The sequence below is a fragment of the Zalophus californianus genome, chromosome 3 (assembly GCF_009762305.2).
Source record: "Zalophus californianus isolate mZalCal1 chromosome 3, mZalCal1.pri.v2, whole genome shotgun sequence".
In the NCBI taxonomy this organism is placed as follows: Eukaryota; Metazoa; Chordata; class Mammalia; order Carnivora; family Otariidae; genus Zalophus; species Zalophus californianus.
In genome coordinates, this window is record NC_045597.1 from 56,848,803 (window position 1) to 56,920,891 (window position 72,089).

The 72,089-nt window shown below is 40.2% G+C and overlaps 1 protein-coding gene across 2 annotated transcripts; it reads right to left on the minus strand.

Moving 5' to 3' along the window:
• Window positions 1-718: 718 nt before the first annotated feature.
• On the minus strand, window positions 719-56,494 carry HTR2A (5-hydroxytryptamine receptor 2A). Of its 2 annotated transcripts, none has more exons than XM_027591478.1 (4): window positions 56,085-56,494; window positions 54,928-55,654; window positions 51,885-52,085; window positions 719-4,470 (listed from the first exon to the last, which is right to left on the minus strand). In XM_027591478.1, exons 2-4 carry the CDS (start codon window positions 55,337-55,339, stop codon window positions 3,671-3,673), a joined length of 1,413 nt encoding a protein of 470 aa, XP_027447279.1. In that variant the 5' UTR covers window positions 55,340-55,654; window positions 56,085-56,494; the 3' UTR covers window positions 719-3,670. The 2 variants fall into 2 exon arrangements, with proteins under 2 accessions (XP_027447279.1, XP_027447278.1); XM_027591477.1 differs by having other exon boundaries at window positions 54,928-55,928.
• Between the last annotated feature and the right edge of the window lie 15,595 nt (window positions 56,495-72,089).

Consider the following 72,089-nt stretch of genomic DNA (forward strand, 5'->3'; position numbering starts at 1 on the left):
CTTGAACTTGCCACTTTTTTTTTTTCCAGCTGTGTGACCTTGGACATATTACTAACTATCCTGAGTCTCAGTTTCTTTATGCATTAAAAATAAGACATAGCAATACCTATGTTATAGGATTGCTGTGACGATTCCATTAGGTAAAGCAAGCAAAGCAGCCAGCTTAATTCCTGGCACATGGTAGGTACTCAACACATGGAGCTATAAACACCTGGAAAAGATACCTACTGTCCCTATTTCATAAACTTTTTCTACATTTAGAGGTGAAATGAAGAGCCAGGGCAACTTTCCAGTTTATTCAATGATACTGTGTTTTCTTGGTTTACTTCAATTCCTGAAATGATCTCCTGTGAAAATGTGTGTAGCGTGTGTGTGAAGGCACCTGTGCCTGTCTTGGGGGTACACCTGTACGCACATACCCATCAGTACCTGTGTGCATGCACTGGGGGTACAGCGGTGGTTCTCTATGTTTCTAGGCTGTGTTGAACCAGATATAGTGACCAAATGTGGAGCATCTGTCTGCTGCAGGTAACTGCAACCTGGATCACAATCATAAATCTAACTCAAACAGGTAGATCCTGGTTCAGTCACTGAACCTCAGAAGCACAGACTTTGTGCTCTCAAAATATCTGGATGATCCATAGAGTTCCTAGTTTGATGACTGAAAGGTTTGGGTAATTCCCTTTAGTAGACAAAACTATGGACTCACAAAATTACGTTGATTTTTGAGTGTACTTTATTTATAATTATTCATTCTTTCTTGAAATCTTTTAGAATCACCTTGATTAAAATCACTACACAAAATGATCTTCACTCTATTTATTATATGTTGCACAGAATAATTTAACACTTTATAAATATGTTTTGTTGATGCACAAATGGGAGAAGCACCCTTTGCCAAAAGCACTACAGTAACTTAGTTCAATTTGGCTACGGTAGCACTTTAAAAAATGACCATGAGGTGGCGCTGTGGCCAAGTAGATGAAGTACGTCTAAACTGAGTGTTTCCCTAACTACATGGCATTTAATTCCTTTCTTTAAATATAGAAGAATCTACTGTTCAACTTAAAATATTGATTAGAAGTGAGTCTTTTAATCACAGATCCATAAATCATTCAAGCACTGTGTCTCACTGGGGCAGGGCGGGGGTGTTTTAAAAGCCTTAGTAGTCAGAAAGTCCCCAGACTGAAAAAGGGTCCAAAGGTACCAGTTTATTTAAGATCACTCAACTATATAAAGGACCATTGTTTTCACCACCCTCGTAGAATTGTGTTAGTCTTCCCACAAAATTAGGTGAACTTCCAGTTTATTTAAAGAGCTGATACTTCTGTTACATTTTAATCTGCTTTGACAGCAATGGAAGGTCATAGAAACGTTAGAATGTGAATTCACATTTTAATTGACAGGATACAAACATGCAAACATGTGTATATACTGAGTGTTTTCATTAATGACTCTTGCTTTTTCTCCATATAAATATATAAATATCGAATAAAGTGCATGAGAACATGTCTGTACATATACACAGATACATGTTTGTCTATGTACACTTGAATAGATATTTATGGAAAGAAAAAACGTACACATTTGTAATATATATGTAGTCAAAAGACATCTGTCAGGCAGTATTTATGTTCATTCTGATCAGGATTGAGTATATGGGGTAGAATCTAATCTTTTGTCTAATATTTTATGAAATGTGCAGAGTTATAAGCTATGGCAAAATACATTGGAGCAGAGATTTTTTAACATTTGTATTTTTATAAGTTAGTATGGTATTATCATTAAAGTGGTTCAGGTCAAACACAGCCTTGATATAAGTGGTTTACTGTAAATTCTAGCTTTGAAATACATACCTTTCAATGTATCTATAAGGATATAATTGGATAGCCTGAAAGCATTTCCAAATCCCACAGTGGCATCTCCCACATCCTTTAGTTTTCAAATCTATAATATTTTCTCAAATGGCTTAGAGCAAAAAACTACTTTTCATTTAATAGAAATACTTCAGTATTTCTTCTATAACCACATATCATCCAACATCTATTTTAGTAAGGATGTATAATTTAATCTAGAGTAATATCAAGGTGAATTAAGTGCTGTTAACCTCTTTCTCTCTTTAGCAAACTTTTCTACAAAACACTATATTACTGCTCTTTTTTATTAGGGAGTCCAGTGTCAGTGAATAACAAATAAATTAGATTTTTAGGGAAGTAAAACAAAATTTTCTTGAAACTTTAGTGATAGGTTGTGATAGGTTGGGTCTAAGTCGAGGTGTGTATTTCTAAACTACTTTCAAATTTTGACCTCCTGTAGTATTCCCCCCTCGATCATTTGGTGGGTATTCATTGGCAACCAAGTGGGAAACTTACTGAGAAAACTACCCTCAGAGTCAAAACAAGCCTTTTTCTGACCCAGGTAAGAACAAAACAGTTTGAACCAATTCTCAAAATGTCTGCTAATTAATATTTTTGACGAGGACCATTCCAATTAGGTCATTTTCTTTAAAGGCAGGGATCTTTTTTTAATTTTTATATCTTCAGTACCTAGGACATTTCTTCACAGATAGTATACACCCAGTAGATGATCGTGAGGCCAAAGCTGAACAGTTTTAGTAAAGAATATAGACTGATCTGAAAGCATCAGTTTACCTAATGGGGCCAATAGGAAAGCCACCTGCATTTTACAGAGACGTCCTAAGGTTCTGCTGTCAGTAGCAAAAAACCTGAGTTTATTCCTCAATCGTGACACAGTTACATCAATACTGCTTACTGCTCAAAGGCGCGCATGCACGGGGCAGTCATCAAAGAGCGAGTTACCAAACACTGCTATGGTGCTGTTGAGGAGAAGCAATTTCTAGAAATGTATTTAGTAATGTTAAATTATCCTTTTGATAGTTTACCTAGTAGAACAAACACTAAACAAGACCACATTGGAGATTCAGAATAAAGCACAAAGAGTAGAAGAGAAAGCAGCGGTAGTTATTAAATAACATTTTAAAACTTTTTCACTTCTGAGAAGAATTAGCTTGAAAGGCAGCAAATGCCAGCAACTTTGTGAATATTTCCAAATGACATCTATGAAAAAGCAGGAATGAAAAAGTCGTCAAGTATTTCATTTAATTATCTTAGCAATACAGATTTCATAACACTCTCCTTAGTGTCTTTTTTTGTTGTTCAAAATATGTAGCATAGTAAGTTTTAAAGAAGATTTTTCTTTAAGAGGTCATTGTATGATAGTCAACCAATTTTCACTATTTGTAGCTATTGTTATTTACAGCAATAGGTAACCAACTCATGCCATCAATTAACAACAACAGAGTAGCAAGGTTTCCACTTGAAATAGAAAGTAATTTAGACTTATAGCCTCATTATAATCATACAATAAAAGCTAATTATTTTAAAGACATATCATTTACAATGTTAAAAATAAGTATCATAAAGCTCACAGCTGAAATGCTGTCAGAACATTTTTGAAGTGCACATTTTGTGTCATTTAACCCTGCTTTTTTTTTTTCATTGACAGAATAAAATGAGGCATATAAATATTATTGTTGGTTCTACTAGACTGGCCTAATTTTTTTCCCAGTCCCCCTATTTTCTTTTCTTTCCCCAGAATAGGTGAAAATTTGCCGAGCGTGCCCTCTGTGGTTGCTATGGCAACTTGTCTATCACACACAGCTAACCTTTTCATTCACTGTGTTAATAATGTCTGTAGGAGCATCTTCTGAATGTTGTTTCCCTAGAGCCACCATACTGTAGTCATTATCTGTGCTCTTGGCATCTTTCTTTGAATTCTTTTTTTGTCCCATTTGGAGTTGACTAGATTTGTAGGCCAAGGCCGGTATAGTGTTCACTAAAATTAACTGCAATGGTTTTTTATTTTCCTTGTACTGACACTGAATATACCGGGAAAAGGCTGACCTGTAGGTCTTGTTGAACAGTGTGTATACCAGTGGGTTGACTGCTGAGGAGAGGTAACCGATCCAAACGAACACGTTGAGCAGGGCTCCGATGATATCCTCATTGCAGGACTCTTTGCAGATGACGGCCATTATGTTCGTGATGAAGAATGGGCACCACATCACCACAAACAGAAAGAAGACAATGCCCAGCACCTTGCAAGCTTTTTGCTCATTGCTGATGGACTGCATAGTCCTCCTGCCATAGGACCCTGGCTCCCTGTGGATCGATCGCTGGAAGAGCTTTTCCGAAGACAGGGAACTCTGAGGGAGGAAGCTGAAAGACGATAGTTTGGCCCGGGTGCCAAGATCACTCACACACAAAGTAGCTTCTTTCTGGAGTGACTTGATAGTTAGAAAGTAGGTGATCACCATGATGGTTAAGGGAATGAAGAATGACACGAAAGAGCCGATCAGGACAAAATTATCGTCTGCAAGTAAGCAACTCCCTTCCTTAAAGACCTTGGAATCATCCTGTAGGCCGAAGACTGGTATTGGCATAGATATACCTGGAGTTGGACAGAAGATGACACATGACTATTAAGGAATTGTCTACTTGAGGAGCATTGCTACGTAATGGCGGCTGTGCAAAGGGTTCTATATCAACATTGTTTAAAAGCTCAGTATATACTTGCAGTGGGAATTTAAATTTCTCTTAGACTTACAGATATTGTGTAGTTATATAAATTTAATATATAGTTATATGTAGTGACATATTACTTATATATAGTTGTAATATGCATACAAATGTATATAATATATATTAGCTACATATAATATATGATTTCTTATACTTGTATGTTATATTGCCCTATAGAGATAGTCCTTTACTTATAAAGAATTACAGGGGGCACCTGGGTGGCTCAGTTGGTTAAGCGTCCAAATCTTGGTTTCGGCTCAGGTCATGATCTCAGGGTTGTGAGATGGAGCCCCCTGTCCAGCTCCATCCTCAACAGGGAGTCTGCTTCTTTCCCTCTCTCTCTCCCTCTCCCGTTGCCCCTCACCCCTGCTCATGCACCCTGTCTCTCTCTAAAGTAAATAAATAAATCTTAAAAAAAAAGAAGTATAATAAATCTAGTTTTAATTTTTCATGCTGTATTTTTTAAAGATTTTATTTATTTATTTGAAAGAGAGAGACAGATAGTGATAGAGATAGCGAGAGAGAGCACGAGCTTGGGGAGAGGCAGAGGGAGAGGGACCCGATATAGGGCTCGATCCCAGGACCTTGAGATCATGGCCTGAGCCAAAGGCAGACGCTTAATGGACTGAGCCACCCAGGCGCCCCTTCACGCTGTATTTTTTTCTGATTACAACATTACGCTTATTAATTGAAGAAAATACAGAGTCACACAAAAATAGAAATGACCAATGATGCTACCATCCAGAGATAATCACCATTAACAATCTGATGCTGTTTATTTTAGATAAACACACATACACAGCATTCATATACATTTTATAATTGAATTTCATATACAGTTTATAACTATTTGTCTCCTAACATTTTATCCTGAGTATAGTTTATAAAAATACCTTCCTAAAATTGTAAACACATTTTCTTTTCAGAAAATTTGAAAAATAGAAAAATGTAACAATGAATAAAGAATACTAATATATATTCTTGCCAGCCAGGGGAAATTCTAATTTACATTTTATGTAGTTTCTTCTTCCATTTACATGCATATGTAAATACATATATATATATGCAGTATTCTTTGTGCAGATTTAGATCTTCCTGTTCCATTTAACATTCAATCATGAAAATTGCATAGATTTAATTAAGTAATTAATTTTGTTTTAAATTGTAATTTAAATTCTAGTTAGCTAACATACAGTGCAATATTGGTTTCAGGAGTAGAATTCAGTGATTCATCACTTACATACAACACCCAGTGCTCATCATAACAAGTGCCCTCCTTAATGCCCATTACTTATCTATTTTTTTAAAGATTTTATTTATTTATTTGAGAGAGAGAGAATGAGAGATAGAGAGCACGAGAGGGAAGAGGGTCGGAGGGAGAAGCAGACTCCCTGCCGAGCAGGGAGCCCGATGTGGGACTCGATCCCGGGACTCCAGGATCATGACCTGAGCCGAAGGCAGTCGCTTCACCAACTGAGCCACCCAGGCGCCCATTACCTATCTAGTCCATCCCCCACCCACCTCCTACCATCAATACTCTATATTTAAGAGAAAATTCCACATATTTTAAGGTATTTTTAGAAAATATGATTTTCTAGTGTGAATTTAAAGTAACTCACCAATTATATATTTTTTATTTTTTAACTTTAATTTTGATTCTTTTTTATATATTTATTTTTTAAAGATTTTATTTATTTATTTGACACGGGTGGGAGAGCAAGCACAAGCAGGGGAAGCAGCAGGCAGAGGGAGAAGCAGGCTCCCCGCTGAGCAGGCTGGTTACTTCATCCCCACAGTTCCTCATCTGTCCTATGATGTGGGCACCAGCATGCCTCCATGGGTGTGGGGAGGATAAAATTAATCAAATATGCAAAGCAGTTTAGTCCAGAGGGGCTGTTCTGCCAATGGTAGATAAACATGGGAGTAGCCTTCCTCACAGAATTATTCAAATTGAATACATTAACTTGATTTCATTCTATTTTGTCTTAAACCAAAGAAGTTAAAAAGTTTTGGCTATTGGCTACATTTTAATAATGATGTAATTATTAGCTTCTGCCAGGGTGACAGAGGGCCTCAATCAATTTTAATTTTGTACAGCTAGAACTGTTGATCGCTTTTCTAATGTGATGAATTACAGCCATTACTATTACTCATGATAACACATAAAATAACTGTGTGAAAAAAGGTGTATTATTGTTATTTAACTCTTGGGGGTGCATTTTCTTAATGCGAAAGAAGTTGCTACCTTGAGAGTCTTTTGCCCTATTTGTTGCAACTTAGTGATTTATGTAAGTGGCAATTCTCAACCAGAATAAAGTATTATATAAAACATCAAATTCTTCAATCATTTGGAAATCAGATGAGTGTCCTTGTTTGGGAGAGCACACACACGCGCACACACACACACACCTGTCCAGAATGGCTCAACTCCTGTGGCCAGGGTTAGAAAGCAATGATGCGGCCATCTTACTGAAGTAGAGATTCCCTCTTTTAGCTGCCAGGGATAAAGAGCCACTTTATTTTATTTTTTTTTAAGATTTTATTTATTTATTTGTCAGAGAGCGAGAGCACAAGCAGGGGGAGCGGCAGGCAGAGGGAGAAACAGGCTCCCCACTGAGCAAGGAGCCCGATGCAGGACTCGATCGCAGGACCCTGGGATCATGACCTGAGCTGAAGGCAGATGCTTAACTGACTGAGCCACCCAGGCGCCCCTCAAGAGCCACTTTAAAATGAATACAGCAAGAAGGCACAGCAGGCTGTCTGAAAGCGGGTCCTTGATTTGGAGAAGAATCAAACTAATTTGTTCTTTAAATGGTCCATTCCTTCTTACGTTTAACAAAAATGTCCTGACTACTGTTGTATATCATTCTTTCTCAGTGCCTCACTCCTAGTAAGGGGTCGGCAAGGGTTTATAGGAAAGAGGAACTAGACAGAGCAATACTCTGTAAAAGAGGGGAAAGAATTTTACATCAGAGAACTAGAACATTTAGGGAAGCTTTGTGGGTACAAGAAGCAGTTCAAAAACACTCTCCTACCAAGAGAGATGAAGACGCTGGCTCATATCCAAGGTTGCGGTCACAGCCATCTGCAGTGCATTAATTTTCTGGCTGCTTCGTTTGATAATAGCTGATTTTGGAGACCTGACATCTCCTCTCACTTGAAATTTCTGCATATAAAGCATTTTCCTTTATGAACAAACAGACAGTAGCTTAAACTACGTGACTCTGCATTTTGCTTAATATATTTTTCTGAGGAGTGGTGAATAGCAGTGAAGATTCACTGTCAGTATTGGAGCCTCCATGCACATTTTCATTACGACTTGGACAATGAAATGAATGGGAAACATTGACACCCAGGCACACGAAGGCTGGGGCTGGTGTCTTCCTTTCAGGGTAGCTCTGCTTACTGTACCCCTGCTTAACATCTAACCACTGTCTGGTGAATAGCCTTCACTCAGAAGCACTGGCTGGGAAAGATATGCTTTATTCTCAATCCTAGATTTTCACACGTTAGTATCTCGGGTTGGTACGTGCTTCTGAGGTGTCTCCTTGGAAAATAAGAAGGTTGCCTTACTAGGTGGTGGTCCTCTGATAGGGAACATGACAGTGGGAGTCCCCAGGGCCTCGGGTCTTGTGGGAGGTAGAGGGGAAAGGAACAAACACTGTAGGGCTCTTGTGAAAAAGACTGAATTTTGGTTCATAGGTTTCATTTCCTCTGGAACTACTATCTTTCCTTTGTATTTTAACTCATGCTGAATTTTTTTCATGTTAGAATGGATTTACTAGCAGTTTGACAGAAAGCACCATGAGTGAATGCGGCAGGATTGTCGTCATACTGTGAGGAGAGAGAGATTGAGTATATAGGGAACTGGGGCTGGGACTCATCCTTCTAATACTAAGTGTAAAGCTCAAGAGTTACCAAATTCCTTATAATCTGTGGTCTTCTGACAGGCAGATGTCCATAAAAGTGAGAGCTAGATAAACATGTCAGTTACTCAAGAAATTGTATGTTTCTTCTTAAATCAATTCTTTTTTTCCCTTGGACCAATTCTTGATATTTCTAATAATAAATCATAACTTCTCGAAGTACTTTCACATATATTCATTGACTCTAGACCTTTTTTACACAATTGTAAAAACATTACCCACACTGTCCTATGGGTAGATAAAAATTTCACTTGGTGGAAAAGCTGGGGAGTGGGGGAGCAAGCTTAGGTAATTTATGTAGGTTCACACAGCCATTTGGGCGCAAAGTCGACTCCTACTTAGGTCTCTCATTTCTTATGGATAATTTTTTTTTACCTGCTTATTTATAAAAGTAGTTATAAAAGTTCATGACTATACCAGAGGTCCTTAACATTGGTTTTAGGAAGTCTGTGATATTCCTAAAATCTGCAGAATTTTCATATATGTACATTTTTTTGAGACAGAGTTTTCATCAGATTAGCAAAAATGTTCCAGCCCTGAAGGTAGTTAATAAACACTAAGTTATATCAATGCCCTATGTACAGAACACACACACACACACACACACACACACACACACACACACACACACACACACACACACACACTCTGATGATTCTCTGTACCTAGATACTTTCTTTCTTTTTTCATTCTTTAATCTCAAAGTCAAAATTTCCTCTGTTGAGACATTATTCTTTGAGGCCAGACAGGTATTCCAAAACTAAAATCCTTATAATCAACCCCAGTTTCTTTTTTATGTGGCAGTTATTCTTAACTTCAGCTGCATATTAGTATCACCTAGGGTGCTTTTTAAAAATTACATTGCATGGGCTCCATTCCCAGAGGTTCTGACATCAGTACTTTTTTAAAATGCTAATGCTCAGGCCCCACATGAACACTGTTATTCAAACAAAAGAATACCTGGGTAACACCGATACACAACTAGTGCTGAGAACCTGGGATGTATAGGGTTAAACGCATAGTAAAAATGTCTTTACTTTGAGGGGCACCTGGGTGGCTCAGTCAGTTAAGCGTCCAACTCTTGATTTTGACTCAGGTCATGATCTCAGGGTCGTGAGATCTAGCCCCGCATCTGGCTCCGCACTGGGTGTGGAGCCTCCTTAAGATTCTCTCTTCCTCCCCTCTGCCCCCACCCCATCCTCCCTCTCTAATAAATAAATAATGTCTTTATTTTGAAATGAAACTAAATTGAGTAGTTTATAGCTGCTCCCTTTGCCTTTGTTAAATCTATTACTTTCCAATAGACTGAGGCTGACTTCCCACAGCAAAGCCAAGTGGAGAAATGATGGAAAGGGAAAGAAACTTCCCCTCTACCCCTCCCTCAACTTGGGCATGAGTTATCTGAAAAAAAAAATGTGTTGAGTAAGGTTATTGTATAAAGCCACGTATCCTTGTTTCAGTATTTTGACTGTTGTGGCTAAATCTCCAAAAAGGCTTAAAGCTTGTGTTCTGTCCCAGGCAATAGATGATACTCAGAAGAAATGCTCAGAGCCCCCCTGAAGTATGACCAGCTGTGAACTGCTGAAGTTGGTGGCCCAGCTAACTGCCCTGCCGGAGGTTCCTAGAAAGGTGGTATTTTGCTCTTCAGACCCTCATTCCTTTTACTTTTGGTTTCGTAGCCCAGAAGTTGTGCTTTCATATCATGATCTTGCATTCTTGAAAGGCAAAGGGGCTGAGTTCTGACTTGCAGGATATGGATTGTCACCTGTCACTGTGACACCTGGTAGCCCATTCATGTCTTTCATCCTAGGCAAGTTGACTTCCATGGACCATCTTTTTTCCCTGTCAATATGTTACGGAGCCCAAATAGGATCTGAATGATAGGATGGCATATGGATAAAGTATCAGAGCCTCATTTTGCTGTTGGAATCACAAGTCATGGAAACTTTTCAAATTCTTCAATTCACCTTATCATCCACTGACTCTTTTTAAATAAGTGGATAGTACACTATTCGCCAACAATGAAAAAGTTTCTTTTAGCAACATACTCACTAACAGAGGTTTATTATAAAAAAAAAATTCCAGGGCGCCGGGTGGCTCAGTTGGTTAAGCATCGGCTCAGGTCATGATCTCAGGGTCATGAGATCAAGCCTCGACTTAGGCTCCCAGCTCAGCAGGGAGTCTACTTGAGATACTTTCTCTCCCTCTCTCTCTGCCCCTCCCCCGTCAAATAAATAAATCTTTTTTTTTTTTTTTAAGATTTTATTTATTTATTTGACAGAGACACAGCGAGAGAGGGAACACAAGCAGGGGGAGTGGGAGAGGGAGAAGCAGGCTTCCCGCGGAGCAGGGAGCCCGATGCGGGGCTCGATCCCAGGACCTGGAATCATGACCTGAGCCGAAGGCAGACGCTTAACGACTGAGCCACCCAGGCGCCCCTCAAATAAATAAATCTTAAAAATAAAAAGAAAAAATTCATCTCTGCCCCATATTACTGAACCTCAACTTTAAAGGATCACATCCTTTCTTCGATTTGTTTTAAAAGGGTGATTCTTTCTGAAAGCTTGGAGAATGAGTCTCACGTGTGACATCTCACTTCAGAGACTCTGGCCTAGAGTGTGTGTGCAGAATCAGTTATGGTATCTGGAAAGTTAGCTTGCAGCAGGTACCCACATAATCCAGACCTACAGGTTGTCAGTTCTCCTTCCCCTAGACTCTCTTACACACACCTTCCCAAAGCACCACATTTATCATATTACATAATGAAGAACTACAGTGTCCCTAATGCTCAAGCCATTACCAACTACTGAGCCCATCCTCCAAGGTCTTTGTGATCTGGTCTTAATGTGATTCAGTGTTCTCAGTTTTTGACATAGTCATGTGATGTGGTGTTTTCTCTCTTCTTTAGGCTATCTCTTGAATTATTGAGAATGGAGTTACACGTAGCTTGATTTTTCAGTTAATCTCATAGCATGATCTGAGGAGCTCTCAAAGTCTGCCTGTTCCCACATGTGTCTTTTCCCGGTAGCTTGCTTGGTACACTGCCATGTCGCACTGTTAGAATGAGAGAGGTCCCATTTTTTTTGTACCTGTAAAACTTCGGTGGGTTAACTATTAATCCAAACTCAAGTTGTAAGTGGTACAGAGATGCACAGCCGGGGAGCCTTGGAAGGCACGGCCCTTGGAAAGGAAGGCAGTCATAGGAGAGAAGACACAGAGCATAGCTCAGAGTTGCAGGTCGGAGAGGGCTGTGGTGTCTGTGGCATGTTGGGTTTCCCACGGGGGAAGGTGCACAGGAAATAGTAGCTGGAAGGTACAGGCTCATTTCTCCATTTTGCCCTGGACCAGTTCTGATTCTATCCTCTTCCCTGAAATGCTCTACCAACCAGTGGGGACTCCAGAATTTCTCTGTAGCAGGTTCCTAGGGGTGGCAGCTGGCTGGGCATGGTGGACTGAGGCAACCTTATTTTGTGGCTACATTTGCATAGGAAGCACACTGTTTTTGCTCTGACTATATGATTATTTGGGTTTGGGGGCTACAGATAGAGGTTATATTCCCAAACCATATCCTACATTGAAGACATAGCTCATGACATCTTTCTTTCAAGACATCCTCTGTTGGAAGCTTTCCTAAAGTTCTCTCTGTAATAAGAACCTTTTTACTCTATATTCCTTCATTGCCTCCATAAATAATTTATACTGTGCTAATTCACACTTCTAATACCATAGAATTTTTCTCTAGGAGTGTCATTTCACCCATGAGATGATAATCTCATTAATGGCAGGGATATCTTTTACTTTTTGCAAGCCACTCCAGCATCTGATGCAGTTCTGCTCATCCTAGGGGCTTAGTAAATTCTGGAGGGATTGATGAGTAAGTGACTGAGAAGGGGGGGGAGCAAAGATAAGGAGTCATGATAAATGTGAACTATAATCAATTTTATAGACCCAGCTTGAACTTACTGAATTATTTTATAATGTTTCCCTTCATTTTTGCTGGGAAAACACAGTAAATGTGGCTGCTGATTAGCCGCATAGGGCAGACAGAAGGAAAATGGATATTATTGTGATGCTAATTTGTGTGCTGTGAGAACTACATATAAGATCAACCAGCACAGGAGCTGACTACCTTAACAGCTAAAAGCAGGAGGGAAAAATGCTGTAAAACAAAGTGCCTGCGTGGGAATCAAGAGACCTGGGTTTATTCTTGTATGTTTTGACTCATCACCTGGATTTAGAACTGTTATTTTTCTCAAAGCTCTTTTTTCAGGTAAATTAAATAAGTATGTATTGAGAAACGGGAGCATGATACAATGTGAATAGCACAGGCTGGGTCATCCCAAGACGCAGGGGCGCATCCTGACTCTGTCAGTCACTGGCTGGGAGACCTCCGGTTCCTTAACTTTAAAGCCTCCCTCTGTAAGGTAGAGATAATAAACTGAGGCCTTCCCAATTTACACATAGGGCTTTGGTGAAAACACAGTGAGGTAATGTGTCTGAATTCTTTCGTAAACTTTTAAGATGAAAGTGATTATCATTTCCTTAGCACTATGCTAGCTAGACTCTTGGGTGCCACAAAAGGCCTTTGAGAACCTTCACGAAGCCTAAGATCTTGTAGGGAAAACAAAATATACGCACCTACTCTACAAAGACCGTGGTGCAGAATAGAATGAGACTGAGAGGTAAAATAGATGATGATGTGGATACAGACTGATGTATGAGGTAAGAATGTGATGCTCGTGGTGGGTTACTGTCTCCAGGAAAGAGTCGTGGAGGAGACAGGGTTGCTGATTTGGGTCTCGTAGGTAAACAGAATCTGGATGGCGGCATGCTGTGGATGGGGGAGACAGGTATATGATCGCTGGGCCTCCAGGCTGCACTGCACTTGGCCTTGCTGGGGCTGAGTTCTGCCATGTTTGGCACGCACCTGTGAACTCAGGGGCAAGCACACATGTTATTTATCAGGGGCATCAAGTAGGTTCTCTCTGTGTGATAGCAATCAGCTTCAGTCATTCATCCATTAATTAAATATTAATCGAACATACAGTGAACTAGGTACTTTAGGAATTTGAGAGGGAGAAGGTACTTGAGTCTATAATCACTGCTTTACAATCCAAGACTTTTTGCTCTCATTCATGAACTCATCGATCCAAAACAACACTGGGGAGAAAAATGGCACAGAGATGTAAGCAGAAAAACTAGGTTTAGCACCTGCATCAGCTGGTTAAAAATAAACTAGGTAAATCTGTGGTTAGCCTGGAGTTGTTGTTTTTTTTTAAAGGCAGCTTCATTCAGGATAGCAGTTCTAAAATATTTTGGTCTCAAGTCTCCTTTACACATTTAAAAATGATCGAGGACTCCAGGGGCACCTTGGTGGCTCAGTCGGTTGAGCATCTGACTCTTTTTTTTTTTAATTTTATTTATTTGAGAGAGAGAGAGAGAGAGAGAGAGAGAGAGAGAGAGACACATAGAGTGTGAGCACAAGAGGTGGGGAAGGACAGAAGGAGAAGCATGCTCCCCGCTGAGCAGGGAGACAGATGTGGGGCTTGATCCCAGGACCCTGAGATCATGACCTGAGCTGAAGGCAGACGCTTAACCAACTGAGCCATCCATGCACCCCAGCATCTGACCCTTGATTTCGGCTGAGGTCATGATCTTGGGTCCTGGGATGGAGCACCCATGTGGGCTCTGCACTCAGCAGAGTCTGCTTGTCCCTCTCCCTGCCCCTCTACCCCCCCCCCCCACTTAAGCGCTCTCTCTCTCTCTCTCAAATAAATAAATAAATAAATCTTAAAAAAATGATTGAGGACTCCAAAGAATCTTTGTTTCTGTGGGTTATACCTATAAATATTTGTTTATTATAAATGAAAACTGAGGACACTTAAAATAATTTATCAATTCATCAAAAATAGCTAATAAGCCCATTCCATATTAACATAAATAACATTTTTATGAAAAATAATTATATTTTCCAGAACAAATCAAATAGTGTGAGGAGGGGCTTTTAGTTTTGAAAGTCTCTTTTAATGTCTGGCTTCTTAATAGACAGCTGGATTCTCATAGATGCTTCTGTTTTAGTCTGCTATATCACACATCACATATCCTCCATTAAACTCCACTGTATCTTATAAAAGGATGAAAGGGAAAAGGGAAGATAATAGCTTATTTCTTTCCAGCTTTATTAAGATACAATTGACATGTAACATTGTATAAGTTTAAGATGATATGATACACCTAAACATTGAGACATGTTTGTCACAATAAGGTCAGTTAACACATCCTTCACCTCACACAGTTCCCATTTTGTTGTTATTGTTACGGTGAAAACATTGGAGCTCTACTCTCATAGCAACTTTCAAATATAGAATATGGTATTATTAACTATTGTTACCATGCTATACCTTAGATCCCCAGAACTTATTTGTCTTATAACTGAAAGTTTGTACCCTGTGTCCATTTCCCCATTTCCCCCACTGTTCAGTCCCAGGTAACCACCATTCTACTCTGTTTCTATGAGTTTGATATTTTTAGATTCCATACGTAATTGAGGTCATACAGTATTTGTCTTTCCTTGACTTATTTCACTTAGCATAATGGCCTCAAAGTCTATCCATGTTGTCACAAATAACAGGACTTCCTTCTTTTTCATGGCTGAATAATATTACATTGCATATATATATACGTATATATTTATCTCCAGAACTCCCAGGAACACACTTTGAAAGCCACTGATGTAGGAGAAAAAGCCATCAGCTTGACATCAGAAAACCCAAGTTTGGATTCCCCAGGACCTTTAAGCAAGCCACTTAATCCCTGTGAGAATTTTCACCTTTTAAATGAGGATTATTCGATTATTATAGTATTCCCTTTAAAAGATTATCATGACGGACAATGGGAATTTTTATTCCTTTGGTAGTAAAATACAGTATTGTCTGGCAGATGGAAATCTTAGATAGGAATATTCTACAGCCTCCCTTAATGTGCTGAGTTCTTCATCCTATCTAAAAATCTAAAAATCCCTTCTATAGCTCAAACCTCCAATGCCCCCTGTTTGGTTGTAACAGAAATCCAAACCAGCTTGATGTCATCCTTACAGTTTAAGCTTAAAAATCTGTGCCTTGCTTGCTCGGGTAGAGGTCTGTTAATATGGAACCCACTCATCACTTAACATAGAGGCCTTACAGAGCAAGACCATCTCCCAGATGGTTGATAATGGACTCAGCGCTGCAACTTTCCATAACTGACTAGCAAATGGTGAAAATTTAATGACCTCTTCTGTGGATGGTAATAATTAAGTCAACTGCCAGGAGTACTGAGTAATACGTGTAATGTGATATTGCTTTAGAAAGTACATGCAGGATTCACAGAGCAAGAATAAAGAGAGATTTCTACTGTGTACTTCCTCTGTGAGGACAAGGATGGCCTCATAAAATCTGGGGCTTCTTTCACAGGTATTAGGTTTCATAGAAATTAGTGTGAATGGCTTTCTCCCAAGGTACCCCCAATAAAAGGTTCTCCAAGACCCGTCTGCCATCGCTTGTTTTATCAGTTAGGGTACTTTGGTTTTAAGTTATAGAAGCTGATTTGGGCTGATTTAACAGAAAATGAGTTTAATAAAATGATATTGAGTAGTTCAAAGAATTCTTGACAGAGCTGGGCTCCAGGCTAAGATTCCAGGAGTAAAATTGCATTCCAGACCTGGTTTGATGAGGAAATTTCCACTGTTTTCCTTGTCCACTGAGCACCAGGGGAAACAACAACAGAAGCTCCTGCCTCACCAATGCCACTTCTATAACAGGGATTCAATTGTGCATGTGCCGGAAGCCTCACACTTCAGCCACCTCCATGCTGGCAACAATGGGGGCAGTTTGCTCACCCTATTCGTTCGCTTTGCTCTTTTCCACATAACAGTTTTGCCAGGGGACTGCTATTTGGGTGAACCTAGGCTATAAGCCAATGTCCTAGCTATAAGGGAGGCTTAGAATTTGAGTTCGGCCTCTTGGGAATTTCCCCAAATATAGAAAGGTTAGTTGAAAGAGATAGGCAGCCACAAATATGGCAGGCACCCATTTAACTTGGCCCTTGTATGGCATGATTCGTAGCTGTTGTAATTGGGCTGAGCTGGGGAGATGCCTCTTCCAAAGATGGCGATGCTAGAATTTCTGGCCTTTTCCTATTTTTATCTTTTTCCTGTGATCGTCCCCTTTCTCTGTCATCTCTGCAGTCAGCATGTTCAAGTATTTAATACTTAAAAATGAATCAGTCTGAACGTTACATACTGGTATCTATGAAATGCTTATGGGGCTAGCATGGTATAACTGAGCTATGTCCTGGGGTATAAGATGATAGGGAGAATAGTGCTTGGTAAACTGGACAGTGTATAAGGACAATCAAGTTCAGTTAAAAAAATTACACACTGTGCAAGCCAAAGACGACATATCTCTGGGCTAGACAAAATTTTCATTATTCATTTAGTTCGGCACAGGTTTGGAACTTTAAATAAAGTTTCTTTGGGTCTTCTTTTTCATATCTCTTACGGGCTTCTCACCTTGGCTTTGCTCTTGGAGTCACTGTCCCTGTATTAATAGACTGACACAATTTCCACCAGAGGCTTAAAGACAATTTTGACTTGGTTCCTAAGTCCAGTGCTCAAGCAAGGTCTTTCTCAGCTTGGGTTTCAGACGTGCTCACCTTGGATTTAGATCAATGTTGTTGTCACAAAGGTGGATAAGCTCTTGTTCTGACAGTGCCTGTGGAGGAGGGGACATAGACAGTCCCCAACTAGCAACTCATTTTTCTAACCTGAACTAAACTTCAGGATCTCCCTCCTGTTGTAGCCACCCTCTCTTTGAGCTGCTAGGATTCTAGAAGTTTCTCTACAATTCCACTTTCCCATCCCTTTCATTGCTCATCAGTCGGGTTGGCCCAGACCTCCAAACTTCCCATCCAGTTTAGGGAAGCCTGAGATGAAGAGCTTTGGGTTTTGATTTCTCTCAGACTGTATTTGCAGTGAGTGATCCCAGAGTCGCTACTCAGTGGGATTTCATTTACTCCATCTTCTGCAAAGCATTTGTATCCTGAAATTTTAGTGATTTGGGGGAGAACATTTTTGTGACATTGGAGAGACATTTCTCTGGTGTAATTTCTGCTTCTGAATGCCCTGTCTTCCCTGGTCTAAGAAGTTTGCAGAAAGATGCACTGATATCAGGTTAAAAAGCGGCTTTCACTAGGAAGTTTATCTGGTTGTTATCAAGAAGATCACTTTTTGTTGTTGTTTTTGTTTTCCAACACTTAACACGGAGCTTAATGATCATCTGGTGAAGCTGCTTCCTTTCAAAGTCGATGAACCAAGGTAGAGAGGTATTAAATGCTTTATGAAAGTTTACACTGATAAAAAGTGGTTCTTTGGCAAAAAGAGTGAAAGAATCCTATTTACAGATGTCCTATTTGCACCTATTTACAGGTGTCCATCGTGTGTCAGACACTGTGGAAACCTCCACAGATGTCAACAAACTTCATCCTCACTAGGCACCCATAGGGCAAGAATTATTATCCCAATTTTCAGGTAGAGAAAACTGAGGTTTCAAGATATTCCATAATTGGCTCTACGTCTTTCCCTTAATGAATGAATGGGCTAGGATTCAGATGTAGGACTCTTTGGTTTTCTTCTGTACCTCACTTTGTGTTAGGACCGTGGCCTCCAGATCCCTAGTCTAGGGGGCCTTCAACTACATCAGTGTTTAGTCAGCTTTTTCATTGCTTTCATTTTACAGCTAATACTTTGTTAGGCTTTAAGGATTAAGAGTGCCTATTTGTAAAGAGCCTGGAGATGCACTTGAGCATTATGTGAGATCTTATATGTGGGAGACAGGAATAGAAACAAGAGATAGGGAATGGAAAACAAATAAAACCTCTACCCCCAGGTTCATGAAGCTCTTCAATAAAAGTATGCTATTCAAGGTCACAAATAACTCTTTAATAAGGAATAAATAAATATCTAGCTACCTACTTTGCCTCTCAGCTTGGATGTCCCCTAACCTTACATGGCCACAGTAGAACTCTGGAATGCATGCTGTCCCCCCCACCACCTCCCAACTGCCAATTTCCCATCCTTTCTCCATCCTAGCTAATGGTGCTACCATCCATCCAGGGGCACGGCTCAAAAATTCAGGAGTCATTCTTTCCATTATTCTCTCCTTGCAAAAAACTCACCCACATCCTATTAATTCTACCTCGCAAATATATTTTGTGCCCGAATCTGTTCACCTCTCTCCGTCTCCACAGCCGTCTCTGTACTCCACACCAATACCCCAAGAGCTTCCTTACTGCTCTCACTGTTTCTACTCTTACCTATGTACCCCTGCCCCTGCTTAAAACTCTCAGAGGTCCCCTACTGCACTCAGAACAATGTCCAAACTCCTTACCTTGGTTATAAGGCCATGCCTCCTTCTCCTTCCTTGTCTCCTGTCGCTCATCCCTTCTTGATGAATTTCTTGAGCTGTATTAACTTCTTTCTGATCCTTCAACCCCATAAGCTGGTTTCCACATTCGGGCCTTAGAACTTGCGGATCCCATGACCAGGAACATTCCCTCCACCGATGATCCCTTGGCTGGCTCCTTCTTATTATTTGGCATCAATTTTAATGCCCTCTCCCCAGTGAGACCCTTCCTGAGAAGCTAACATAAATTAGCCCTTCCTCACCCTACCTGAGTCACTCTATAGCACATTTCCCTGATTTGTTTTCTCCATAGCATTTGTCACTACATGAAATTTTTTGTTGGTCTATTTATTTGCTTGTTTGCTGTTTTTTTCCATGAATGTGAACTCTATAAAAGCAAGGAGTTTTCCTAAGATAGTTATGCCTGGTACATAGTATTTAAATGTTAAATGCTAAATAAGGATCTGTGCAATAAAGGAACAGATAAATTCAGAGGCCTTTGGGACATAAAAAGAACAATTATGACTATTATTGTTCAATTATGAACAATTATGACATAATCCTCTTCATTATCTTGGTTATAGGGGTAAGGGCAAGAGTTTGCCCAAATATAGGTCATTTGAGGCACTAAAAATTCTAATAAATTAGGTCTTTTTAGATGATAAAGATAAAGCTATTAAACATGAGGGCTTTTTATAGATATTACTCCTTCTCTAATATCCTGGAGTTAATAATGATACTTTATGTTTATAATCTAACTACATCAGGGACACTATGCAATGGTGGTAGTAATAATAATAACAATAACAATGATAATGGTAGCAAATACTTGTATGAGGTTTCCTATGTTCCAAGCATTGTCCTAAGTACTTTACACAAATTAGCTTACCTGATCCTCATAGCAACACTGTTGCTATATAGCAACACTATATTCTCCTCATTTGCTGATGAAAAACTTGAGACACAGAGAAATTAAGCAACATGCCTCGGGTCACACAGTAAGTGGTGGAACTAGGTTTTCCAAGATACATTCAGCCGGGAGCCATGGTCTGTGTGCTGCTTTGTTCTGTGGCCTCGGGACGGCTTAGCCATCAGGCACACAGGCTTGCGGTGGGGCAGGGGGTAGTCAAACTACCTCCCTGCAGGGAATCTGCTGCTTAACAAGACACGTCAGTCAGGCCTGGTTTCTGCAGCCTCAGGTCTGGATCCCGACATCCACGTTGTGTCCTACTGATAAGATGAGTGCAACGAGTGTAAGTCTCCTTCTTCCTGTGTTTGTGCATAAATTTCACATTTACGCTCGTGGGGATGCTCTCCGTGGAAAAGCCAGTCATGGCCTTGAGTCATGAAGGAGGTACGATATGGGACCTGCTGCTTCGGAGCTCACGGTTAAGGAGTCATCATGTACTGTAAGCCTTTAATACACATCTCTCAGGTTTGTTTCTTTTTCTAATTTAACATTTTTACATTAATATTACAGTAATATTAACAATTTTAACATTTAAAAGATTATAATTTCCTCTAGTTTTTTAAAGCAGACACAACTTAATTGAAGTATAACATCCATACAGAAAAGTGTGTAAGTCGAGAGGATACAGCCGGGTGAGTTACTGAAGGCGAGCCTATCCGTGCACCTGACACACAGAGCATTACCAGCACCTCACAGGTGCCCTGGAGACATTTCTTGTGCACTCCTCCTCTCTCCTGCCTGAAGGTCACTGCTCTTCTGACCTCTACGGTAGGTTAGCTTCATCTGCTTTTAAACTCTATACAGTGGAATCACCAGTATGGATTCTTTTGTGCTTGGCTTTTCACTAATATTATATCTGTGAGATATGTTTTTAAACATCTACTAAGCCTCACACCATTGCTGACTAGTGAGCTTGCAGGTAGTCTAACACCCCCACCCCGTCTCCTCTCATGTTAAATACCTACACCTATATAATTGATATTTTTAATAAAAATTGTATACTTTATATTGAAAAAATAAGCATCTGCTAAGTGTTCACCTTTTTTTGTGCTCTTATTGTTTTGGGTGTTTTAGAAAATAATTATGAGAGCTTACATGCACTAAATGTTGAAAGAAATGGAAATTTGGGGATGTCTGAATTCCCCTTTTTATTGTGGTATAACGAACATAATGTAAAATTTACTATTTTAACCATTTATATTTTTTTACAGAAGTTTATGCTATGTTTTTGAGACATAATGAATAAGACTTGTTAGCATTTAATCCTTCATGATTTCTTACTATGCTTATTTTCTTTCCATGGGTTCCAGCTGATTAGTGTCTCACACCTGTTTTGATGTTGAATGTTTTTTCTTCCAACTTAACCTTTAGATGATTTCAGGGGTAAGAGTGGGGCAGGAACCGCCTGAAAATGGATAGAAAATTTATATTGTGACTATGTAAATTTTTCAGGAGAGGAAATCCCCTAATGCTTTGTAATAGAAAAACGATTCTGAGCCACTAAGCCTGGGTGTACAAAGGCTATGTTGTGTGTCCTAATAAAAATACAGCTTCACAGTTTCAGAATTGCACTTCCCCTGGATAGTACTTTCCTGAGAATATGGAAGCAATTTATATTTTTGAAAGACATTAAGAAGCAAAAGTCACAGTCAAAATTAATGAGCCAGATAGTTTTAAGGAAAATGCAGGAAAGTGATACAGAACTAGCTCCTTGATGAATTGTGTATTCAGGTTAAAACACACACACACAGAGACACACACTCCACAAAACACATTAATTAATTAACTTTAGCGTCCTGTGGAGAAGTTAATTTGCCAGGCTATCCACATGGTAAAACTGGAGCACTTAGAATAAGTCAGACCAAAAGAATACTTTCACATAAAATACCTACCTGATGGAAATAGGAACATCTGAAAAATTGATTCAGCTCTCCACCTCACCTTATAAGGATATGTTTTAGGCTAACTGGGGGAGAAGCTCTCCTTTATTTTGGGCACCTGGGGTGGTTGCGGATCCAGTTAATTAAACTGTGTACTTGCTCATGAAGCACTCCTCACTTTTCTAAGTTTTGTGACAGTAACAAAGACACTGTTTAACCAACTTCAGCCCACTAAATATTTGACCCTGATGCATTTTGTGGTGGGAATAATGACCGCCCCCCCCAGAAGTCTCCGTCTCCTGGACACTGCACAGGAAACGGGAATTAAGGCTAAATAGCTGACCTTTAAATAGGGCGCGACCCCTGGGTTATCCAGGTGGACCCAGTCTAATCACAAGCGTTCTTAAAAGTGGAAGCGGAGACAGGAGAGGTATATACGTCAGAGCGCTTCAGTCTCTGCCGAGAGCAGAAGGTGTCTTCTAGAAGCTTCACAGTGGACGCTTCTCCCTTAGTGTCTCCAGAAGGAAAGTGGACTTGCTGACACCTTGATTTTGGCCTCGTGAGACCCAGTTTACACCTTGAGCTAAAATTGTGAGTAATGATTTTGTGGGTTTTTTTTTTTTGAGCTAAAGAAAGTGTTTAAGTTTGTGGTAGTTTTTTACAGCAACAAAAGGAAACACATGTTTGTTGTCTGGACCCATTCCTGCTCCAATACTTGGGTGTTGCTGTAGGTGTGCATACTCCTGGATGTGGGGGGGGGCTCTCTAGCCTAGGGTGAACGTGTTTGCTTATATGGAGGACTCCCCTGCTCCCACTGTTTTTAATGATACTGCTTTTGTCCTTGTGCCCTTGGAGTGGTCCTCGCCATGAGAATTCTTCAAAGGGACAAACTTGATGAGTTTTGATGACCTTCAGACTCTGTATTAACTTTTAAAGCTTTCTGTGAGCAAGATAACCGTTCCATAATGAAAACGGCGTTGCGTTTCAGTTTTATGTAGGCTATTTAAATGCGACTCAGAACTATAGCCAAGTGGGGTAAAGTAAGCCCTGGACTGGGGGATGGGAGCCCTGGCTTTTCCCTGTTCCTTCCTCTGCCTTGCTCGAGAGGCTGTGATGAATGGTTATTTTTCCCATAAACATTTTACAATAACTTCAAGTTCCTCAAATCCTTCTGACATTTGAACTGAAACTGGGGGTTAATTTAGGGGAGAATGAATATCTTAGTCCTGTAATTTACAATGGTACGTTATCCCAGTACAAACACATTGTATTTTTCAACAAGTCATTTATGTCCTATGATTTTAAGGTTTCATTTTTTTCCCCCAAAAGGTCTTGCAAATTCTTATGGTTAAACCTATCTTTGTATCTAGTACTGCCGTATCATTCTTATTCATTTTGTTCCTTTGTATGGTGTGTTGCTTCTGAATTGTGGGGTAAATGTTGGTCGTCTTCTATTTCTTTTACAGAAACTTGGTTTTCCTATGCCTAGGGTTTTTTTTTCCTTGTGTGTAAATGCTCCCTTGGGGATATAAGCTAACATAACCAATTCTGGGCATCGGGAGGAGGGGTTGCAGCCTGTCCCCTCCTGGTGATTGTGACTGGGGAGGAAGATGGAAATTAGGGCAGAGAACCTCTAGAATTAAAATGGGGGCTCAAAGACACCTCCCCCACTTACCCACATCTTGCCTGGATACCTCCATGGACACCTGTCTGGGCTGCTTTTCTAGCTCCTGATCTCTAACCCTTGGGCTTGGAGAAGCAGGAGAGAAAGATATGACCAGGCAGCTGGCTGCTCCTTTCCCTCCCTACCTGCCCTGATTCTGGGGTTCTCGACCATGGAGCAGGATGGAACCACCTGGGAGCTTTAAAAATACTGATGCTTGGACTAAACCCATGGTCTGATTTTTATGAGCCCCAGGTGAGGCCTAGGGCATAAGGAGGTCTTAAAACTACACAGGTGATTCTAATGTGTCACTAAGACTGAGCTCTATCTAGGTGGCTCTAGACTTATGCTAAAGTTACCCAACCAGCTGGAGGAGGTGCTAGGCCACCATTGTTGTTTCTCTGCTTTGCTTGGTCACCAGGCAGGTGAGCCCCTGCCCAAACTACCCTGCCTATGGCTCTCTGGTTTTCCCATCTGGGCTACGTATCTGCCATGTATGGGTCCAATCACCTTCTTTTAGAGGTTTTTCAAAGCTCTTATGTTCTCCAGTTCACCAACTTACCTTAGATTTAGAAGAGGTAGCTGGCTGTCCTAGTTGGTTTGCCTACATAATACCTGGAGACCCTTTAAACCTGGAGAACTAAAGGGAAGTGTCAGCCTGAAGTGTCCTGGTTGTCAGAGCCATGTGTACTTTGCTTCAGAACATTCTCAAATTGAGGAGGGTGTTGGAGAAGAATAGGACAGAGTGCCAAGTCTGGGATTAGATTCTTAGCTAACAAAACAAACTTATCCCTGAGTTCTTTTGAGGATTAAATGGGATAAAATGGAAAAGTACACACCAGCAATGGGCTCTCAGGAGATAATCTTAGATATTAGCTGGACTTTTAACTCCTCTGGTGTGAATAGGACAAACATTAACTGATGTGTGACCAGGGGATCAGCCATCAGAATAAAAGAACCGTCTAATAGGTGGTGGTACAAATATCAGGCTCAGGTGTTCCTCAGTGGCCATGAGCCACACCTTAGTGCTTCCTTCTGTTAGGATTGCTTATTAGAATTTGTTAGAAGTTAGCTTATTAGATTTGTTATGCTACAAGAGGGGCATATAATAAAGCTCATGTAATTTAGCTCACTTCAGGCTTGGACTGGCTTTGAGGTAGAAGCTGCTGCAACTTTGTGTCTAGACTTAAAGTAGTGGTTTTGTTGTTTTTTGAGTCTGTATTAGAATACATCAGAATAAAATCTCTCCATTCCAGGTCTGGCCCTATCTGACTTCAGCTCTCTGTGGAATCTACCCTGAGATTATTAGTCTACCTAACAACTTGGTGGTATGGAGATGGGGTAATACAACTAACATCTGGTAATACTTGAGGCTGAAACTGATCTGTGCCTTTGGCCAGTAGACAATAGATTCCCTCCTGTCCCATTATGGGTTGAATAGTGGTCCTCCAAAAGATGTTAAGGTTCTAATCCCTGTGAATGTGTACCTGTGAAATGTGACCTCATTTGGAAATAGGGTCTCTGTAGATGCACAAGTGGAAGTAAAATCATTAGGGTGAGCCCTAATCCATTATGACTGGTGACCTTACAAAGGAGGTGAAATGGGGGGAGGGTGAGACAAGCACACAAGGATAACTATGTGAAGATTAAGGCAGAAATCCATCAATTCAAGGAATGCAGAAGATTGTCAGCAAACCAGCAGAAGCTGGGAGAGAAGCATGCAATAGACTCTCACAGCCCTTGAAAGGGACTAACCCTGCCAACACCTTTATTTTGGTCTTCTAGTCTCCAGAACGGAGACAATAAATTTGTTAGTTGAGTCCCCTAGTTTGTAGTATTTCGTTATGGCAACGCTAGGAAACTAACACCGCATTTCCCTCAGTGTCAGGAGAAGGGATGCTACGGGTTGGTTGAATTCAAAGACCTGCATTGAATTGCTAGGTTGAAAAGTGAAAAGGCTGATATTTAACCATTTTGACCTTCAGAGGGCAGTTTCACATGATCCAACTTAAGACTTTTCTTGGGGATGGGGGGAGCCTTTCCTGTGACCTATAAATCTCAGTGCTGGTGGGGGCTGTCTCTCGATTCCCCCCCCCCGTTCATTTATTCCCTTGTCGGGCCTAGAGGAGGTACCTCAACCGGGGGACATCCTGGCTACCTAGTTCTTTGGCTTTCACTTAGGCTTTTGGGATGCTTCTGTCTATTCCATGTAGCCAGGTAAAATCTAATGGGATGAGGGTGAGGAACAGGACCCCAGAGCCTTACCTCCCTGAGAAGGTCTGAGGTGGGTGGGTAGATGGGGACATTTTGGTATTCTGAAGAGCCTACAAAAATTTTAAGACCTGGAAAAAATGATCCAAAATACAGGTAACCTCACACACTTAACTTGAATATCTAAAATATAACCTTTTCAGCCAGATCAGTTCTGATAATTATAGATTAATATCACATTAAATCCTATTTAAGCTATGAAGTAGGTGGAGTCTCTAAGAGTTACTAATCTTCAGCAGCCCTGAGCATTGGGGCAAATGGTCTTTGTTCCTCTAGCTGTACTTACAGCTTCTGTTAGTAAACCATCCTGTACTTAAACCTCCTTCCTAGCTGATACATTCATTCTCCGCTAAGATGAGATTAGATCCTCCTCGGAATAAAGCAGTCTTTTGTGCGGCTTCATCTCCAGTTATACGTTTCTCTGGGGAGAAATGATGTTCTGATAGTGCGTTAGGAACAAGACTCAGGCATGTCTGTTCCTGCTAATGCTTTCTTACCTGTTTTGTAAGAGTCGCCAATTTGAGGCGTTTTCTCTCTCAAAATCTTTCATTAACGAAAACAGCAATCCCCTGTGGCTTTGTAATCAACAACGCGATTTAGAAAAGACTTGAAATAAAAACACATACCTAGGTACAACTTCCTGACTTGACAGTGAAGCCTCAGTATGCTGAATTACTTAACCTATATTTTTCCCCAACAAAGTAGGAAGTAAAAATGTAAGGAGATGTTACATTGACTGTGATCCAAGCTTATGAAACTCGAGAGGTTTAAAAAAAATGCAGTGGAGTTTTTAATAGTCCTCTAAATGGATGTGAAACTTGGTTAAGGATAACCTTTATGGGATAGGAGTCGTTTAAATGAATAAGTCTCAGATTTCAAGCCTATAAATTTCCCAGTGGGCTTCAATTCTTAGGAACAAAATACAAGGATGAATGGACACCTAGAATAATCTAATAGGGTGATTGTTATGCTTATACTCAAGGTACTCTTCAGGGATCAGTTTCTTATTAAAATCCTTGTAATTTAGGTTAAAGAGATCATTAATCATCCTGCAAATAATTTCTGAATGTCTACTAAGTGTCAAGCATGATGCTAAGCAGGGTGGATCCTTGGCCAAAACATGAAGTTTACAGTTTAGTAAGAGGCATTAATAATTCAAGTTAATAAGTTCTAGGGATGATGACTGTCTCAAGGTACTGTGAGGAACACTATGGAGGAGAGTTGACTTAGATTTGGGGACTGATCAAGAAAGCTTTCTACAGGAAAGGATCGTAAGCTAAGACCACAAAAATAAGGGTTTATTCAAACTGGACAAATTCCCTAGAGGCAAAACAGAACACAATATGAACTGGAAGTAACTCACTAGGAAATAAGGAGCCTGGAGAGGTATGCAAGAGCTGCACTTCGAAGGGCCTTGTGAGCCATTTGAGAAGTTTTAATTTTATCCTGAGAGCAACTGGCAGCCATTAAATGATCCTCGGCAGAGAACGAAAAGGATCAGATGAGTTGCCTGGCAGTGTGGAAAATGGATTAGCAGGGAATTAGACCTGTAAAGGGGCTGATGCAGTAACGAGAAAAGTGACGGACAATGGTGGCAGTGGGGGTGACCGAGAAGTGGGGGACACATGAGCTACTAAAACAGAACTGGTAGAACTCTGAGTGGGTGTGGGTATTAGGGAGAAAAGGAAGACTGAAGGTTTTGTAGCTTAGTAGAGTCATACCCCTCACAGAACTCAGGAACTCGGGGAGAAGGGCCAGTTCTAAGGAAAAGGTGGTGAGTTAGCGTGGGACACATTAATTTGTGAGACCGGGGTTATCTGAGTAGAGCTGCTTGGTAAACAGATCTGTGAGATCTGGCGAAGGAAGTTGCCAGGGGTTCCTCCAGGATGAGTCCTTCAGACAGCTGTTGGGGGAGGACTCCAGGAGGAAGGGAGTACTGTGCTGAGTTTTTGAAAGATGAATAGTAGTGGTCTGGTCATAAAGAAGGGGAAGCTCCTCCAGAAAGGAGCATGTTGGTGAAAGAGACCAGAAGACAATGAGGAACTATAGGTGGCATTGAAGGGTTGAGCTGGAGGAGGAAGGCAGGGAATAACTGGGTCTTGCTTGTCCTATGCCTACAGGACTAGGGAGGAACTAATAAGGTTGTAGGCAGGGGAAGAGAGACCTGATATTTGTGCTTTAGAAATTAAACAAGGGAGGGCGCCTGGGTGGCTCAGATGGTTGAGTGTCTGCCTTTGGCTTGGGTCATGATCCCGGGGTCCTGGGATCGAGCCCCGCATCGGGCTCCCTGCTAGGCGGGGAGCCTGCTTTTCTCTCTCTCTCTCTCTCTCTCTCTCTCTCTCTCTCATAAATAAAATCTTTTTTTAAAAAAACCGAGGGACTAGCAAGAGTACTAGAAATGGGAATAAGTTACAGTAGTTCAGAGAACATAGTACTATTCCTGTCCAAAGATGGGGTCCCAAATTGAGGCAGAGGGGATGAAAGAGGCGTGAATACAGGCAATATCGAGGCAGTAGAAATGACAGATGTAGCCGCGGGCTCTGGGAGGCGAGATGGCAAGAATGACGTTCAGGGTTCTGACTCAGCTGTTGGGGGGCCACTTGAAAAGGACAGCACCAGGGGAGTGACGGCAAGGGGTAGCTTTGAGAAAAGCAGTATAAATGGTCCATAAACCTCAGTTTTTCATCTTACTAAAGTCATGAGTTCCTAAAGGATTAGAAGTCGTGTTCACTATAAGAAACAGCAATTTTAACTTCTGTCGGTAGTGAAGAATTGTGATGTCACTTGACCTTTTTCTGTCAGTATTAAGGGGCAGGAATTCACTCTGTGAAATTACTTTCTTCTAAAGAGACCTCAGTATTCAACACTTGGTGGTGGGCCGGGGCAATACTAGGACTTAGAATTGGCAGAGCTGCTTTCTTTCCCAAACCAGATATCTGCAATGAAATCTTTTCAATAATTTGTCCAATGCCTCAAGATGTTATATGGCTGATCTATTTTTAAAGTTTCCGCTGAAATGTTCTGAAAAACCTTCCTTGAATACCTTCTCTAAATAGTATCATAACAACGGGAACTATGTACTGTGCATTCAGAGCGCTTCCAGCAGCTTCCAGTCATGTTTTTTGTTTACATATTTGTTATTCTCACTATGGGGTCTTGGTGTCTGTGTTCCAGGGGCGGGTGAAATATTTTGACTGTCACCCCTGGCTACACTTCTGATTTGAAGCCAGAATCTGCTTTATGTGGCTATATGATACATGGAAACCTCCGTAATTTGAGATCCCCAATGGTAACATGAACAAACTCAAGAAAAAAGTGTCAGATACTACTGGTAAGTGGGTGCGTCCGTGTTATAGGGGTTCCTGTTAGGGTCTGAGATGGGGAAGTTTGTGGCAAGCAAGGATTGCAGAGCAGTCACCCTTTCTTTTGGAGGGAGGACAAAACTTTGCTTCCAAAGAGGAAAGCTTTATTGAAATCAAACTAAGTTTCTATGACTAAGTGGAGAGATCCCGAATGAACCTTCCTCCAGAAGCTGGCTTAATTGGATTCCCACTGGGCAGAATGAGTTCTTAATCAGAACAGATTTTATTTGTTTAAAATGAATATTGTTGAAGTTACCCCCTATTCATCCACAAAGTGGTCATTAACAGCCATCCGTGGCTGACTGACAGATTCCATTACTGAAATAATGAAGTCTGATGGGTTACTATTAACATTTGCTAATAGTTTTACATTTGCAGAGCATGAGCCTGGAGTGAAATAGGGCTGCTTAGGTAGGTTGAACACAGGGAGGAGCTGAGGAAGGAAGTAATGAAAAGCACAGGGAGCTTGATGAAAAATGAGTGGCTTGCAGGAAGAATTTCTACAAATAAATGCAAATTCAGATCCATATCTCTTAATTACTGTATCAGAAAAGTTGATTATTTAAAATTAGACTTGCCAGATGTTTTTGTTCTAAGCAGGAATGGGAAGCTGACTGGGGGGAAATACACGAATTTATCCTTTTAAAAGGTCCTATTTATTTCCGAACAGCTTATAGGAAACTGAACTGAAAGAATGAAAAAGCAACCAGGTTCAGAGGGAAATGGAGAAAAGCTTAGAAGTGAAAAGGAGAATAAATCCAATCCTATTGAGTGTTAGCATTTCTGAAACTTGGAAGCTTGGGCTGATGCACAAAAGGATGAGATTTTGTTTTTTTCCTAAGCAGCTTCCTTCTCACTGATGTACTTCGAGATTGTAAAAAATTTTCCTTCCCTCATCTCCCAGACCATTATTAAATTTCTATTACCTCCAGACCCAGGCCCCAGCAACAAGAAGTAGTGACAGGGTTCCCCCTCCCCCTCCCCCCCCCCCCCCCCCCGCTCCCCCACCCCAGCCCCGTCAGCTCGGGGCAGAGGAGTGAACCTGCTTCTAGGATATAGTTTGGGTGACATTGGAAAAGCCTGTTCTCCAATTAGCTCTCCTACCATCCTAAAATTTTTCCATCTGATTGATTCATTGTATCTATCAAGCATCTTTTTTTTTCTTCTAGCACTCTGCCTAAAAAGCACACATTTCTGGAAGGGGTAGTAACTTCAAACCCATTAGCGTTTACTAAAATCTTTACCCAAAGAGAAATCCTGGAGGGGGATTGAAGCAGGTAGAAAGGATTATCTGGATATTAGCATTTGAAGGTGGGGGTGGGGAGGAGGATAGCACTTGTAAGAGGTAGAAGAGCTGATTTTTTTTTTTTTTTTTTTGCCTGCTCTCCTCTGAAGAGGAGGCTCCTTCTCTGGTTTAATTGCTATTGCCACTTCCCTGATCCCTAATTCCCCCCAACTAAAATCAATTTCAGTCTTTATGCCTCTTACATATTGCCAAAGAGCCGAAGATCATAAATACTGGATGGGCATGGGGACAGCCTCCTTTGTGACAAATAGATTGTCTTGCTATTGCCTGTCCTGTAGTTTCTGGGTCAGTGGTCTGGGATCCTAGTTTCTTACATAAGAAATTAGCTGTGGACTTAAATGACCTCTATCTAAGCATGCAGCAGAGAACCAGAGGAGGACAAGTAAGTTGCTTGTCAGATTGGACTCTATTACAATGAAATTACTGTATCTTTTGAAAGTACTACGTGGCATATAGGCAATACATCTATAGTTTTGAACCAAGCAGTTTAAACATCTCACTTTGGAAGAAATAGACGCCCAGCAAGCATCTCTCTGGGGGAGGGGGGGGGATAGGGATTTTGTATATTACTTAAATCATTAAGGGCCTACTCTGATAAGTACTATAATCAGTATAGAGGTAAACACTAAAAGATTGGTTCTACCCAAATAAATGTATTGGGGAAGATAAACTATATTTTACTATCAAGTCTAATTAAATATAAACAGTAAGGAAAATTAGCTGGAAAATACTGTAGAATTCACTTTGGGATAGATCAAAGGTGACTTTCAGTGACCTAGAGGCCCCCTAATGAGCAACTCTAGAAATAGGAAGAAAAAGAATTTGGCTGACCATGGATAGGAAGTAAAGTTGTTAGTGGCTTCTGTCAAACTCCTAAGATAACTTATATTGGGTCCACTAACTCTGTGTCTCCTCTAACTGGTAACGGCTCTAGTTGTAAGACCACTCAGTCAAGACCTAAAGGAAGAGTGGAAAGTGAAGTGAGGGGTGGGGTAGGAAATACTTCAGCGCTGAAGCCTAAGCAAGCGGGGAAAGTCTAGGCAGACTTGAAGAGTGTTAAGGAACAGATGGAATAAAGAGGGCAGAGAAATGGGCAGGTGTCTAGGGGCAGAAGGGCTGACTTCGCATCTCAGCCTAACGAACTCCTTTCAAACTCCTCCTAAGGACAATGGAAAGCCATTGAAAAGTTACTAAAAGATCTTAGATAACACCCACGTCTGAATTCTGAATACCTAAAATAATGCATCAAGCCTCTGGTTTAAACATTCCCGGGTTCAACTACAAATTAACGGGGTTAACAGGTACATATATGTAATGAGTACATAAAAATCTTGGTACTGTTCTGACCACTTGATGGTCATTAAGACATCTTAGCATGAAACCTAGACTATGTGGACCGTAGGCGACTGTTCTTGAGGTGAATGATGCTACGACTCTTGACTTTAATCAAGTACTAGAATCAACTACTATGTAGTAGGGTGTAGTTTTAGTTTGCCTAAACTACAACAAAGCTGGTGAGAGTATATTACTGTTACATATTTTTTCAATCACACAATGAGGCAAAGACCTATAGTAAGGCCTGTAACGCAACCCATCCAAGAAAAACTATGTTCTTTGGTTGATGGAATACAACTTCATTTGAATATCACTATAGTACAAATATTTCTCATATATTTGATCTACAAAATGACCTTCCTACAAATAACTTCAAATAAGTTATTTGTAGAAATATTAGTTGTCTAGACTGCTTTCAGGTACATGGTCCTTTCTGTTGTAAATCACTAATTATACAGCTCTTCAAATGAATGGAAGAAGATCCCAAGGACCTGCATTCACTGACCTTTCTCCTTGGTCAGTTTACTTTGGTCTAGTTTACTACGTGCACATGAGAGAAAAAATTAATATGCACTTTAGATTTAATCCAGATTTACTTTCCCAACAATTAGATAAGATTCCATTATAAGTGACACAAATTTGAAATAACCTATTGCTTATGGATATTTGCAGGGCAAATACAAATGAAAATCAAAAGCCTTAATTGTCATAAGGAAAAAGGGAGAGAGCTACCCTCTCCTTTTTCTCAGGGTGTTTGCTTTTATAAAGTTGTAATTCTTCCTCTGCCTTGTTGAGTTTTGAGTTGTCTTACAAGTCTATTGTAGGGCTTAGAATTAGGACCAGGGAGCCATCCTTTGGAAACGTAATTAAGAGCTGCTACATCTACCAAGTTCTGTGGGAAGGTGGGACCCTGACTTTGGCTGATAACCCCCTCTGAGTTGCAAAACTACCTTCGGTCATAAAGATGAAAAATTTATATTTGTAAACAGCTAGTAGTAAGCTAACACAGATGGTCACCCCAATTACCAGGTAAGTCTAGGATGGACTTGATGTGACAAATATTGCTGGTAAGTCCTCTAAACCTGAGGACTAGTGACTTGAGACCACATAGGTAATGGGCTGTATCTGCCTGGCTATATAAAAGGGTGAGATTTCCTGGTTTCAGCACTCCTAGGTTGCCTGTGATGCAGAGCACGTTCTGACTCACGCTGCTTCTTTAATAACGCTTGGTTACCTTTTGTGGAGAGTTTTTCTGGGTTGGGAGAATCTGGCTTTAATTTCTCAACCGGATCTAAAATCGATGTAGTTCTACTTCATGCTGTTAAAATATTCCCCCAGGCCTCCAGCAGATGTGAATACTTCTACAAATGACAACAAAGGAGACTTTGAGAAAAGTTAGGGGACTGGTCTGTGGGTTAACCATGACTGCCAAATTCCGAGTTATCCTACCTCTGAATCTAGCCTATTTTTACTTAGAAAACATTTTGCTACCCTTTCCCATCTTCTGGCCTTCTAGCTAATCTGTAACTTTAATTTGGACGTTGAGAATTTTATGATCTATCAAAGGAGAGGATAGCAAAGTAGGTTGTCCCAAGCCTCACATGGCCAGGAACTGTCAGCTAGCTGACAAAAACTATTGCAGGTGGGGAGGGAAGAGGCTCAGCTGTTGAAGACTGAAGGTCAGTGAGTATGATCTGATGGAGGAGAAAACTAGTCTCACGGGATAGGACAAGATAAAACAATTGCTCTAAGTTCATGAGAATCAAGTGTCGAAGAGCTGTTAGGCACAAATTCTAACACCGGGGCTGCCAACAGACTGCCACATGAAACCATTACGGCTCTCCCAGATTGAGATGTAGACTGTAAATGGTCTTATATCACATGAGTTAGCATCTAGAAGGGCACTGTCCAGTAGAACTTTGTATTGGAAATGTCCTAGGTCTGTGTTGGCCAACACAGCCTTTGCTATGTCTACTGAACATTGAAAATGTGAGCACTGTGAAGGAAGTACATTTTATTTAACTTAGTTTTAAAAAGCACACATTGCTGATGGCTACTTGATGGATAGCTTTATGAAACTACTTGATTCAAGGGAAATCTTGGGGTCACTTAGAGTATATGTGGATCTATACACACAGACTTGTGTTAGGAGTGGAAATAAGTCCTATGTATAGGACACTGACGGCAGGATATGTAGACACTGGAGTGAAAGTCCTCCGAGTTAGCAGTGATGGGAATGTAGGGATGATCAGACCCAAGTAAGCTTTTCTGGGCTTTCCAGCCTCTCATGAGGCCTTTTTGCTATTGTTCTCACATACTTCATTATTTTCAAGTTCTGTTATCTCTCTCTTGCCCACAGCCTGGGAATCCTAAGAGGATTCACTTGGGAGAGTTTTAGAAATTGCTTTGTAGATTAAAATTCTATATAAAATCCTATGGGCAGTCCTGACTTAGAGATTAGACTTCTGAAAGCTTACCTTTTATAAAGTTCAGAGCAATGCATCTGTTATTAACCCAGGAGGCTGACCCAAGCATGCAGTTGGGTCAGCTGGTCTGTTTACCTGGAGAGCTGACCCATCCTTCAGGCTCTGCCTCACCTCACAGTCCCTCCCTTTGCTGCGGGGTCTCAGCTCCTAGGTGGAGCTTGCATACATGTACCTAGAGGCCTGGGGCAGGGGGAGGCTAGCAGAGTAAGTGACATACGATGGAAATGGTAACTGAGTCAGAAGACCTGCATCTGTGTGCCGGTCCTACCTTGTTATGATATCCTGCTGAGATACTTCATCTCTTTGGGCCTCAGTTCTCTCATATATAACAAACTTCCTGAGCATTGGCTGTGGGTGGTTACACACTGTTTGGGGCTGGAGATTCATCATGTATACTAGATTACAAACCCCTACCCTCATGGGACATATATTCCAGTGGGATAAGCTGAAGATAAAACAAGTACACAATAGAAGGTAATAAGCTGGGTAGAATGGGTGGGAAGTAGGACAGAATGTGAAAACTTCTCTGGGTTGGGGGAGAAGTTAGGTAGGCCTCACCAGGAAATGAACATTTGAGCAAAGACTTGAAGGTACGTGTTCCATTGGTTCCCACTTCCAGTCTGGGGAGGAGCTTTCTAAGTAGGTTTGAGTCCAGACATAGAAGAAAAACTAGTTTTTTTGTTTCTTACATATTTTATATGTAGTTTTATATATTAACCAACTAGTCTCCATATATAGTCTAAACAACCCTTGCATGGAACTAATTAACATTAACAGCTACTCTGAAAATGCTTACTATGTGTTAGATCTAGAGGGGACGAAGTATCTGGCATAGATTATATCTAAAATACTTTATCTACCTTACAAGTTGGTACTAACTGGCCTTCATCCTAGAAAGTGAAGGCAACCCCACTATCTTGTCCCCTTCCCTGTGACTGATAACTTGTCATTTTTCACTTAATCTCTTGTTTTACCATTTACCACTTGTCATTTTATATCAACATGTGACAGCCTGCTACATGCATGTGCAACATAGCTTAAAACTGAGGAGACAGTATAACACTATGCTAACTACACTGGAATTAAAATTTTAAGAGGGAAAATAATAAAACTGAGATGATTCTCCACAGAACTCTGAGTTGCTGCTCTGCTAGAGTATCTTTTTGAGAATGTTTGAATAGTGAACAGCCTTGGATGACTGGTAACCTCTCCATCTGGAACAAGGGGGCTGCTTGCTTGCTGCTCATCATGAAGGACTTGGGTTTAAGCTCAGGTTCCTTGCCTTAGATTAATTGTCTCAGTCTACTGCAAAGAGATGGTCAGTTCTTAAGTAGCTGCTTTCCTTAGGCCATTGGAAACCTTTAGAATACAAATGATGAATGTAAGAGATGATCAGGGGACATTGTTCCCATTTTCAAACATTTTCTTTCCATTTCTCTAAAACTAGGGGGATGTCCCCTCCGTGGAGAGGTCAGACTTCAGGAAGCACATAATATTTGCATAATCCGAAAGCTCCACATCCTTGGATGTGCAAAGCTGCCAGAACTGGGTCAGAGAGTCAAGCTGAATGGAATTACTGAAGGCTGCTGTGTGGCTGGAAATGCAATCTGTAGATGAACTAGAAGGCAAAGCCGTGACAACTTGGTATTGAGATTTAACATTTGTACAAGGTCTTTGAGGGTGAATGCATGGCCAAGAACAAAGATCTCTTCAGAAGATCCTGTATTGGGAAGAATCCACCAAGTGACCAAAAACAGACTCCCACTGAAGGAATTAGACTACCTAACACCTGCCTAAAATATTGGATTCTTTTACATTTTAGATGAAGGAATTAGCATCATCAAATGCTTAATTATCATACCTTGTTCTTTTGAGTGCACTCACAGGTGTAGCGTATTTTAAATTCCCTATATTTGACTGTGTTCCTATTTTATCCTCTATACTACATTTTCATTATCTTCAGGCACTTACCCAAAGAAGCCTAGGGTGGCTCTTCATCCTTGAAGCATCCAAAAGTGCTTTATAAACTACATCAACATTTACTGGCTACTGAAATAGTGCCATTTCTAAAAATGGAAGTTATTCACTATTATTGCCACACAGAATTTCAATACTTTAAATGACAGGAAAACAATTTTTCACAAATCCTTTTAATCTTTGATAACTGATTAAATTACTATGTAACAATAGTACAACTTGTGATAAAGAAACCTTAAGGAAGATGTAGGGAGTAAGAAAGCTAGATTAAAGGAATAAAAGTGTTGGAAATAGGGAACCAAAAGTGCACACAACAGAAGAAAAAGGTAAATTGGACTTAATGTCCTTCTGTGCACAAGTTTAATTTTGATTATCAAGAAAATGACAACCTATGAGGAGAAAATGTTTGCAAATGTTCTCTGAAAGGCTTATATCCAGAACATGTAAAGAATTCCTAAATGAAAGAATAAACATACCAATTAAAAAGTGGATGGAGGACTTGAAGTTTCATCAAAGATACACAAAAGTCAAAAAACAGTCATTAGGAAATTATAAATCAAAGCCACAAATATCACTTCACATTACTAGTATGGCTACAGTAAAAAGCAAGGGTAGGGGCGCCTGGGTGGCTCAGATGGTTGAGCGTCTGCTTTCAGCTCAGGTCATGATTTTCAGGTCCTGGGATCGAGCCCCACATCAGGCTCCCAGCTCGGTGGGGAGTCTGCTTCTCCCTCTCTGCCTCTCCTGCTTGTACTCTCTGTCTCAGTCTCTCTCAAATCTTAAAAAAAAAAAAAAACACTTTGGCAGATGATGTGGAGAAACTGGAGCCCTTCTACATTGCTGATGGAAATGTAAAGTGGTATAGGTACTGTGGAAGACGATGTAGCAGTTACTCGAAAAGGTAAATCTGGAATATGATCTAATTCCACTCCTTGATACAAGAATTGAGAATGGGACTCTAATAGATCCTTGTATGCCAGCGTTCAATATAGTAGTATTCACAAGAGCCAAAAGGTAGAAACAACTCCTGTCTACCATCAGACAAATCAGTAAACCAAATGTACTTATAATAGACTATTGAACTATAAGAAGGAATAGAGTTTTATATGTAGTGTAATAAACCTTGAAAACCTGTTAGGTAAGCTAGACCCGAAAGGACAAGTATAATTCCACTTCTATGAAATGTAAGAGACCAACTTACAGAGGCAAAGTAGATTAGCAGTTACAGGGGTTGGGGTAGGAGGGAATGGAAAAGAATTGCTTAATGCAGTTTCTGCTTGTGATGGTAAGTTTGGGAATAGTGGTTATGGTTGTGCAAGATTCTGAATGTAATACCACTGAACTACATACTTAATAGTGAAATGGCACATTGGTTGTTTTGTCACAATTTTTTTTAAGTACTTGCTTTCACTTGTGACTTCTTAAAAAGAAAAGCAACTTCTAAAATGGTCAGACTTCCTTAAACAGGAGAAAAGTAAAGGGATCATTTGGACTGAAGTATAAATATATCTGAGGAAATTAAAAGCAAGTGAAACACAAAGGACTAAACTAAAATGTAACCGACTGTAAGGACCGAATAAACATGCTACTAAATGCCAAGTGAGTGTTTTGAATATACTACTAGTCAAAACTAGAAACAGAATTGGGAGAATGGCTAACAGATTATGCTTTACCAACATGAGGGAATAAATTGCAGCCATTAAAATCCTAACAATAAAGCCTATAATGGAATAATAGAAATGCATTACAAGTTAAAGTATGATATAGAATCGTATGTAGGCTATTTGCTAAAATATGTTCTATGTGGGAGACAAATGAAAATAGTTCTAGTGTTAAAATTGCTAATGATCTTTCCTCTTCTTGAAAGATCTTGGGCTCAATACCTTGGGTCTCTATTAATAGTGACCTATTAATTGGAGTTTTGAGCTATATCTTATCTTGGAGCTATATCAGTTATACTCAATTTTAACCTGATGAATTTTATCTCAATTGGTCTAACATGAAGTATAGCTACGTAGTTTGGAGGTGTTAAATTCCCATTAAGTTTTGCTTGGGCTCTCCCTAAATATTCTCAAGACCAAGACTTCAAGGTTCAGTTTACAGACTATAGGACCGTAGAGTTGACCATGAGCTTAAGAATTCAGTAACCCAAACTTCTCACTTCACACGTGAGGAAATGGACCCAGACCATGTGCCTATAAAAGCTGGACGATGGCCCAGGCTGCCTGGGTCTCAATACACTGCTGCTCTTGCTAGAGCAGCTTCTTACCTGGTGCTGAACTCTGAATGGCAATGTATTATGGAGAGAGGAGCTTGGTGCTGCAAAACCACTTTAAAATGTTTAGTTTATTGCTACTAAGTTAACCAAACCCATCATTCCTTCTCTCCTCCCTTTCAACTTTTAGGATCTTTTACATTGTGAGAATTATTAACTTTGAGGAATTGGACTTTTAGCTTCTAGCAGGTACTAATGTGGAAAAAGCTTCCTAAAGAACCATGAAAACAATTTGATTCAGATTTCTTATTTTATCCTTGTGAAAAATCTGTTAAAAGCCCATAAACTAAACAGGTCAATTCTGACCTGAAAAACAAAGGGAAATCAATCATAAGACCCTACCTGCTTTTATGATTGTTGTCTATCCAATTCTGCTTGCAACTGGGGATGGGTTAAACAAACAACAAAAACCTTTTGACTCGTTGGTTCTCACCTGGTCTATTTCTATCCTGTTTCAGGCTGCTGAGCCACTGACTGGGTTGCTAAATCAACTGTCTTCTCTGTCTTCAACCACTATGGAAAAAGAAAAAGCAAATCATTCTGAAGATAGGCTATTTAGTGTTACTCTTTCCATAGAGTCTAGGACTTAGGGATGGTTCCTGGGTGAATAAACTATTTCAAAATAACTATGAAGAGTTGGTAAACTTTCCAGGTAGGTGAACAGATAGGAATTGCAGATAACGCTGTACTTAGGTCAGGCCAGTAGGAGGTTTCAGTGCTTTTCTCCATATTTTGACACCCAACTTGTTCTGAGTATGATTTTGAAGGTTGAATGGAGACCTAGAAATAGAATTCTTTGCTACTAGAACAAAAGCATCTTTGTTCAGAGGCTTGCTGACAGTTTTAGGTATTCTAGATAAATCTCATGTGAGACTTAAGACTTTCTAAACTATTTCAAAAGAGCTCCAGGGAAATTAGTTGGGTCATCTTATTTGTATTTTTCCTCTCTAATTCTGGTAGGGTTATTGATTGGCAGTGATATCTTTCAAACATGATATTCCTTTATGTGAGAAGGTACTTTATTACCTTGACCAATTTGAAATGAAAATTGAAGAAACCAGGATTGGCTCATTACCGGTCAGTTTTGCAAACATTTATTTAACACCTGTACTAAGGATGAAGAACACAGACAAGTAAGACATGGCTCCTCCCTACCCTTAAGTTAAAAGCCTGGTATGTTCTGCATGGCTGAGCAGCTGTGTACTTCTAGTAGAAATGCTTACATGGTTCCTTAAAAATACATGTGCATGCAAGGTACAAGTCTGAAATCTTGAATATGAAATACAGTGCATGAGAATATACGTTAAAAAAATTTAAATTCTAAACTGATAGTTCAGGCAATGCTTCTTGAGGTATACCAATTCCTGGGCTTCTCCATTTCTATTGAATAAGATTATCTGAGAATGGCTCTAAGCATATGCATTTTACAGTAATTTTTACTATGCTTCCATTGTTTCCTTACAGAAAAGTCCTTCACAGACAAGTTTTTATTCAAGGGTGAAATAAATGGTCTTCAGTTACTGGTTATCACTTTTGTCTGTTTCACATGGTTTCAGAAACTGATAAGATGGTTACTAGGGATGCTTAGAGAAATACTTCACTATTACAGTTTAGTCTTATTGTTTGTTTTTCAGTTTTCTTTAACACTCTTAATGTCTGGCTAAACGACAAAATACCTCACTCAAAATAGGCAGGTGAACAAGTGGCGGCTAAGACCTTTCACTGAGGAAAGGGCTGGGTGGCGGTGGTTCTGAAGACTATTAACCAGAATCTGAAAGTTTGCCATTTCCCCGAGGAACATTCTCTGTTAACACTGTTCTGTAACTGCTTTCAATTTTATGAGAAATGTGAACTGTCGAAAAAGAAACCTCATTAATAAAATGAAAATATTTCTTGCTTGACTTAAGGCGCTCTCCTGAGTTTAAAGCACCAAGTTACTGAAAAGACAAAAGTGTGACTTTTAGTTTTTGCCTGAAGTTAGTGAAATTCTCATGGAATGTATCTCATTCTTAGCTTCTGTGAACCAGCCTTGCCAAACCTGTTTCTATGGAAACAGACATTAAATCTGGATACTGAAAAGCTACTCTGGAGATATGTATGCAAACCTTTATCTGCTGTACTTGGCCAAGTGAGGTCCTGTACATAAAACAGCTGGGCATAGGTGGACATATTAAAGATGACCTACTGTCAGGGGAAAAGCGACAAGGGCCTCTCAAGAAACCTTATTTCTCTCCCCTTATTTCCCTATCCCTTCCTTCCGTGTCTTCCTCCTTTTCTCATTCATTTACTTGATTCATTCAAACAGCAAAATTGAGCTCCTATGTATGGCTAAATACTCTCATACTTTGTCTCCTAGGTGTCTGATTCCTTGGTAAATGTCTTTAGGAGAGAAATCCAAAGAAATAGTGTCTTCAAGTATATGTGGGGAGCATGTAGGTTAAACCAGAATGACAGGCCATGGATGGTGAATTTGCATCTAAGAATGGTGATGCTGGAATAGAGTGGCTGGAGTCATGATAGAACGCTTGCAGAATTGTACAGGAAGGTGCTGGGAGATAGAAGAGGAATCTCTCATTTCCCTGAATTAGAGGAACCACAGATACATGGTTTGTGGTACATCATGGGCGTTTACCAGGGATTCAGTAGCCAGTGCCTAAAACAAAGACACAACCAGTGGACCAAACAAGACCACAGAAAAGATCAACTTTCTTCCAGACAGGCTTGAGTTATCTTTCATTGGATGAAATGAAATTTTAATGATCAACCTTTAAAAAAAAACACAGGTGGGTTAATTGCTGGATCAGAAGTAAAAAGCACCCCTGAAAAAAGACTGGAGGTTTCTATATCCTGGGTGATTTCCAAAGTTCCTATATCAAACGTGTAAACTGGGTGGTTTCCTTAAATGTGGTGGGAATCGGTCACGTCTTAACCATTTGGATGTAGCCTGTAAATATGGTTCCTCGTATAAACCTTCAGTGGTTCATTTGGGAGTTAATAAAGGAACAGAAAAAGAGATCGTATTGAAAGCGATCAATCCATAGCATTAAATACATAAAAGGACAGTAGGTAAGGAAAGAAATATTTTTGAATCAGGACCATGTCCAGACATGTCTGTATACGATCCTGAAATTCCTTTCACGGATTAAACAATGCACTGGTCACAATCATCTAGAACAACCCAAGGAAAGAATGTGCTCTTATTAGCAATTCACAAATGGAGGACAGCAGATAGTTTAGGAAAAAACGACTCGAAGGGCCAAAACAGAAGCTGCAGCAAAAGTTTGAAGAGCAAACTGAGTCAAAGGATATCCAAGTGAAACGGAACTGAGGCATTCCCAAAGGGCTGAAATCTGAGGGAGACTTGCTTGGTACGACTCACTTGCCCCTCTCCTGCTTGTGCTCTGCACTGAATGATAATGGTGAGGTTCGCGTTAGCACAGACTGTGGATGCTGGTCTGGAAAGGCAGGAGGGATGAAGGGCAAGTTTGCATTCTCTGTAGTCTGAGCTGCTGGATCTCACATTGAGAATGTCCTCTTGTATTACTTGAGTACATTAGAGTCTCCTAGATCTAACTAGGAAGCAGAAAGGCTTTGGTGACCTTGAACAGTAAAAAGGGCAGCCAAAGCTGGATGGTGCTTTGCGGTGTGAACAATGTGACAAAATGCAGCAAGCAAGGGTAGAATCATTAGGGGAGTTAACGTAAATCAGAGATGGATGGGGAGGATTTTGAAGATACTTCGGGGAGGGACAGGAAGTAGAGACAAAGTACAGAAGAACATGGATGGTCCTGACATGCCTGTTTGGAAACTGGAAGTTGAAAGCAGAATTGGAAAGCAAAGTAGGGAAAAGGGTAATTAACTTGAATGGCCTTTTCATAGAGGGGAACGGGCTAAGGCCTTCTGATTGGAGGATGAAGGTCTGAGGTTGAGAAAAGGAAATAGGAAAAAACTGAAGTTGCACTAGGGACACACCAAAGGATGGACCATAACGAAGGGCCAGGCAAAGTTGGAAACCAGAGAGAGGTGGCACCATGTGATTCAGTATGAGACCTTCTCCAGCTGTTGGTTACGTGGGTGCAGTCACAGTAAGGGGGGGTGGTCTGAGTGATCCCGGGTTGGGGTTTTGTTAGGGCCAATGAAAGAACGAGTACTAGGATACGAAGGGTGCTGGTGATAACCTATCAGATGATCTACCACAGCCCCTGACTTGAGGGTTCCTACCTTCTAGCCCAGAAGGGATCGTTAGATCTGGAGAAAGTGGAAGACTCCATAACTTGCACAGCCCGTGGGCAGGAAGGGGCAGTATATGGGTGCTACCCTCTGCTCTCAATAGCTGGAAGTAACGAAGTTCCCAGTCCTGCCCCTCCTTTCCTTCCCCATTTTCCTTGAGAGAATGATCAAAAGAACGAAAAAGTCCATGAAGCGTGCCAAAGTAGCAGAGTGACAAGGCACGAAGCACTTGTTTACCACCAAATCACTTAATTTTTCTCACCAGTTTCCAGTAGCCCTGGAGAGTTTATGCTAAGTGCTGTTTTATTGAGCATATTGTCCCATAGCTATGGCTGAGTCTGCCATGCAGAAAGAAGTCAGCTGTCACTCTGGCAGGTTTCGAGCTACATGGGCCATTAAATGGCCTCTAACCCATGGGCAAGTGTGCTGAAGGACAACCAAGGATGTGTCCTCCAAAAGCATAGCTGCTCTATGATGTTTCTAAGTATGAAGTGCCTGTATTCTGCACCTGTGGGCAGAAGGGGAAAGGACCATGGCATGCTAAGAGATGGTGGGCTGAGTGGGTAGTGGCTCTACAGAGCCTTTGTTTCAGGGCTGTGACAGTACGGCCGGCCACTTAGCAGCTGCCTGGTGCCATGATACTCTTGGGAAGGACTGCAATCTCCATGTGGCTGTTAGCATCCCTGCTCCTAGATACTGGCCCACTCACCTGCAGACTGAGATGGTGCCCAGAGCTCCTTCCTAGCCTTCTGGATAGGTCAGTGCCATACGGGGGGAGCAAAAAGAAAAGACCATTTTTGCCTCACCCAGGAGAGAGAATGAGTCAAGAAACCAAGGGAAGAGAAAAGTTAGATTAATTCCTCAAGTTTGCCTTTGTGTCCTGCTAGGTGCTAGCCTACGTTATGATCTCCCGGCAGTGGAAAAGAGGTAACCCATTTGTTTCCTGTCCTGGTTGCTTGATGAATCTCTGGACTCCACTTCCTAGGCTGGCTGACTGCTGGCAATAAGGGAGTTGGGCATAAACCTGACAGGTCCCAGAGGAGAGAATCCCAGGAGGACTCCATATGCTTTCTTTCAGGCAGTGGAGCTGGGAATCCCCTCAGGCATGAAGGCCAACAGAACACTGGATTTAAGCACGTTTTATTCAGCTGATTCGCTTTGTATTTTTGCAAGTATTTCTTTCAGAAGGTAGGATATGATAGAAAAAATAAGCATAGTTCACTATTCTTCTTGGACTTAAGTTGCATGTGACTTTTAAAATTCTAAATGCTAAAATCTCGTTTTTGTTTATGTACATTCACTTCGTTCTACATAGAATGAGTCTGCTCACAAACACACAAAAATAGAAAAGACCAAAAAAGTACACAGGCATGCCACGCAAAAGGTCTAGAAAGTTGACTTACAAAACTACATGGGGTTTCAATAAAACCATTTTATTTTCCAGGAACTAGATAGAAGCTGATTTCTGAAACTCAAAGCACATGAAAATGGTCATGAAAAGTCTAAGAATGAGAGACTTGATCTAAGGTAATAAATGCCATTATATATTCTCAACTGAAAGTATACTCTGGGTAAGAGTAAACTGATCAACAGAACAAGTCCAGAAATCAACCCAAATATATATGGGAACTTGGGTTATGATAAAGTGGCATTTCAGATCAGTGGGGAAATGGTATAAGTAGTTGTGTAGGAAGAATAAGATCACAGGTTAAATTCTAAGTGGTTCAACGACTATATATAATAAACCTATAAAAGTAATGGAAGATTTTTTTTAACTTTGTAGTGGGAAAGGCAAGCTCAGTAATGATTCAAAATTCAGAAAACCTAAAGAAAAGAACATACATAAAAAAATCATATAAAAACAAAAATTCATGTGGAAAAACCCACCAATGTCAAATGACTAGTAACACATTGGGAATACCTAGATAAATCGTGAAAACAGACGAGAAGCTAATCCTGCTAATTTGTTAGGAAGAAACCAAGAACCTTACAGAAAAGTTTACATGTTGTAACATTTATGACACAAACCCCATATTTACTCAATCAGTAAACCTCATGACCTAGGTACTGTTACTAAAATTTATTCATCGGGAACTTAAGGTACAGAGAGGTTAGTAACTTGCCCTATGTCACACAGCTTTAGGAGCGACAAAGCCAGATAATCTGACTTCAGACATTTAGCTTATAACCAAGATTTATGACCAATCAACTATACAAAATGGAAATTTGTTCATAGACAAAGATGCTCAAAGTCCTCTATAAAAAAAAAATTAAAGCTACATGGAGATATTTTCACTGTTCTTCAAAGTTTCTTTATAAATCTGCACTAAGACAGTAAACTTCTGATGTGCCTAAAGGCAAGAGTTGTACCTGGTGACCTAAGCATTCAGTTGAGGATTTATGCAAAGGTGTCCGTTTGTGAAGACAAATGTTCTGAATAAATGTGAAAAAAGCTTGTTTTTATCCTATTACAAAAGTAGAGGTAATGTAGAGAACAGTAGTCAGGGATAGAATTTTTTTCCCTCCCCCCTCAAGGCTATCTGGACTTGTGATACTTCAAAAATTACTCCATGAGCTGCAAATATATTTCTGAAATGGAAGAAAAAATTTTAATTGGAGTCTGCCTGTCCTATGACAACGTGAACAATAGTCCTTTTCTCTTTTTCTAAGCTGTAGCTTTACCAGCTAAAGGTAGAGAATAAAGTGTTTTCTCTTCTTACATGATGTTAGCAAGGCAATCGCTGTGAGGAAAGTGTGTGCTCATTTTTTTATATTGTGAAGTCACGGTTACCTCTGATCATGGGAATTGGGTTTATGAAAGGATGAAATCCAGAAAATCCTAGGGTCATTCTTAATCTAATGCGTCAGTCTTTTCTGTCATCAGTTCTTTGCTCAGAGCTCACAAATAGTGCAATTGATTTGAAATTACGTTCATTTTCCTTAGAATTGGATGAAAGCCTTGGCAACAGTAAAATGACCAAGCTGGCAGCAGTAAGCAGGGGGATGCAGCAGCAAATGTCAGAAATACCAAGTGCAGGAAAACTTGAGTCATCTAGGCTGTGGTTCCCAAGGTTGCCATTTATTAGACCCTAGCAGACTTGGAAGGTCATCCACCTTCTCCATGAAGCCTTCTCTCCCACACCACAGATGTTATGATGATCAAGGAATGATGCATTTACAATATTTGTGACAAAACTATACAGAAGGCTACAGGCAGAAAACAATCTGTTTTTTCTAATTTCCCCTTCTTGACAAATGTGAAGTCCTCAGATTCTTCCTGCTAATATTTACATAAATTATTCCTGTTTTACTAGAATGGGCTCAGACCATCCGTACCACCCTGAAATCTTGATTTTTGCATTGACATCATGGACATTTTTCTCGTTGAATATCCAATAACCCCACCTCAGTATTCTTAAGAGCTATAAAATGTTCTGTAATTAGGATAAAAACAATACAGTGAACCATAATCCAATCTTTTCTGCTATTTTCCAAGACTTCGGAGTTAAATGTCCTTACATCTACTTTTATTTTTCTGTAAGGCAGATAGTCTGAGGTAGGATTGGTAAGTCAAATTTTAACAACTTTGGCTACACTGCCCAAGAACAAATCATATTCACACAAATAAGAGCATACATAGGGCATCACCCTGGGTGTTTCCACTTATTTTAATTTTGCCAATCAGATGAAAAATGGTAATGCATTGTCTTAAATTACATTTCCATGACTGTTAAACTAAGGATTTTCCAGTCCATTTGTTGTCCACTTTTCAGCATTGTCCATTTCATGTTTCTGTTCATGTTCAGGTTTCTTTCCCCATTGAATTATCTATTTATTGAAATGGTACTCCTTGTATGTTAGGAACATCAGCACTTGGTCTGTTCATACACACTGAAACCTTCTTTTGACTTTGCTTATATTGATTTTTTTTTAGCCATAAAACCTTTTCTCATGTAGTAAACAATGTCTATATCTTTATAGTTTGTGCATTTCTTTGACTTAAAAAGCTATTAAGTTATTTTAAAATTATGGAGAAGTCTAAACTGGGACTCGGTGAATGAGGAAATAATACAACCTAGTTGAATATTTATGATCTTCTAATAGAAATATCAGTTTAATTATTTGGGATGGGACTGCAATAATAAAAGGAATGGAAAAGCCAAATAATTCAAACTGATTGGGATGGGGTTAAGGAAAAAATGACCTTGTACAAGTCAGTAAATGCATGAAATAAGGTAAATGAACTGTTATAAAAAAATATGAAATAGAAGGGAAGAATAAAATTTTTTGTTACTTGTGATAGTAATATAGGCAGGATGAATTTATCAAAAGGCAGAGGTAGGAAAATTGTGTTTTTAAAAATGTTTAAATATAGGGGGTGCCTGGGTGGCTGTCCATTAAGTGTCTACCACTGGCTTAGGTCATGATCCTGGGATCAAGCCCCACATCGGGCTCCCTGCTCAGTGGGGAGTCTGCTTCTCCCTCTGCCTCTCTCCCACCCAACTTGTGCTCTCTCTCTCATGCTCTTTCTTGAATAAAATAATCTTAAAAATATGAAAGGAACAAAGGCATGACAAAAATGGAGAGATGAGAAAAGATGCAAGGGGGAATTTCAAATGAGGAAGAGGTATGGTAATACTAATTTCAAATAAGGCAGAACGCAAGGCCCAAAACCTTGTCTCAGGGGTTAGAGAAAAAATTGAAGTTAGGGCTACCAAGGTAGCCAGGATTTCAGGAATTAAGATTCTGGAGTGAAGGGAAAGAAGGTATTAGTGGAGCCCCTTTTCCCAATTGGTCATTTACCAGTTTGTTAGGGGGGTAGACTGAGAGGCTGAGTCCCTGAAGAGTCAGTAGCAGTCTTGTAGTGCTGAGGGGATGGGAGTTTGGAGTTCTTCAAAATGGAGAACACCTCAGGCTTTCTTTTGAGAAAATGAAGGAATATACCCTAGGTATAAGGATAAACTAAAAAACAGTGCTTATGAAAAGCCAGCCTAAAATAAGCTCAATCCCTGGCTGGATTAAGGGGATTTAATTGCAATTGCCTGCTAAAGCTAAGGAACACCTCTCTGAACAAGAATATTAACAGTTTTTTTTCTTATGGTGTCTGGTATTGAATAAAAAAAAAAAAATTACCAGGCATACTAACAGTCCAAGGGAAAAAGACCCCAGAAAATAGAATATTCCAGATAATCAGCTAGCTGTCCAGATATCTGATTAACCTTTAAGAAAACAGATGAAAATATGGAGAATTATTTCAGAACTAAATACAATAAAATGGGAATTTTAAAACTAGAAATACAGTGACCTATTAAGGCTACAACACATCTGTTGAGCAGCACATTTGGAGTAGCTGGTGAGAGAATTAATAATCCAGAAGAAAAAGGAGTAAAACTACCTGGACTAAAGACTTAAAGATGAAAAATGTAGAAAAGTTATTTGAGTCATAACCATGGGTAACATTTCTACCATCTGTGAAACTGGAGTCCAAGAAATGTGTTGGGGAGAAAGAATGTGGCAGGAGCAATACTTGAAAAGATAATGGCCAAAAATGTTGCTAAGTGAACAAGACATTGAGTAAAAAAAAATGAAAGAATGAATATAAACACCATGCAGGACAAACCCAAAGCTAACAGACATCTAGGCACATTTATGGTAAAATTGCTAAGATACAAAGAAAAAAAATCCTAAAGCAGTAAAGGGTAGCAAGAGATGGTGGTTTCTAAGGGACACTGCTAAGTCTGACAGCTGAGTTCTCATTATCAAACAAAATTCTATATGCTAGAACTTTGGAATGCCCCTTCTAAATGGCCAGAAAACCTGAAACCTTGAGTTGTAGATCGAGCAAAAAAAATGTTTAGAATGAAGGCAAAAAGGTTTAGAATAAAGCTGAAAGAAAACTACATGGTTACTCTAAAATTCAGAAGTAAGGACTATGAATCATGGAAATGACAAAAGCAATGGAAGGCAACAAAGGGTCAATATGTGGGAAATAGAATGCTTAGGTCCTATGGGTTTTAAAAGGATACTTAAAATTAGACAATAGGAAAAAACATGAAAGATAGGGATAAATGGAGTTAAAATATTCCAAGGTTTTTCCATTACCTAAGAAATGATAAAATTTTTTAGACTGTATTAGGTTAAAAAAATCAAGGATTTAAAAGAATGGATAACAAGCTTATAAAGGGGAACAAGGAATTCTTGATCAGGCCATAAGAAGGCAAGGGTAGAAACTAGAATATAGAACAAATGGGACAAAAATAAGTAACAGGGTAATTTTAAACCCAAATACTATGGGCTCCATTAAATATAAATGGAGTAAATATTCCAATTAAAAGATAGATTGGATTAAAAAACTGCTTATAAGCAAGATACTTTAAATATTAAATCCAGAAGTGACAGTAATAAGACATTGGAATAAGATATATTCAGAAAATGACCAAAAGAACTGGCATGGCTATACTAATATCAGATGAAGTAGATGTAAAGGCAAGAAGAATTGCATTTAAAAATGAAGAATCAATATAAAAGATGATTTCAACTTTCTACGTAGCTTATAACCCAAGACGAGGTAGAAATTGTAAAAAACCACTGAAGAAAGTTTAGAGTTGTAATATAAGAGAACATTTAAAAAGGTACCAGGATGAGAGAACTTTAGAACTAAGTTCTATATAATCTCTAAAGAACATTCCTATTTAAATATTTGAAGACCACAAAGAAAAAAAACAATAATGCCCCAAATTTATTTAATGCAGCTAAAAAGGAAAAAAAAAAAACCTTGTAAGAATGATAAACCAACAAAGTCCTCCAAAACCAATTTCGTTTATGAATTTATTTCAGGAATGCAAGGGCAGTTCAAATTCATTCTATCAAGAAAATATCAGTTTTTCATCAATTTATTGATAGATCAACAGATGCTTTTCAGGTTGTATTCACTGATAGAAGAACCTGTTAGTCCAGATGGAATTTTGTGTATACAGTCTGTCTCTAAATGTAAAACAAGTGGAAACACTAGCAGAAAATTCAGAATGTTTGTGATAAGCACCTTCAGGCTCTTGGTTAGAACTTTTTTTTTTTTTTACACACCTTTCCCAACTGCCATCTCCTCAGCCTTATATCTCAGATGTGTGATATAGAGCCTATGTAACCTCAGCTCTTTTGTTTCCTTATTTGCCTTCCTCCACCACATTGTTGGAGGCCTCCAAATACAGATCTTACTCATCTTAGATATATTTACTACACACATAGTAGCTATGCTGTAAGTATGGCCAAACTGATAACTCTTCCTAGCACCCCCACAACCATTCCAGCCTGCCTGTCTCCTGGAGTGATAGCTGAATGGAGTGATGTCATCCTGTGCAACTTATCTACAGTTTATTTTCTGTAAGATGCTTTAAACACCGTGGGTTGGTTGTCTTTGCTCCGAAACAGCCCAGAAATAGCCTAGTGCTATTGAGCTTTACTAGGATGGATGGGGCAAGGGGTGTCAGTATGGCAGAAGATAAAAGATGGGTTATGCTCCCAGCGTCTGTCTCACCAATGGGACTGTGTACAAGGGTAAAACTAGAATAAACCTGACTATAGCATGGTTTGCTTTGTTTGCATTATTGGCCACCTTTGCTAATCACGTGTGTTTCAGTGGTCCTCAACCCTGGTTGCACCTTAGTCACCCTACCATGGAGCAATTAAATCACAGTGCTCCACAGGGGTTCTTAGGTGCAGCTGGGATGGAGAGCCACTAGTCCTTCATTCTCTTGCTCCTAATAAAAGTCTAAGATGGCATGGGCCCAGAAACCACAAGCTGCATTTTTTTTGGGGGGGGGGGAGCAAAAATGGTTTCCTAAAGAAAGTGGTCATGCAGCAGTAAGCGCATGGCTTGGTGCCAGAAGTTTGGAGTCCTAGCCCTGTCACTAGTTGGAGAGCTGATCCAGCAAGCCACAAAACCTCTCTCTGCTCTGGTTCCCTAATTGATCAAATAAGCATAATCTCTTCTATCCACCTCAACCTGTACTAGGGAGTTTAAAACGGAAACTAGGTAAGACCCTTCAAAACTTTGAAAATCCTGCAAATGTAATTTAACATTTCCATCATAAAATTGGCACTGTCCTATTTCCTAGCTGTGGGGTCTTGTGCAGGTCATTTCACTTGAACCCCAGTTTGCTCATCCATAAAATGGAGTTACCTACTCTGCAGAGGACATCTTTAGCAGCAAGGCAAGCAATAGGAACTGAAAAACACAAAATATCCTATTGCGTTTGCTATTAACTTGGATTTTTATTACAAAGACTCAGAAGTTTTTGGTATCAAGCCTGCCATCAAATCCCACAGTCTCTCTCATGTTAGCAGATGCTGGAACCTATGTGGCCATAAGCAGGTGCAGTGTTCTTGCCTGAAAAGCTTTGTACCCTTAAAACAAATCCCAGGGAATTTTTAGTTACAAACCAAGCCTGCTGAGGTAACAGGTGCCATTGACTTAACTACCTGGGAGCTGCCCCTTTGGCTCCCATTACCTGGGCTTTCCTGCCTGTTGTGTGTGTGTGACAGGAGATCGATACTGGTGAGAGGTGAATGTGTAATCAAAGCAAGTGAAGTGGGTTGAAATCTCTCCGGTGTGTGGCGACCTAACAGGAGGAGGAGTTACCGAGGCACTGGGCAGGTGGAAATGCCTTGCCCCTGAGCTAGTCCTGCCACCTTCCTCTGTCCTCACCTTCTGCCTCTGAGTGACAGCACTTGGTATCTTTCTCCAGCCTCCGGAAGCTGTGTATTCTCCAGCATGGGGATCTGCCATCTTAAACTGGCAACAAGTCCAGTGATGATAAATCAACTTGAATGGGGGTTTCTGGGGAAGCTCAAGATTTAGAGTAGTGAATTTGCAAGTGTGAGATGGGGGGAAAAAGCATTTGGAAGGGGCTATGGCACAGTTATTTCTAATTTTGGCTCTGTAGGTACATATGTTCTTAACTGTGCAAACTTACACTGTCAGCCAGTGACATTAATACTTCCTAAAGCAAATCTGATAATTACTACATTACAACCTAGAGAGGACAGTAACAAAAACCCCATAGAGTCAGGGTGTCAGGTTTTCGTGCAACAAAACAGAACAAGTCTCTTTGGAAGTCATCAACAGTTATTTCAAATAAGCCCCTGAAATCCTGTACCCACTTACCCACTGATATGGTCCAAACAGCAATTATTTTCAGAAAGGCCTTTGTTCTGGAGTTGAATCGGCTATGATGGATGGGGTTCTGGATGGCAACATAGCGGTCTAGTGAGATGGCACAGAGGTGCATGATGGAAGCCGTGGAGAAGAGCACGTCCAGGTAAATCCAGACCGCACAGAGCTTGCTAGGCAGAGGCCACCGGTAACCTGGGATGCAGAAGGTTAGCGTTAATAAGGGATATCAGGCCTCCCATGGTGTGTGGAACCGACCCTGCCAGAAGTGTTTCCATTTGGGGGGCCGGTGGGGGGGAGGTACAGGAGGTTGCAAAGGGCAACACCAGGTATTTTCAAGATTTTAAAAAGCCTAAGAACAATTGTACTGAACAATGATAAGATCCTACTAGCTGATGAGCACAGGGTTTAGAAATTTCTTGTGGCTGGAATTATATGCCAGTGTGTTGTAGTAAACCTGGGTTGTCTTCAGGGTTTCTCTTGCTGTGTGTCCCCTAACAACTACCTTTTTTCTTTGTTTTTAATGAGTTAGAAGCCTTGATGTCGTTGGAGCTCCTCTATTAAAGCGCCTCTTATAGGACACTGCCTTGTTCACATCTTTAACATCCTTTGGGTTCCCTGAGGTTCGGGCCACCTCTTAATCACTATAACTGCTCAGTCTTGCACAGTGATGTCATTTAGTGGTCTCTCAATAAATGCTATTGGTGTGAATGAGTAAATGATTAACAAGTCCAGATGGAGAATATTTTTTGGAAAAATGAAAGATAATTGCTTTAGGGGTTCAACTCAAATTTGGGGTGTGTGTGTTTTTGGGGAAAATATGCAGAAAAGCATGGCATTTTTTCCTGTGTTTCAGGGCAGTGGTTCTCAAACTTTAGCGAGCCTTAGAGTCTCCTAGGTAGGGTCTTAAAAGGGTACTGCTGGACCCCACCTGGAAGTGCTGATTTTGTGACTCTGCAATGGGGCAGGAGAATTGCCATTTCTAACAAGTTTCCAGGTGGTGCTGCTGGTCCAGGGATAACACTTTGGCAACAGCTGCTCACAGCAGTGGTTGTCAGCCCTGGCTGCATTTGAGACTCAGCCGGAGAGCTTTTTCTCTAGGTCTTGGTGCTCAGGAGGGTAGGAGGAGGTGGGCCCCAAACAAAGTGTTCCAGAGCTCTCCTGATGATCCCCAAATGAGGAGCACTGCAGGAGGCCCTTCATGCATATTCTAAGTTCCTGTTTTTGTTTTAAAGGGGATCAAATCGTTATATAAACCCAAATTAGCTTTGGTAACTGTATAAGCGATATTACGTCTGAGTACAAGGGAAAAGGCAATCATAAAGATCTCCTTTTCTTTACAATAGTCCAGACTGACAAAGCTGAACAAATTCCACATTTGCAAGTATACTCTACCAAAATGGCACCACCTATACTGAGGAAAGTAAAGGGTGCAGGATACAAGCCTAACTTAATGCCTTTCACTTTGGGTCCCCCCCCCCCCCCCCCAAATAAACACGAGCTAAAACAAGAGCCTCTTCCTTTGCAGTGCCTGGAGGGAAGTCACACACTGCCTGGTCGAAACTGATGTTAGCCCTTGGAGTTTTCTCTGCAAAGAGGCAGCCGAGGTCAGCCACAGTCTGGTTTCCGAAGCAGGGATAGGGAGGGGGCATTTCCTTACCCTGCGGGGTGAGAGGACCAGTCCAGGGAGAGTTGCCGCTCTGGCTGCAACTGGCTGCGTGCGGAGCGGCCGCCGCCAGGGGGCGCCGTTGCACGCCGAGCGGGAGGCAGCGGCCAGGTCCTACCTTCTTAATCCAGCTCAAGGGTGCCTGCTCCCCACCTGCAACTAGGGTCACCCCCGCCTCTGGCAGTGGTTTTGGTTCCCTGATGGGACCTCTGGGAGCCATGCACCACTCCCGGAGTTTGCCTTTGAGGCGGGGGTCGGGTCTTAGGAAGCGAGAACCTCTGCAGCCTGTCTGGGAAATGACGAGCAAATTTGATGAAATCTTCCTGGTGTGACATTTGAGTGGTCAAACGGAGGTTGGCCTTGCAAGGAACAGTATCGACCCCAGAGCACATAAATAAGGCTAGGAAATGGCATATCCCGGCACCTCTTCTTCATTGCCCAGCTCCTTCCTTCCTCCATACCCCTCAGCGCTGGGGTAGTATATGTATGTATATAATTTTAGCCCTTAAGGCTTGGCCAGAAAATCCCTTTTTACAAAGATCATGATGTATTTCAAGCTCTGGGTGATTGCTACGTGCCTGTGTCAGCAGTCTAAATATTCTTTTTAAAAGAAATCCAGCTGTCTTACTCATAATTTGAAAAGAGCATCACATTCTGCTTCCCGCTGAAGCCCTCCCAGTGTTTGCTGACTTGCTAAGGGGTTTGACTCTTTCAAACTGTTGAAGAAAGCGAGATTAATGTCTTCCCATTTGTTTTCTACTTCTCCAAATAAGACTGGAGAAGTTGATGTATATGTATTTTTTAGGAGTTGAGGGTATAATTCAAAGGCACACTTCCAAATTAGCTTCTCTGGGGTAGGGAACAATTGAAACTGCAGTAATTCATTTATTTGAAGGCAGAATCTGCATATTTTAATATTAAACCCACTGTACCACTAATGTTTTCCCTGCACATGTTCCAAGGTAATTGGGAAGGTTTTACCACTCTGTTAGAGGTGCTGAAAACTGTGACAAAGATGAAACTGTGTTCTGTCCTGAAGGCTGGAATATTTGGGAATATATAGAAGCAAAAATCAAGTGGATTCAGAATGACAGCTAAATTACTGCTTTGTGACTGTATTGGGGGGCATTTAAAGTGACTACATAAAATGTACGTGTTTTCAAAGCACAAAACTCTCCAAGGATAATAGGGTGTCTGATCTCTTAATATGTGAAAGCTCACTTTAAGATTTAACTAGTGTACCATGGTAGACCCTTGTCTATAAATAAACCCTTGTGTTTAGTTTGTCCCTTGAGCCCCAGCTCATCTGCTCATAACATGCACATGCTGTCTATTACATAGGGGTGCAGCTGGGAGGCTAATGCCACTCACCATACAGGATGGTTAGCATGGACACGGGCATGACAAGGAAACCCAGCAGCATATCAGCTATGGCAAGTGACATCAGGAAATAGTTGGTGGCGTTCTGCAGCTTCTTCTCTAGGGACACTGCCATGATGACGAGTATGTTTCCAGCAATGGTTAGAATAATCACTACAGCTGTCAACAAAGCAGACCAGTTTTTTTCCTGGAGATGAAGTAAGGAGAAGCATGGTGGTGAGAGACAGCCCTCACAGGAAAGGTTGGTTCGATTTTCCGAGTCCACTGTCCAGTTAAATGCATCTGACGTGTTAGCTTCTCCGGAGTTAAAGTCATTGATGTAGAGCCTTGGGTCCTCATTTAATTGCATTAAGGAGTTTGTAGTTGAGCTCAAAGAAGCATTTTCCTCAAAAAGAATATCCATTTCTAAGCCGGAACTTGTAGCAGATGAAGTAAAGAAAAACTAACAAGTTATAGCCTCAGCTCGCCATCCATCTTTCTGTCCCCACGCTTGGTCACACCGAAGCCGGTATACATGCTGAGCTCCTTTGGTCGCCTTTTTTCTCTCATTATTACAATGGGAGCTGAACTGCAGTGGCTCTTTGTATCTCCTTCCTTCATGGTGCTAGTGGAGTCTTGCTTAGTTTCATTTTTTTCTTCAAAGCAAGGTCAAAAACAGAATGGACTTTGCAACATAGCAGTTGCAGAGTTTTGAGCATTCAGGGAGAAAAATGTGATCCTGGCCAGAAAAGAAAAGTTTTGTAATTACCAGGAATCTCATTGAGCTCTATCTCATTCTGTTGGTTATGTTGATCACACTAGTTTAGCTACAGCGGTATTAAAACAGCATGCAATCCAAGAACAGTGGGGTGGTATGCATTCTACGTGAAGAAAGTCAATTAAAAATACATCCAGTGTTAATCCCATAGTAATTGGGTGTACTTGGGGTTATAGTTCTCAGTCTCTAGGCTGAATTGCCATAGTTGCTGTCGGGAATTTCCATTTGCATTATGCTTAGTTAATAAAAGAAGAAGAAAAGTCTTAAGCAAAGATTAGCCGACAACTTTCCACACTAGAAATTCTCATTGAGAATGATAATGCTTTGGCCAAGCGTGATTTCAAGCCAGAAAGAAAACGCAGAAATGAAATACAGCAGCATGAGAACTTACATTTGTCTTCAGGGTCCACACATTAGACATACTTTGCTGTTCTGTGACTTGCTGCATCTCCCATGGTAATTAAGCCAGGGTAGAGCCCCTTCTCGAGCGTCCACAGGCATAATAGAGTAATTTGATTTCTGTTTTGCTGACTTCAAAAACTGCATGCAAGAGTAGAGCCACTTCCAGCCCTGCGCGGTCTGTGTTTGCTGGCTCTGCCCCCACTCGGCTGGGTTACTCCCTCCCTGTGCGGCTTGCCTGAGCGAGGCACACGTTTAGAAATCATTCATGAGCCCCTCTCCAAGTCACGCAAAAGAAATCCCTCAGGAAAGTAGGGAGAGCTAGCTGCCTGTGCTAAAGGACTCGGGGTTTCCACGGGAATGGACCGGCTCTCCGGCTGCCTCCTTCACTTCCCCAGACCTCCCTCTATCTGTCATAAACTGCAAGGTAGTAACAGCCAGGGAGGGCGGACCAAACAGGCTGGATTTTTTTCACCCTTGTTTCTCTCTCTCTCCACTCCCCACCCCCCCCCCCCGCCACGTTAACACTGGGAAGTTTCCTTACGTTAGAAATCACCTTTTATGCAGATGGATAAGGCAGGTAAGCTGTGCTGTGAGGTTCTTAGGGTGAAGAGAGCACATAAATAAGGCTAGGAAATGGCATATCCCGGGAGCACTGTAAGCATGCAGAACTTCACCCAGAGCCCACACAGTGCTTATGCCTGAAGTGCAGTTACTGACGCCAGCGACTTGGGCTCAGAGTAGCCAAGCACCTCCTGGGTGGTACTGGAACTATTAGTAGTTTACTTATTAAAATCACGCACCGTTCAACTAACTTATTTTCCCCAGAAATAAACTTACCTAGAAGTAATTCAAAACCTCACATGTGGAAGAGAAGTTTTTCAGAGAGCATTTTAAAGACCTCCTGCCTTCTTTAAAAACAAAACAAAACAAAACCCTTCTCAGGTTTCTAAAGACCGCAGCTATGTGGCAGATACGTAAGTTGTATATATGTATACACACTAAATCTCCTTATTTTTAGATGAAAAAAGGATTCGTCCCTCAAGAGTGGGGGGTTTCCTTTACCTTCACATTCTCTCTAGACAAGTTCTGTGACTTGAGTGCTTTCAATATGTCTTTGGACAAATCGGTACCTTCTTAGGTGATTTTTCTCAGCTCTTGACCTAAAAATTCAGTTGCCTACTGAGACCTTCATCTGTGCTCTAGAAAACCTTGACCTCTGCATCTTTCTCCCATCCCCCTGCCTGCTTCTTGGTGCTTATCTCCACCCATTCTCTCCGTCGATGGACTCAGCATCTCTTCAGACAACTGGCTGTTAGCGGAGACTCTGCCTTCGTTGTTGCTGCCAGATTTTAGTCTCCAGTGCCACTTGCGTGTACACACATTTCCTATCCTCCAGCCCACATTTTACCTGTCTTCTGGCTAGAGCATCTCCCTCGTGGGAATTTGTCCTTTATGCCATCTCTTGTAGGAGGAGAATATGATTGCTGTGCATCTTGAGCAGGCAGCTGAAAGCCCAGGCTCTGGATTACAGCTCCTTAGTTTTGAATCCCAGCTCTGTAAGTCCAGCAGTAGAACCCTGGACAATTGAGCTGTCTTCCTTAAGACTCTGTATTCTCTCTTGTAAATGGAATAATAGTAGTACCTCCCTCAAGGTGGTAGTGAAACTAAAATGGGGTCATGCATATAAATACTTAAACCCACATGTTTATAAGATGCTCTTTATGTTAGCCATTTTTATTAATCCTGTTTGATGTTGGGCTCCTGGGTGGCTCGGTCGTTAAGCGTCTGCCTTCGGCTCAGGTCATGATCCCAGGGTCCTGGGACCGAGTCCCACATCAGGCTCCCTCCTCGGCGGGAAGCCTGCTTTCCCTCTCTTGTGTTCCCTCTCTCGCTGTCTCTCTCTGTCAAATAAATAAATAAAAATCTTTTTTAAAAAATCCTGTTATTAAAACAAAATTGACATCACTGTAATCAATTTGTGTTTCCATTCCTTTAGCCCCTCCCTTGAATGGGACACAACTCCTATCTTTGTCCCTCACTTTGTGTATCTGCTCTCACTTCCCAGCCTAGACTCCTGTTTTCTTCTATAAGCAGCCTACATGCAGACGAACTTGCAGGTTGATAATTTTAAAGCATTTGTACTTGTAGTTCCCTGTGTCTGGAATGCTCTCACCACCCCCTCTTAGTATCCATCTGGCAAATTTCTACTCAGTTGTCAAGGCTCAATTCTGAAGGTAAGTCCTGTGAATTCCACTCCTGCCACTCACCACCTGGGTGACCTTGACTAAACTGCTTCATCTGTGTGCCTTAGTTTCCTTATCTGTAAACAAAGGTAATACCTACATGAGAGGATTGATTGAGAGTTGAAATGTACCAGGCATATGTAAATGTGAGTGCTCTGTAAAGGCTAATCCTTGGTTTATAGATATCCACTTTCCATGGCTCTCCTTCCCCAGTGTAGGCAAAGACCATGGTACCTTCAGAAGCTTTCTATTCTGTCAGGTCTCACCTTGCATGTAGGCAAAGACAACATTTGTCTTGTTAATGGTAATACACATAGTGCTTAGTTCTGTTTGTTGAATGAGATGTGTGACTGATAACTTACATGTCTGTCTGTATTAGACGGTGGACTTCTTTGTCCTCTCTCTACCTACAAGACCAAGCATGGTATCTCCTAATGGCAGGTCCTCAGTAAATGCATTTTGAAAGAATAAATGAGTTGACAGCCTATATTAAAAAGCATAGGGAGAAACAACTCTACTTCCTTTTTTATTACTTTGTGCAATGGGATACCAAATTTTATTAAAGAGGGCAAAGAGAAATGTGGGTAAAAATTTTGTTAGAAAATTAAGGCTTTTTGATAAATTTTTATGGCTTGCTGTGTTTTTCTTGGAGAAATCTGATGTTCTCAGGCTTGAGGTCTTCATGGACAGCCAGGGTTCCAATCATGGCAAAGCTAGTCAATGAATTCCTTGCTGTATGGTTTATACTGTGAAATAATTTTGTTAGTAGCCATTGGAGATTATTTGTAGGACAAAGGAGTATGTTCAAAAATCAGACCTCTGGCTACTAATAGTTAAACAGAGCTTGTCTATTAACAGCATGGGAGTTAGATTGGGTAGGAATGGTTTCTTGGAGGTCAGACACACTCGAGTTTCGAAGAGGGATGTGCATTTCCTGCTGTAGTGAACACTGGTATGTAGCTCAGCTCCCCCTTTCAGGACAGACCCTCATTTTCCCTGCAGCTGGAAGTGTTGATAACTGATGGCTCTCAGCTGATTCTCACTGTGAAAAATTACCCTCAGCCGAAGAGGCCACCTTCCCCATAGTCAAGCTTCTCCTCTAGAGCAGCCTGAATAGAAGTGGTCTGTTGTGAGGATACGAAAGTCTGGCTTCCTTGCCTCAAGGCTGGACAATGGTGAAGGACCTCCTGGTACCAGAGATTCCATGGGATCTGCCCAGGCCTTTGTTGAGACTGCATCACAGTTAATCTTCTCCCCCTCCCTAGTCCTGCCTTCCTCACTCCCCTGCAGGTATTGATCTGGAGTTCTCAGCAATCAATCTCCCACACACAAGTCTATCTCAGAGTTGGCTTCCTGGGGAACCTAAGGCCTATATTTTTAAACCTGTGTTTTAATGCTTCAGTGCCACTCTGGATGAGTTGATTGTCTCACAGAAAACAAAATTATTGTATGTTGATGAATACATTCTTCTCATAAACTAGAAGTTCAATAAACAACTGGTTTTACTATCTACTTCCGTAAGGAATTTAAGGTCAACAACCCCAAAATGAAAGTTATTTGGGGCACAGTTTCTTGAGTACCCAATTGGACTTTCTTTAGGGATATGTTTTGCAAACAGTTTAAGAGAATTGCTTAAATCAGGTGTTGATTTTTTTTTTTAATGTCTGCGGCAATATTTGTAGCCCTTAATTTTTTTTTCCCAGTTAAAAGTTAGTGGCTTCTGAAACATTAGCACGTTACAGATGCTAGTATATGTGTGAAGGAAATTCCTTGAGCGAGTAAGCCTGAAACATAATGCATCCTATAGCCTCCTCTTAGAGATCTACAGTGTATATTAACATATTAAATGTGGTGAGAGATGGTGCAGGGAAGAAATTTGTTGACCTTGCTCACTCCCCATCTATGCCCTAGAACACTGATTTCAGGACGCTTTTATTAATTTAATGAATGTAAAATGTAACCCAACTTAAAGTGTGACGATATTAAGTATATAGTTCAAGTTTTTTTTTTTAATTTTTTTTTTAAGATTTTATTTATTTGAGAGAGGGAATGAGATAGAGCATGAGAGGGGGAGGGTCAGAGGGAGAAGCAGACTCCCCGCCGAGCAGGGAGCCCGATGCGGGACTCGATCCCGGGACTCCAGGATCATGACCTGAGCCGAAGGCAGTCGCTTAACCGACTGAGCCACCCAGGCGCCCCTATAGTTCAAGTTTTGACAACTAATACCTGTATAACCGTCTCCCAAATCAAGATGGCCACCCATCACTTGTGAAAGTTCTCTCATGTTCGTCTAACCTTGATTTAAATGGAAGCATGTAATATATACTCATTTTGGTTCTGGCTTCTTTTGCTCAACAGTATGTTAGATTTACCCATGTTGCTGTGCATAAACTTTCTATGGACTGTAGTCTGAAAAACTATTATGTGGCCTGGATATTTGGGAAATAATTTATTTTCTCTTGTTCAAAGAAACATGGACTAGATCCTCAGTCTGTTCTTTTTAGGTTTCTTTTTAAGACCATGCCAACCTTTACCTCTGCTCAGTGTCCTATATCTGATTTTATTTTGAAATGCCTGCATGGAATTCTTAAACTCCATGTTCTTTTTTAAGAATATGTCCCTGAGATTTATGCTGTCCAAATCTTACTAATAGTCTGAGAATGAGAACAAATTTTCATAGAAGATTTCCCAAATGATAAATAATCCATTCCTTCCTTTGGATGTTCCAGTTCTCAGGTTTGAAAGAAACCAGATTACTTGATCACTGCATGCCTGGAAAACAAGGCTTTAAACTGCCTTCTCTTACACCATTGACTTGTGCCGAAAGAAGCAACTACTTGGAATTAGCTACTCTCTTCTTTTAAATCTTCTCACGGGGTATTCAGTTTATATACCACCAACATGCCATTGATCACAGTTTATACCTCCTCCCTACACCCCTGTACTCCCACTTGCTACCACCAACTACCTAAGTGCATGAATTAAGGCAGGAGTATAGCACTCAAAGGTTGTCTGTTATTTTTGAGTATTGTTAAAGTGTGAAACTGGGTGAGATCATCTAAGGGGAGTGAGTGGAAATAGAGAAAGGAAAAGAGGTTTGAGGAATGGGCCCTGGAGTACTCCAGTATTTTGAGATTGGGGAAATCTAGAGGGAACTACTCAAGCAGAATGAGAAGGAGCAGCCAGTGAGTAAGGAAGGACACAATTGTATCCCAGAAGTCTGGTAGAGAAAGACGGGAAGGGGGGGAATGTACTCAACTGTCAAACACTCCTGATGAGCTGAGTGTGAGAAATGAGAAGTGACCATCATGTTTGTCAAAATGGAAGCTTTTGGCTTTGATTAGAACGAAGGGGTGGAAATCGGAGGGGGAGATGAACCATGGGAGACTATGGACTCTGAAAAACAAACTGAGGGTTCTAGAGGGGAGGGGGGTGGGAGGATGGGTTAGCCTGGTGATGGGTATTAAAGACGGCACGTACTGCATGGAGCACTGGGTGTTATACGCAAACAATCATGGAACACTACATCAAAAACTAATGATGTATGGTGATTAACATAACAAAAACTGGCGCAGTTGAAGTAAGAGCACAACAACACAGATAAAAGAAAAAGCAATAGGAAGAAGTAAGTGTAGACAGTACAGACAATTACTTTGAGGATTTTTCTTGGAAAACATAAATGGAGTTATAACTGGGATAAGAAGCAAGGAGGATTTTTCTTTTCAAGATAGGATACATCATAACATGGTTTTGCGATGGAATGATCCAGAAGAAAGGGAGAAATGGACAATGCAATAGAAGCAGAAGATAATTGCTGGAATGATCTTGATTTGAAGAGAAGGGATGGATTTTAAAGGTTTGAAAGAGGTAGAAGATTCAGCAAAAAAATTCCTTTGAGAAATGGTAAGGCAACTAAGAGAGTCTGGTGTCCTAGAACCCAAAAGAAAAAAGTGATTTCAAGAAAAAGCCTGTGGTCTACTACATTGAGAGGTCTATTAAGATGAAAGCATAGATGAGTCCACTGGATTTAGCATACAAGTTTTGGATAGATGTCAGATCAGTTTTGGGTGCGTTAAACTGGAGAGAGAACAAATAACTGCTTGTAAGACAGTGGAATGTAAGACCCAGAGGAGAATGGGAAGGTCCAGGCTGCAGATATAAGTTAGGATATTGTGAGTATATAGATGGTATTGAAAGTCATGAGATATTTTAAGAAATCTCATCCTATCGAAGGAGAGTAAGAAGCAGTCTGAGGACTGAATCCGGAGATACCTCAACATTTAGAGGTGAGGGAGATGAGAAAGAACCTGCCAAGGACGCTGGGGTGGGGGTGACAAGGAAGGAGAAAAATCAGAATATGTTGTCCTGCCAGCCAAGGGAATAAAACATTTTTAAAATTTTTATTTACATTGAAGTAAAACATACAGTATACAATAGAAGGATTTAAAAACTCTATATGTTACCCAGTGCTCATCATAAGTGTACTCCTAATATCCTTTATCTGTTTCACCCAACCCCCTTCCCACCCACTTCTCATCTGGTAACCACCAGTTCTCTGTATTTAATAGTCTTTTTGTATTTGTTTCTGAGGTTTCACATACGAGTGAAGTCCTATGGTATTTGTCTTATTCTGACTTACTTGATTTAGCATTATACCTTTAGGTCCACCCATGTTGGGAATGCAAGATCTCATTTTTTTATGGCTGAGTAATATTCCTTTGTATATATGTAACACTACCCATCTATTGATGGATACTTGAGTTGTTTCCATTTGTTGGCTATGGTTGATGCTGCAATAAATGGAGGGGTGTATAGATCTTCTCAAATCAGTGTTTGCATTATTTTTTGAGTAGATAACCAGTAGTGGAATTACTGGCTCATACAGTATTCCTATTTTTAATTTCTTGAGCTTCCATACTGTTTTCCAGAGTGGCTGTACCAATTTGTATTCCCAACAACAGTGCACGAATGTTCCTTTTTCTACACCTCCTCACCAACGCTTGTTATGTCTTGAATTTTGGATACTAGTCATTCTGACTGACTGGTGTGTGGTGATATCTCATTGTGGTTTGGATATACATTTCCCTGATGATTTATGTTGAGCATCTTTTCATACGTCTGTTGGCTATCTGTATATCTTCGCTGGTAAAAGGTCTATTCAGGTACTTTGCCCAGCTTTTAATTGGATTGTCTTTTTTGGTGTTGAGTCGGAGGAGTTCTTGATATATTTTACATATTAACCCCTTGTGAAATATGTCATTTGTAAATATATTCCACTCTGTTGCTCTTTTGTTATTTTCCTTCACTCTGCAAAAGCTTTTGATTTTGGTGTAGTTCCAATAGTTGATTTTTGCTTTTGTTTCCCTTGCCTTAGGAGACCTTTAGAAAAATATTTCTGTGGTTGATGTCTGAGATTACTACCTATTTTTTTCAGGTTGTTTGGTTTCAGGTCTTAAATCCATTTTGAGTTCATTTTTGTGTATGGTGTAAGAAACTGGTCCAGTTTCCCCAGTATCATTTATTGAAGAGACAGTCTTTTCCCCATTGGCCTCGTTTGTCCTAGATTGATTGACCACATAAGCATGGGTTTATTTCTAGAGTGTCTATTCTGTTGATTCACATGTCTACTTTTTGTGCCAGTACCATACTGTTTTTATTACCACAGCTTTGTAGTATAGCATGAAATCTGGAATTGTGGTACTTCCAGCTTTGTTCTTAAGATTGCTTGGCTAGTTGGGGTCTTCTATGAGTCCATACAAATTTTAACATTCTAGTTCTGTGAAAAAAGCTGTTGGTATTGCACTGAATCTGTATATCGCTTTGGGTAGTATGGACATTTTAACAACATTCTTCTTATCCATCTGCATAGAGTATCTTTCCATTTGTGTCCTCTTCAATTTCGTTATCAATGTTTTAGTTTTCAAAGTATAGGTCTTCCACCTCTTTGGCTAAGCATATTCTAAGGTGTATTACTCTTTTTGGTACGATTGTAAATGGGATGGTTTTCTTAAAATAGAGCAAATGAACTAATGAGAAGCTTTTGAGAGTCATATACTTGAAAAGTCTTTCATTATGGGGCAAACTACTCACATGTTAATGTTAAGAGTAGGATAGGAAGACCCCTCTGGAATATCTTACCTTTAGGAACCTGTATGTCTTTTTTAAATTGAAAGGAAACACATTAAAACGGTCACAACAATCTGGGCCAAGGAGTTATGGTCATTTTTTGTTTATTTTGGATTTTATAAGTTTTCTGAGCCTTATGTATGTTGTTTATGACAAGGTAATTATTAATGATTAAAGGTCATAGGAAGAGAGCCAGGGATGATCTTATATCCTTACCATGATTGGGATACACTGGCTTTAAGGTGAGATTTTTAAAAATAGCTTGTTCCTTTAAGGCATAGCAGTTGTAATGTTCAAGATCTTATTGGCAAGTGGCATACATCTAAGTCAAAGAAGCGTCAAAAGGAGAGTCGCGTGTAACTGACAAGTCCAGGAATAGAACTGGTACTTCAAGCATGGCAAGATCTAGGGGCTAAAAAGATGCAGACTGTATTTCTGTCTCTAGAATTAGCTTTCCTCTGGGCTGACTTGGTTTTCTTTTTACTGCAGATGGCTTCCTTCAAGTAGCTGTGAATGATGGCTGTTGACAGTGCTGTTTTTTCCATTATTGAAGCATGTGAAAAAGGACTTAACTGATAGCCCTTTATCACAATGCAGCGAAGACCCTGATTGAGTCTGATGTTCACATGCCTGTCTCTGAACCAATCAAGGTGGCTGGAAGAATGGAGTCCTTGAACTGGGTCAGTCTGGGTCCTGCCACCTGCCCATCCTTGTGGAAAGAGAGATCAGGGCAATGTGGTTAACCACCTCATTGGGACTCTTTGGAATGGACCCCTTTCTAAATAAGGATTTCTGCTCAGACTAGGAAAAAGACTATCTAGTCTCTTAGTGGAACGTATTACTTGATTTACCTATTTTTTGCTGTGTTTTAGTCTGATTGGCTGTGGTACCTGAGTCATACTGAGGTGCATCAAAGGGCATTGACTTTGTTTCAAGTCACAAGAAGGCCACTTGGTAAATTCTTACCAGGTATATTTCCTGAAATACCTAACTTATTACCAGACATGACCTAGGCTTGAGATAAATAAATACATTACTTAGACTATGGGGCGAGAGGATAACCTTTTAGGAGAAAAGCACAGGGGCACTTGGGTGGCTCAGTTGGTTGGGCATCAGACTCTTGATTTCAGATCGGGTCGTGATCTCAGGGTCGTGGGATTGGCCTGTGTGGGGTTCCCCGCTCAGCAGGGAGTCTGCTTCTCTCCTTCTTCCTCTGCCTCTCCCCCCACTCGTGTGTGCTCTTTCTCTCTTTCTTTAAATGGATAAATGTTTAAAAAATAAAAATAAAAAAGGTAAAGAAAAACAACTAATTGAGGCAAATATATTTGCTGATCCCAAAGAATTACCTCATAAAATTTTGCAGGTGCCTATTGGGTAAAAAGTATCTCAGAGATACTTAGGCAGGATTCCAAATTTTGTTCTGGCACCAACTGTGGATACGGCCACCCTGGTAGCTGTCTGTGATATGTGCTGGAGGATTATTCCTGGCAAATATACTTGTGCCTGACTAGGGTATGTAGTGATCCAGAATGGGTTGTGAGGGTTCTATTTGTGTGATCAGAGTCATGCCTAATAGCTGTTGGACCTCTCCTCTGTGCCCACTCCATTTCCAACTTAACCCTTGTAGAGGGGAGTGGTAGGGGATGGGGAGACTTATAGTTGAGGTAATTTCCAAGGGAGAAAAACCCTTTGGGCCAATTTTACTGAACAATTACTATGAAAAAAGTCTATGAGAGGAAATGCATCAAAAAAGCAAATGAGTGCTCACTGCTCAGAGTATAAATTTTTAATGTCCTCCTTTCAGTGAAGGCTGTATCTTTTAGCACTGTGGCCTGATTGTGCCCTTGGTTTGGACCCATACTGGAGCTCTTCTCCTTCTTGAATTTTGAAGAATAAAATGGGTAGACCATATACTTTGTTCTCCTGTATTTCAGTGCGTTCAATAACCATAGATTAGTCAATGTGAATAGGAAGTGTTGGCTTCCTCAGGAGTAAAACTGTAGATCAGAAAAGCCAAATTTTCACTTTCATGAGGCCCCTTTTATTTTTTGTACTGTTCTTATTTTTAAGCTCTCAGTTAAATTCCAGTTACCCAACAGTGCAGTATTAGTTTCAGGTGTTCCATATAGTGAGTTAACACTTTCAGGGATCACCTGGTGCTCATCGCAACAAGTCCCCTCCTTAATGCCCATCACCTATTTAACCCATCCACCCACCCATCTCCCTTCTGATAACTATCAGTTTGTTTTCTATAGTTAAGACACTGTTTCTTGCTTTGATTCTTCCTACCCGCCTCCCTCACGCCCCTTGGCTAATTTGTTTTATTGCTTAAATTCCACATATGAGTGAAATCATGTGATATTTGTCTTTCTCTGACTAATTTGACTTGGCATAGCACTCTCTAGCTCCACCCAGGTTGTTGCAGAGGGCAAGATTTTATTCTTGAGTAATATTCCATTGCAATCATTCATTAGTCAATGGACACTTGAGCTACTTCCATAATCTGGCTATTGTAGACAATGCTGCTATTAACATTGGGGTGCATGTATCCCTTTGGATTAGTATTTTTGTATTCTTTGGCCAAATACTCAGTGTGTTTGCTGGATTGCAGGTGAATTCTCAGAATAGAAAGGTGAAAGTGAAGATTGGATAATTGCATTTCAGTAATTTTTATTTATTTTATTTTGGCATCTTTAAATTCAATTAGCCAACATAACTACATCAGTAGTTTCAGATGTAGTGTTGAGTAATTTATCGGTTGTGTATAACACCCAATGCTCATCTTGTCATGTACCCTCCTTAATGCCCATCACCCAATTACCCCATCCTTCTACCCATCTCCTCTCCAGCAACCCTCAGTTTGTTTCCTATAATTAAGAGTCTCTCCTGGTTTTTCCTCCCTCTCTGATGACTTCCCATGCAGTTTTCCCTCCCTTCCCTTATGATACTCTGCACTGTTTCTTATATTCCACATATGAATGAAACCATATAATAGTCTTTCTCTGACTTATTTCACTTAGCATAATCTCCTCCAGTTCCATCCACATTGATGTAAATGTAAAGTATTCATCCTTTCTGATGGCTGAATAATATTTCGTTGTACATATATACCACATCTTTATCCATTGATCCGTCAGTGGACATCTGGGCTCTTTCCACAGTTTGGCTATTGTGGACATTGCAGCTATGAGCATTGGGTGCAGGTACCCCTTATGCATGGAACCAGGAAAGACCCCGAATCGCCTGAGGAATGTTGAATAAGAAAACCAAAGCTGGTGGCATCACAATTCCGGACTTCAAGCTCTATTACAACGCTATAATCATCAAGACAGTGTGGTACTAGCACAAAAACAGACACATAGGTCAGTGGAACAGAATTGAGCACCCAGAAATGGACCTCAACTCTATGGTCAACCAATCTTGGACAAAGCAGGAAAGAATGTCCAATGGAAAAAAGACCGTCTCTTCAACAAACGATGTTGGGAAAATTGGACCCTTACACCACACACAAAGGTAAACTCAAAATAGATGAAAGACCTCAATGTGAGACAGGAATCCATCAAAATCCTAGAGGAGAACACAGGCAGCAACCTCTGTGATCTCAGCCACAGCAACTTCTTGCTAGACACATCTCTATAGGCAAGGGAAACAAGATAAAAGAACTTTTGGGACTTCATCAAGATAAAAAGCTGCTGCACAGCAAAGAAAGCAGTCATCAAAATTTAAAAGGCAACCTACGGAATGGGAGAAGATACCAGGAAATATGACATAGCAGATAAAGGGCTGGTATCCAAGATCTATAAAGAACTTCCTAAACTCAACACCCAAAAACCAAATAATGCAGTCAAGAAATGGGCAGAAGACATGAACAGACATTTCTCCAAAGAAGACCTACAAATGGCCAACAGACATATGAAAAAATGCTCCACATCACTTGGCATCAGGACAATACAAATCAAAACCACCATGAGATACCACATCAGAGTAGTCAGATGGCTAAAATTAACAAGTTAGGAAACACAAGTGTTGTCAAGGATGTGGAGAAAGGGAAACCTTCTTACGCTGTTGGTGGGAATGGAAGCTGATGCAGTCACTCTGGAAAATAGTATGGATGTTCCTCAAGATGTTAAAAATGGAGTTACCCTAGGGCCCAGCTACTAAGCATTTCAGTAATTTTTGGAAAAGACACATTCATAGAATGAGATAGTTTTTTTCACTTTTGAAGCTTTTTTTTTAAGCATAGTTGACCTATAATACATTAGTTTCAGGTGTACAACATAGTGTTTTGACAAGTTTATACATGATACTGCATTAGCAAGTGTAGCTAAGATTTGTGACCATACAATGCTATTACAGTATCATTGAATGTATTCTTTGTTTTTTATTTCCATGACTTATTCCATAACTGGAAGCCTGTATCTCCCCCTCCTTTATCCATTTTGTCTATCTCCCACCCGCCTCCTGTCTGCCAACCATCAGTTTTCTGTGTGTGTATATATATATATATATATATATATATATATGTCTGATTCTGCCTTTTTTAAAAAAAAATCATTTTAGATTCTACATATGAATGAAAATAATGGTATGTCTTTCTCTGACTTTTTACTTTGCATTATACTTTGTAGGCCCATCCACACTGTCAAAAATGGAACAATCTCATCCTTTTTTATGGCAGCATACTATTCCATTGTATATACATACCACACTTGGCTATTGCAAATAATGTTGCAACAAACATATGGATTTATATCTTTTTAAGTTAGTGTTTTAATTTTCATTGGGTAGATACTTAGTGGAATTATTGGATCATAAGATATTTCTATTTTTAGTTTTTTGAGGAAACTCCATACTGTCTTCTACAGTGGATGTACCAATTCACATTCCCACCAGCAGTGGATGAGGGTTCCTTTTTTCCCCCACATCCTCAACAACATTTATTTCTAAGTCTTTTAGATACTAGCGATTCTGACTGGTGTGAGATGATACCTCATTGTGGTTATGATTTGCATTTCCCTGCTGATGAGTAATGTTGAGCTTTGCATGTATCTGTTGGCCATCTGTATGTCCTCTTTGGTAAAATGCCTGTTCATGTCCTCTGCCCAGTTTTTAATCACATTTTTGTTTTGGTGTTGAATTATGGAAGTTCTTTATATTGTGGATATTAGTCCCTTATTGGTTATATCATTTGCAAATATCATCTCACTTCAATATGTAGCCTTTTTGTTGATGGTTTCTTTTGCTGTGCAAAAGCATTAGATTTTGATATGGTCCCAGTAGTTGATTTTGGCTCTTGTTTCTATTGCCTTAGGAGACCTATTAAGGAAAATGTTTCTATGGCCAACACCAGAAAACTTACTACCTATGTTTTTGGAAGTTTCATGATTTCGGGTGTCATGTTTAGGTCTTTAATCCATTTTGAGTTTATTTTTGTTATGGCGTTAAAGTGCTTCAGTTTCATTCTTTCACATGTAGCTGTCCTGTTTTCTGAACACCATTTACTGAACAGATTGTCTTTTCCCCATGGTATGTATATTCATGCTGCCTTTGTCACAGATTAGTTGAAAATGTAAGTGTGGGTTTATTTATTTCAAAATGGACTATTCTGTATCACTGATCTATGTCTGTTTTTGTGCCAATACCGTACTGTTTTTATTACTATTGTCTGTCTTGGATTGTAGTAACTCTAGCTTTGTTCCTAAGATCATTTTGGTTATTTAGTCTATTTTGTTCCATACAAATTTTAGTATAATCTGTCCCAGTTTTGTAAAAAAAAAATGTATTGGTATTTTGATAGGTATTGCTTTGAATCGATAGATTGCTTTGGGTAGTATGGACATTGTAACAACATTCTTCTACCAATCCATGAGTATGGAATGTTTTTATTTGAGTAATCCTCAATTTTTTAATGGTTCAGGGTTTTTATAGTAAGGGTCTTTCACCTGGTTGAGTTTATTCCTAGATACTATTCTTGGTGCAATTATAAACACAGTTCTTTTAATTTTTCTTCTATTTTGTTATTAGTGTAAAGAAATGAGACCACTTTCTGGGTATTCATTTTGTATCCTGCAACTTTAATGCGTTTATTTATTCTAGTAGTTTTTTGGTGGAATCCATGGAATTTTCTACACAAAGTATTGTTTGCAAGTAGTAAAAGTTTTACTTCTTTACCAGTTTGGATGCCTCTTAATTTTCTTGTCTGAATGCTGTGGCTAGGACGCCTGTACTAACTTAAATAAAAGTGAGAGTGGACATCCTTGTCTTGTTCCTGATCTAAGAGGAAAAGCTGCCTTTCCCCATTGAGGATGTTGATAGCTGGGGGTTTTTCCATGCATGACCTTTATTATGTTGAAGTAGGTTTACTCTAAACTCACTTTCTTGAGAACTTACTAAAAAAAAATGAATGTTGAATTTTATCAAATGCTTTTTCTGCATCTATTAAGATGATCATGATTTTTATCCTTTGTTTATGTGGTGTATGACATTGATTTGTGAATATGGATTCATGCTTGAATCCATGGAATAAATCCCACTTGATCACGGTGAGTGATCCTTTAATATATTGTTGAATGTGATTTACTAATATTTTGAGGATTTTTTTTACATCTATGTTCATCAGGGATATTGGCCTGTAGTTTTGTAGTGTCTTTGTCTGGTTTTGGTATCAGGAATATGCTTTGGAATAGTTTGAGGAGAATAGGTAACTCTTCTTTATTTTTTTAAGTTTTCTTTACCTCTATACCCAACATGGGGCTCAAACTCCTGATTCTGAGATCAAGAGTCATATCCTCTTCTGACTGAGCCAGCCAGGTGCCCCATGCCCCTAGGTAACTTTTCTTTAAATTTTTTTTGTAGAAATCACCTTTGAATTCATGGACATTTATTTTTTTAGTAGTTTTTTATTTACAGATTTAATTTTGTTACCAGTAATTATGCTGTTCATATTTTCTGTTTCTGCCTGATTATGTTTTGGAGGATTGTGGATTTCTAGGAATATGTCCATTTCATAGTGTGTGCCAGTACTGTACTGTTTTGGTTACTCTTGCTTTGTGGTATAGTTTAAATGTGGGAGTGTGGTAACTTAAGCTTGGTTCTTTTTTTTTTTTTTTTTTTGCAAGATAGGTTTGGCTACTTAGGGCCTGTGGTTCCATACAAACTGTCGGATTTTTCCAGTTCTGTGAAAAATACTATTGGCATTTGATAGTGATTATATTGAACCTGTAGATTGTTTTGGGTAGTTAAACTGGATATTTTAACATTGTTCCAATTCATTAGCATGACCTATAGTCCCATTTACTTGTGTTCATCTTCAATTTCTTGCATACATGCCTTAGTTTTCAGAATATAGTTCTTTTGCCTACTGGTTACATTTATTCCTAGGTATTCTTCTTGATGCAGCTAAAAATGGGACGTTAATTTCGGTCTCTGCCAGTTTATTAATGTATAGAAATACCACAGATTTTTGTATACTGATTTTCGTATCCTGCCTCTTTACTGAATGCATTTATTCTAATTCGCTGAAGTCTTCAGAGTTTTTGATATATAGCATATTATCTGCAAATACGGGCAATTTTACTTAATAATTTGGATGCCTTTTGTCTCATCTGACTGCTTTTGTTAGGACT

Bases quoted from the DNA above. Each gene is read 5' to 3' on its own strand.
- HTR2A (XM_027591478.1), bottom strand. From the start codon at position 55,339: ATGGATATTCTTTTTGAGGAAAATGCTTCTTTGAGCTCAACTACAAAC. The intron at 52,086-54,927 runs GTGAGTGGCATT...TCTGCATCCCAG, and splicing joins CATGCTAACCATCCTGTATG to GTTACCGGTGGCCTCTGCCT. The intron at 4,471-51,884 runs GTAAGTGGGTAC...GTCCAACTCCAG, and splicing joins TGTTTGGACCATATCAGTGG to GTATATCTATGCCAATACCA.